General features: G+C 44.5%; 1 protein-coding gene across 1 annotated transcript; it reads right to left on the bottom strand.

Moving 5' to 3' along the window:
* Positions 1-53,667: 53,667 nt before the first annotated feature.
* Positions 53,668-69,397, bottom strand: LOC146858113 (gamma-crystallin M2-like). The gene is made up of 3 exons (XM_085648868.1): positions 69,359-69,397; positions 58,063-58,305; positions 53,668-54,000 (listed from the first exon to the last, which is right to left on the bottom strand). The coding sequence occupies exons 1-3, from the start codon at positions 69,365-69,367 to the stop codon at positions 53,728-53,730; spliced, it is 525 nt and encodes a 174-aa protein (XP_085504994.1). The 5' UTR covers positions 69,368-69,397; the 3' UTR covers positions 53,668-53,727.
* Positions 69,398-72,089: the final 2,692 nt, after the last annotated feature.

Genomic DNA, 72,089 nt, shown 5'->3' with positions numbered 1-72,089 from the left:
TTATTTTAGGTTTTTCTAAAGCGCGTAGTCACCCAAAAGGTATCCCAGCGCTGAACCTCTTACTCACAGGGGGGAGAGTCGGGAGAGAAAAGAGAAAATAGCTCAGGGAAAGAGTAGGGTTTTGAGAGATTTTCTGAATCTCAGGAGATTTGGTTCTGCTCTGAGGTTCAGGGGGAGTGCGTTCCATTTTTTTCCCGTGTTGACCGAGAAACGGCGGCCACCTACACGGGCTTTCTTTACCTTGGGGATCGTGATGAAGTTTCCATGTTCGGAACGAAGAGCTCTCGTGGGTCTATAGGGTTTGATCCAGTTATTTAAGATTGGGGGGCCCGAGTTGTGAAGTACCTTGTGGGCCAGACAAAGGGCCTTGAAAGTTACCCTTTCCCTGATGGGGAGCCAATGCAGCGTCCTCAATGCGGGCTTGGCAGATGTTCTGGCCAGGGTGTTAGTTAGAATTCGGGCCGCGGCATTTTGAGCTTTTTGCAGAGTTTGGAGAGTGGATTCTGGGGATCCCAGGTAAATGGCGTTGCTGAAATCCAGCCTAGATAAAATTAGGCCTTAGACGGTGTAATTCATTTAAAATTACTTTGTTTTCTTTTTTTTCCACAGTTCATTTTTTTCTACTTTTGTGAAGAAGGGAAGGGAATGTGTTGTAATGTAGAACCTCAGTATGATTTACTGAGGTTCTTGGGGAATGTTGTGGTAGCGTGATTCAACTGGAGTCAGTTGCCCTGTGGCTGGTGGAGGGAGAATCAAGCAATTCGCTGTTGAAGAATACATGAGGGTTGCAGCTTGATCTGTTGCTGTGGTGGTGTCTTCATTACAGCTCACTGCCCAGACCTGCTGTTAAGTCATACCACTGAAGGCAATAATACTTGAGATACCTAAGTGGAAAGTGAGTGCAGCACCATGATACAACCCTAGATCAGCCCTTGGCTTACATTGAGACCAAGTCAGAAAAAGAGCACAAAGCACATGAACCTGTGAGGAAAATTGGTTTCTGAACCCATAAGGGATGAACATGCCACACATGTGATGTTCAGTGCTGGAGAGTACCACATATCCTGCAGCATTTATGCTCTTAGTGTTACAGCCAAGCTGCTGTTTTAGGCCTTACTGCCTGTGTTTCATGCAACAACTTCCTAAAGGGCAGGTGTTTAATGCACTAGTATGTAAATGGAGTCTTTTGCTTCTCTGTACTCACCCCTATCAGATTCTGATGTAGGCAAATGAAATACCATAACTCATGATGACTGACATTACAACATTGTTTGGCTGTACTGTGGGATATTGCAAATTGTAAATTCCACCTCTCACAAAGAAATGATTGAGTAAAGCTGAGCTATTACACTACTTGTTAGAAATTGGGGACCCGATTCACAGAACTAACTTAAGACAAAATCCTAAACTTACTACCATTTTCGTATTCACGGAAGGCACTTACACATTTTGGTATTCACAGAAGACACTTACTCACTTCGATATTCACAGAAGTTAGGAGTCCTAACTTTAGGACTCCTAAATGCTTTTTGTGAATACCGAAAGTCTTAAAAGTAGGATTTTTCTCAGTTTAGGAGTCCTAAAGTTATGACTCATAACTTTACTACTACTAAACTACGAAAAATCCTAATTTTAAGGCTTTCGGTATTCACAGAAGGCATTTAGGAGTCCTAAAGTTAGTAGTCCTAACTTTACTACTACTAAATTTAGAAAAATCCTTATTTTAAGACTTTCGGTATTCACAGAAGGCATTTAGGAGTCCTAAAGTTAGGAGTCCTAACTATACTACGACTAAACTGAGAAAAATCCTAATTTTAAGACTTTCGGTATTCACAGAAGGCATTTAGGAGTCCTAAAGTTAGGACTCCTAACTTCTGTGAATACCAAAATTAGTAAGTGCCTTCTGTGAATACCAAAATGAGTAAGTGCCTTCTGTGAATACCAAAATGGTTGTAAGTTTAGGATTTTGTCTTAAGTTAGTTCTGTGAATCGAGCCCTGGGTCTCTTGTTGGCAGAGGTTATAACCCTGTCCAAGTAGAGACCACAATCCTAGGCAGGGTAAGTCAGATACAAAACCTGAATTAACCTGGGCTTATCCTCTGGTAGCTTGCCACAGATCAGTAAAGCTTAACTCAAGAGGCAATGTGTAAAGTTTTTTTGCAGCACTTAAATTAAAGTAACGCAGTGAAAACACCACAGAAAGACTCCACATAAGTTCTGAATAAAAGAGAATATTTATCTGAGTAAAACAAGACTGAAATAACAAATACCCAATAAGTAGAACTGAAGATGTTATTTTTTAAAGATTAAATCCTAAAACAGTGCTTAGACGTCAATCGCGCTATAAGGTTACTTGAGGTTGTGCTAGATTAGGTAAATCCCAAATTCAAGCCAACCACGATGGAGGGCAGGCCGGCTACAGGACCCGTGCAGGGCCCCCTGGAAAAGTACCTTGTACGGGGCAAGCATCGCCATCAAGGACTTCCTGCGTTGGTTCCGATTTACACAGTCGGGTCAATGCGTCAGAGTCGAGTCTTGCAGTCAGCATTCCTGGGCCTTAGAAGCGGGTTCTGCAGCTGTTTTCGGAAAATATTGACTGGCATCAAAGGACAGTGCATCGGTTCCAATAGCCGCAAAGTAGTAACTGCATCAATATTTTCTAAAAACAGCTGCAGAACTCGCTTCTAAGGCCAAGGAACGGAGGAGGCACCTCAGGCAAGGGTAGAAATCTCAGATGGCTGAGTCTAGCAGCACCAACAGAGTTGCACAACATCGTCTGTGACCCTGAGACTTCAGAGAACAGGAGGCAAGGCAACAAGCCCTTGGAGAAACATGGGTTCAAAGATGTAGAGAGAAGGTCCAGTCCCTCTCACTCCCAGGCAAGAAGCATAAGGCAGCGGTTCAACAAAGCAGAATATGTTGCAAAGTCGTATTCCCTCCTACAGCACAGTAATCAGCAGTCAGCAGTCCAACACAGCAATGCAGGTAGCAAAGTGGCAGTTACTCCTACAGCACAGCAGCTCTTCTTCCAGGCAGAATGTCCTTGATTCCAGCAAATGTGGTGGTGTCAGGGGTTCAGTACTTATACCAAAATGTGCCTTTGAAGGGGGGGAGACTTCAAGGAGACCTTTGGAATCACATGGTTCCTGTCTTTCCTTCCCTGGCTCCAGACTCACTACAGGGGGGAATGCAGCTCTTTGTATGGGGACAGGCACAGCTCTATTCAGGTGCAAGTGTCAGCTCCTCGATCCCAATCTACCTCAGGAAGGCCCCTCAGTCTGTCTAGAGGGAATATACAAAGCCCTGCTGTCACCCAACCCATACATGTATTCAGAGGCAGACAGAGGCACAAAATGGTGAAAGTAAGAAAATGCCAACTTCTAAAAGTAGCATTTTCAGACTACCATTTTAAAATCTGACTTCAACATAATTTGTGATTAATTTAAATTGTGAGTCTAGAGACATCAAACTCCAAATCTCTATCTTTTCCAATTGGAAATTACACTTTAAAGATGTTTTAAGGCAATCCGAATTTTAACTTATGGGTGAGATGAGCCTTGCAGTAATGAAAAATGAATTCTGCAGTTTTTCACTACCTGGACATGTAAAACTCAAAAGTACACATTCTGCCTTTTAAATATACTGCACCCTGCCCATAGGGCTGCCTAGGGCCTATCTAATTTAGAGGTGACCTATATGCAATAAAAAAGGAAGGTTTGGGCCTGGCAAGTAAGTGCAGTCCCACTAGTAGAGTGTACTTTATAGGCCTAGGGCACATATAGTGCACATTACGAGGGACTTATAAGTAAATTAAATATGCCAGTTGTGGATAAGCCAATGTTACCATGTTTTGGGAGGGGGCACGTGCAGTTTAGCACTGGTTAGCCATGGTAAAGTGCCCAGAGTAGTAAACCCAACAAAAAGGGTAGGAGAAAGGCAAAAAAGTTTGGGGGTGACCCTGCAGAAAGGGCCATTTCCAGCACGAATCTATGTAGGCTGAACTGTGGTCTGATTAAAAATATGAATGATGCTTTGAGCAACATATGGCTGTAGAGGACTCACCCTAGACCTTTCCCATTGTATTATTTTTTTCTTCATCGCATAATCCTTAGAGGTTAACTAACGCTGTTGTGTGAGGCATAAAAATATGTGACTTCTCATGGTAGGCCTCATCGGAGGAGCTCAGAGTTATCACAAGTCCTGTGCTAGCAAGTAATGACTCTTCAACATTGAGACCATTGATTCAGGGGATTATAGCTGATAGTAACCAATAGCAATGCCTCACATTTAGGCTGTGTGTAAAATCGTGATGAGCGTGTTGGGCTCTATGTCCACATGGACCTTACTCTTTTATTTCAGCTCAACATGAATTTACTACAGACAAAATAAAGCCTAGGGCAGTGACAGCACTTCACATGCAACTGTTTTTCTGGTTTATCTAACTTAGAGACACTTAACATTCCAGGGCAATACAAATACGTGGGTAGCCATAGCAATCCAAATTTAACACAATTGCATATTTTAACTACTGACCAACTTTGATTATTTCCCTTATTTTCTATTCCCACTCTTTTTTAAAAATATTTTTCATTAGCATTTTGTTATAACAAATACGCACCAGTCACGATCATGTCTCAGCAAAGGTGGACAAGTAGTTAGGAAACCGTATTAGGCACAAAGACAAGGAGAAAAAACAGCTCATTGGCCACAACTTGCAGTGTTCATGAGCGAGCCCAAGAAACAGAAATCTCACTCATCCATATTCCTAATTTGGGTCATCCCTATTGTGGTGTCACCAACCTGCCCTAAGCATTGTCCCTGTAACTGAATAATGGGTGTTGTGTCCTGCGGGGCCCAAATGGCTCTGGGTCAGGAGTGAGGGGAGGGGTGGGAACATGGAGGGCAGATGAAGTAACAAGCATAGAAAAGGGAAAAAAGAAACAAAAGAAAAAAAACTATGTATCTCAGGGTGCATAATTCCTTCACAGCAGGAGGAATGTCAGGGGAGGTGCAGTTAATTCAGTATCAGAGGGCTGTGGGTTCTAGAATGCCTACTGTTCGACTTGCTACATCCAGGGGGAAGGGGGAGAAGAGGGACATGGGGGCACATGGGGGGCACAGGAGTAGGCAGAGAGTCCAGCATGCGGGGTGTTGTAAGTTGTCTGATGTAAAGGGAGTATATACCCTTCAGTGAGCACGCTCCCTCACCCTCACCTGGGTCTTCACCACTAGTTCCCTCACTCGTGCCCACCTGTTCTCCCTGTTCTGATTCCTTGTCTCCCTCCTGGGTGACCCCAGTCCCTTCAGTACTTCTGTCCATAGCCCTCTATACAGCTTTTCCTCTTCCTCCCGGCATCTTTCCTAAGCAGGACTCTTTCCTTGACTCTGACCCAGGTGGTGACATCTGTTATCCAGGTCTCAAATACGGGGCTCCTCACTGACTTCCACACCATTGCTATCCTTCTTTTGACCAGTATGAGGGCCAGGTCCAAAAACCTGGTGCCCAACTGGTGTGCCTTGATTTTGGTGAGCCCCAGCCTTCCCCCGAAAGTAGGTCTCAATCATGCATTGAAGAGTGCAATCAAGTGCAGTATAGAATCTGAGAAGGACTGCTTTCCAGAACAGCTGAAGGATAGGGATGCTCCAAATCATGTGACAAAAGTCTGCATCTGACTTTTAACACCGGGGACATTTACGAGGTTCTCCCTCATAAATTACCTGCAGTCTATTCAGTGTTAGATAGCTCATGTGGACAAAATCAATTTGGATATACTTCAGTCTCGTATGCCGAGATGCCTTCTTAGAGCAGGCAGTATCTTACCAAATTCCCTGTCCGTGATTTCATCGTCTAGTATTCCCTTCCACCTGGCCCTAAGTGCCATTAGTAGTCTCCAACCCATGTCATTCAGGGCCCCATAGAACCACGTGCTTAGGTGCAACACCAACCCTATTAGGAGCAATAACTGCGCAGGGCGATGGTTCATTCCGACTCCCATTCCATAGTTCCGCAAAGGTACATACTAGAGCTTTGTAGGTCAGAAACTGACCCTGAAGCAGAGCATGCTGCTCCGTCATCTCTTCTAGTGAGGTGAGAGTGCGCAGCTGGTAGCAGTCGCCCAAAAACACCAGTCCAGTCTCTGTCCAGTCCAAAAGCTGTGGGGCAGTGAAACAGGCAAAGGGGGCCCCATGGGGTTGTTCTATCAACAGAAAGGCAGGGGCATAGAGCGTCATCCTCCGGGTCCGCACTATACAACGTCACCAACTCTGCAGGGCCACTAACATCAGGGAGCCTGGTTGCAGAATAACCACTGTAGGACAGAGAAGCTATGCCAGCAGCACTTGCTGACAGGGGGTGAGGCCCAGCGGGTCCCATGGAGTCAACGGGCCACCCATTGGAGCCGCATCACAAGGAAGTACAGCTCAGTGTCTGGCCCCCAGTCCTCTCAACCCCGGTGGGTGTCTCAATACCCGAGCGACACTCTATGGTGGCCCCCATCCCATATCAAGTCATGGAGCAGGACATCTAACTGCCGAAATCATGCAACTGGTATCCTAACAGGAAGATTTGTGAAGTAGAGCAAGGAAGCATCATGATTTTAGAAATCGATATGCGGGCCATGATAGGCAGCCATAGGGACCTCCAGAAAGGGACACATGCTTAAAGAGTGCAGATTTCTCCCCCAGGTTACCCTCTCTCAAATCATCCAGGCTGTGTTACACCTGAATGGGCAAATATTTAAAGGTCATAGGTGACCATATTAGAACAGGAGGAAGGTTCGGGGATGGTGGGTTCCCTCTGTGTTGGACCTGTCATCCTTAGGGGGGTCTTACCCCACCTTTTCACCTGCTTACCTCCACTTTTTGCTGAATCTTTTTGTTGGCCTTAGTACTGTGAGCACGTTGGCACTGCTAACCAGTGCTAAAGTGCATGTACCCCTAAAAATGTTAACATTGGTGTACACCTGATTGGCATATTTAGTTTACCTGTAAGTCCCTTGTAAAGTGGTATACCATGTACCCAGTGCCTGTAATCTAAATGCTACTAGTGGGCTTGCAGCACTGGTTGTGCTACCCATGCATGTAGCATTTCGAGCATGTCACAGGCCTGCCATTGCAGATCCTGTGTGTGCAGTTTACTGCCACTTCGACTTGGCATTTAAATACACTTGTCAATCCTTAAACTCCCTTTTCATTACACATAAGAGACCCCTAAGGTAGGCCCTAAGTGTCCCTAACGGCAGGGTGCTGTTTAACTAGAAGACAGGAGATGTACTTTTAAGTTTTACATGTCATGGTAGCGACAAACAGCTAAATTAGTTTCTCACTGCTGTGAGGCCTACTCCTTCCATAGACTAGCATTAGGGATTCCTTAAAACACCTTTTAAGTTGTAATTCCTGATTAGAAAGGAGTAGCTACTTCATGTTTAATATCTTTGGAATGGTATTGATGAATCTTCTTTAAAGGGAAAGCTGGATTTAAAATTACCATTTTACAAATCCCACTTTTAGAAAGATTTCTCTGCGGTGTGAGCCTTCAAGCCTGTCTCCAATGCACATCTTGGCAGGGTGACAGCTTCACTTTGTGCATTCTATTTAGGCAGCCACCACACAGCAGGGGCTGGATGTGACAGCAGATTCATTATTATTCATCTGCATACCAATAGCCTTCCTGGGCAGGAAGGGGAAGAGGTGGCTCACATTTTCAACTAAATAAGTTGCGTCCTGCCCTCTCACAAAGGACTGATGTACCCCCTATGGGTAGTCTGGAGCCAGGGCTGGGCTGTAAGGGGTCCTTGTGCACTTCAGAGGGATCCTTTGAAGTCACACCCTATATCAAAGGCACTCTTTGGTATAAGTACTAGGGCTCTGGCCCTAACAAAGTAGTACACTATTGGACCTGGGAAGAACTCTGCAGGAGTAAAAGTTGTTGTGTTGTAAGCATTGCCACTTTGCTGTGACTGACTATTCCAAAGATCTGCTTCTCTGCTTTGCTGAGCTGCCCTGCTCAACCCAGAGTGACTCCAAGGGCTTGCTGGCTTGCCCCCTGTTCAGGAACTCTCAGGGTCAACAAAGGTTTCACCTTATTACCACTACAGTGAGACTCTGTCACTAGTGAGTCTCGTAGCTGGCTGTTGACAAGGATCAGAGCGTGTCTGATCGCCAACCCCATTGTGAGCAGAACAATTCATTTTTCACTTACTGCAATCCAAGTGCTTTGCCGTGTCCAGAGTCAGCGCTTCACTGCATGCTTGCGCTGCACCCCTAGTCGGAGTTCTGTGATAACCCCCTTTCCTCACGCTGGGCCAGTGCCTTCCTGGGCTGCATTGCTGTGGTGACTAGAGGCATTCCCGAGATGCATGTTTTGTCAGATGTATACACCCACAGGAGCTGCAGGATCCCCAGCTTACGGTTCTCCAGAGAAAGAAGCATTGACGACATGGGCCCTGAATTGAAGACCCACAGATATCATCTCAGCAAGCTACTCGGTGCAGTGTCACCAGCGCTTGGGGTCCCTTGCAGAATCAGTACCCCCATCATCAAGATATAGTGGGTAACGGGGGCCAAAAAGACACCCGTAGGCTGCTGGCGTGAGCTCGAAAGCAGCTGAACTTCGCTAAGTATACCGGTCTCCAGAGAAACTTCACCATTCTCTTCAGTTTTGGCTAACTGTGCAAAATATTATTTCACGATCCCTGATGGGTGTCCTTTGTCAGATACCCTGGTCTAGGGTCACTGTACCTAGCCCACTAGGTGCCAGTGACATGCTAGCACTGGATTAACTTCTAAATTTGAACTCGTATATCTTGCACAGTGTACCTTAGATTTTTATCCTTTTTCAATTGATCTCCATAAATTGAAAGTATGCATTTTCTTTTTGTCATTTTGGCAATAATGGATTTATAATATAATAACCTATTTTCATATAAACTGGTGGGGAATATTTTTGTGTTTTTTTCATTGTGTTACTGTGTGTGTGTGTGTGTGCCTGCGTGTGTGTGTGTGTGTTGCACAAATATTTTGCACATTGCCTCTTAAGTTAAGTTTGACTGCTCTGTGCCAAGCTACAAGAGGGAGAGTACAGGTTAATTTAGGGGGTGTATCTGACTTACCCTGACTAGGGAGGTGGTCCTTACTTGGACAGGATGCAAACCTCTGCTAACTAGAGACCCCATTTCTAATGCTCTGTAATCAGAAACATGCAAGTTGTAGCTCTATAGACTTGTAAGCCTGAAACTGTCCCAAATTCCTCCAGCCATGGAGTGCATATGGGGTGCCACTAGGTCCATCAGACTTGTACAAAAGGAGGTCCTCTGCTTATAGTGAGATGACATGTTAAGACCATCCACCACAATACCACTCCCTCTGCCTCCCATCTAAAGAGCTCAGCCAGAGGCTCAATGACCAAGGCAAACAGGAGGTGAGACAACGGACAATCCTGCCTCGTGCCCCGAACTATAGAATATGCGTTAGAGATCGTAGACCCTGTCTTGACTGTCACCATGGACCAGAGTATAGTAGTGAGTTCCATTTAATACAACTCTCCCCCAGTCCCATGCGACTCATGACCACTGTTAGAAAGTCCCAACGAACCAAGTAGAAGGCTTTTTCAAGGTCCACTGACATGAGCATGGCCTCAGCAAGGCCTGCACTGCCGGGTGATAAGGGACATGATATAGCCATCTAAGATTAAGTGAGATACGGCAATTCAGGATGAAGCTTTTGGTCCCTATGTACCAGCGCTCGCATATGGGTCAGTAATCTAGTCGCAAGTACATTACAGAGAATCTTGAAGTCCATGTTGAGCATAGACAGATGCCTGTACGTGGATGATAGGCGGACCCAAGATTTTGGTCTTGGGAAATGGTTGTTTTGACCCCATAAACCTGAAAAACTGGTACTGCGGCAATGGAGAAAGTCCAACCTCTTCCTGAGTGTTTCACCCTCAACGTTGACTGGAAAAAAAACGTGCGTGGAAAAACACCAGGGGGATGGAGGTAAAAAGCGAAACAAGGGAAGGATTGTGGATGTTCAGAGAGCTGGTTTCGTGGATAGATGAGGTTTTCTGTGGCCATCCTTCTAGCATCTAAGAGGAGGTCTTTGATGAATCATGTCGCAATATGTGAGTGAGCCCACCTTGTCCAAATCTTGGATTTGCCAGGTTCAGTAGAAGATATATCAGCATTATACGACTAGGATCAGAAGAGTAGCAACTGGTAGTATCCCTCAGACACTCTCACCATAAGAACACCACACCATTTTTGTGCTGTACTGTTGATTTAGATCTGCGCCTCCCATTTCTTTCTAGGTGTTATGTAAGCTCAAGATGTAATTCAGAAATGCCCAAGATTAGGTTCTCTCAGAAGTTGAAAAGGTAAACACTGCGTGTGCTGAATTTCTTTTCCGATGTCCCAATCCAAACGCTCAGAATGTTTTTTTCAATGTTTTAGTACCTATATTTTGGCATCAGTTCTATGCTCTGTGCTGCATAGAAATAGGTTATTTGAACTTTAGCCAGGTGGTTCACCTATTACTAAAGTTTAAGGCTTAAATCATCCATGTCAGCTGTTATTTCCTCAGTACTGGTGCTTGCATCTAAGAAATCAATGCTTGTCTCTGCCAAGTTTCACAATTCATTGATGGAGGTCCCCTAGGTATTGACTGATTGCTGCAAAAATGAATGTTATTGAGTTACAAGTTGAGCTAATTAAACACTTTTCATACTTTCTTCCTGATGGAAGCGTATCTACCTAAGTATCATACCAAATGTAGGCTCTTCTATGTACCCCTTTTGTGTTGCTGAAAATATCCTGGGCACTGTTCTGTGGGTGGACCTTATACAAGTAGTTCTACTTCGATACTAGGCAATGGATCTGTTCAATAAAACTTCGAAGACACACAAGTATAGGATCCCTCCTCTACATTGCTTTCTTTATCACTTTCTTCATCTAAAGTCTCATTCCAAGGGAAACATGACTTACTTTCTGTGGTGAAAATAGTAGGCCGATTGCCTTCAAGACTCCAAGGTGTGATTTCCACCTTTTTTCTTTACCTTTGAGGTATCATGAGAATCATGAGTACAAGAGTCTAGTCCATATACAGTTTTCTTTCTATTGGAACATTAGTATACTGTTTGCCAAAATAGAGATAGATGTCTTGGATGGCCTATGGCTATTGCTCAATCCTCAAATACAGCTGTAACTTCCCCTGGATATTACGACCTTGTTCAGATCTTTTCTCCTGCCACCTCCCATGCTATGCAAGAATTAGGGTGAGAAGGAGGTAGTAAAGAGGTCGGATCATTTAGTTGGTTGAATAGAGGTATATCGTCCTTATTCGACAGAACAATTACAGCAATTATTACTATTATTTTTGTTAGTTAATATTGTGACCAAAATATGTGTACCTCTTTTATACTCTACCAATACATGATGCTAAGTCATTTTTTAGTAGTGAAAGATACATACTTTAAGGATTATCTCAGGTCATAGAAGAAATAGATGTGTTTGACAATATCTAACGCTCTCTCTCTTGAATACCTTACCAGATTTGTATATATTTACGCTGTGCATTCTGTAAAATATTAATGTTGCTTACCCAAACTATGGTTTTTAGAACTTGCTTCAAGTGAGTGGAGTATTGCATATATTAAAATATTCCACAAAGCATATTGTGTATTGTTATGTTCTACTTATTTTATTTATTTATTTATTTACGAATTTATGTAGCGCATAGCTGCCCCAGCAACTGGGCGTCCCAGTGCTACCCAAAGATCAAGTGTCAAGAGACCACTCAAGGAAACAAAGCAGTTACGCTGAAAAGAGCCAGGATTGTATGGCCTTTCGAAATGTCAGATGGTTCTGAAGTTCTCTAATGGAAATCGGAAGGGAATTCCATAGATGGGCCGCCTGAACCTTAAAAGAGCGACCACCAGCTCTGGCTCTCTGAAATCGGGGGGTACAGACCAAACCCGAGTTGGCGGAGCGCAGAGGGCAATTTGGAACATAATGGACTAACAGATCCCCTAAAACCAGAGGGCCTTGTTGAGTCAAAGTTTTATGGGTTACACACAGAGGGGCCGATTCCGACTCCGGCCGCAAATCGTTCCGACTGACACGGACCCGGACCGGAGACCGACCGACACGGACCAGCGCCGTACGACCCGTGCAGTACGATGCAACACATGTGAATTACAACCGACACACACGGAATACAAGCCGTACGACCGAGCTGTAGGGAAAATAGTGATCCGGACGGAAAACCGACGCGAGTTTCACCAGCCGACAAGAACACGGAATGAACCTGACTGACACGTACCCGAGATGTCTGACCCACGCAGTACGATGCAATGCATGTAAAACCAGACCGACTCGCACGGAGACCAAGCCGCACGACCGACACGCACAGAAAACTGGGCCCACAAGTAATAGAGATCTTCTGAAACACAGAAGATAGTCAGCGTGAACGAGGCGGAGAAGCCCGCACAAGCCAACATCAGCATCCTTATCCATCAGAAGAACGTCTCCTTCATGCCTAGAAAACCCAAAGGAAAAAAGACAGAAAAAGGACCAAACAAGCAATGACAAAGCCAATAAATATCAAATAAAAAAAACCTGGGTCAAAGACACACCCACAACTCCAACTATATAAAGGACTCCAATCACTACCATGATCCCTTGCAAAGAGGAGACACAGCCAGGACCAAACACCATCACACAGCAACCACAGACACACTCACAACTCACCCATCACACAACTCACACACCATCAGCACCTCACCAAAAGCACACACACATACAGCTAGCAAAACCAACACTAACCAGCCCTCACTTGCACCCTCACACACACATCACTCACCACCACCACCCATCACCATGCCCCCAAAGAAGAATCCAAAGTTCACAGATAATGAGTTAGAAGTGCTGGTAGACGAGATCATCAGAGTAGAGCCGCATTTGTTTGGTACATTGGTCCAAAGGACCCCCATGTCACAGAAAACCAAGATGTGGGCGAGGATTGTGGACAAGGTGAACGCTCAAGCACCAGCAAGGCGCACAAAGGACGATATCCAGAACAGGTGGTATGACGGGCGCTGGAGGGTCAAGAAACTCATTGAAAAAGATCACGCCCTGAGTCAGTGCACTGGCGGTGGCCCTCCTGCCAAACCAGTCTACTTCAGGACCTGGGAGGAGAGGGTACGGGAAATCCTACCACCAGAGAGCGTCCATGGGCTAACAGACATACCAGAGCCTGGTGAGTACACAAACAACTTACCCAATAATGTGTGGCAAGGGGACAGTGAAACCATGCACTGCAAGCAAAGCCACAGTAAGCAATAGATAATCATTTAAAGATTTGTATGCTAGTCAGACAAACACAATATCTGCCATCTCATAGTGACTTGGAACTGTGTCATGACATGTACCAACCTACAAACAAATAGAGCAAGGCAGTGGCACAAAGAAACATAAACACTGCCAGACAGTTTGCCCCCACAAACACGCTACCTCACAGTGCAGCTGACTGACAGGAAGGAATAGTGGGGATGCAGGTGAAGGGAGTGAATCCAAAAGCATGATAGGGTTTTTAGTCACAGATAATGCTCCCCCTCCTGATTGGCCATCAAGACCTCTCTGAACCATTCCCACATCACAGGGAGTGGAAAATGACTGACAAGATGGCTGACACTGGGTCCTGCTGTGGGGAGCACAAGGCCCTCGTTTGTGTGCAAATCAGAAGCAGGACACCACTGCCTGACATCCTGAAAGACAACTTGCACGCCCTCTAATGGAAGCACGTTTCATGGTGGGATGTCTGGCCGGGTGGGAAGGAGGACTGACAGCTCTGACCATACTTACCAGCATGTGGAGACACCCCGCCTCAACACAGACTCCACACAACTCACTGGGTAGAATGCACTGACCCATACCTCAGTGAAATATCAGCAAAAGATACCCCGTACTGGGTGCTGCTGTGTGAAGCACAGGGGCTCTCTTTGGACTTGTAGCCAAACCAACACCAGGGTTTCACAGTCAGCCATCTTGCCATTGCTGTCACACTCCCTCAAAGGGAAGCAGAGTCAAAAGGAAGGACGTATGGGCATGCTGGGAAGGGGGATGTAGCCAAGAGCAGGATGGGAGTTGCAGTCACAGACAATCCCCGCCCATCCACATGTCCCAGCAAGCTCACACTGAACCATGCTCGCCTCACAGGCAGTGGGAAGGGACTGACAAGATGTCTGACACTGGGCTCTGTTGTGGGGAGCACATGGCCTTGCTGGGAACTGGGCAACAACATCAGGACTTCAAAGTCAGCCATCTTGTAATTGCTGACACACCCCCTCACAGGGAAGCAGAGTCAAGAGGGAGGAAGTATGAGCATGCTGGGAAGGGGGGTGTAGCCAAGGCCATGATGGGAGTTGCAGTCACAGACAATATACAACCCACCCACATGGCCCAGCAAGCTCACACTGAACCATGCTTGCCTCACAGGGAGTGGGAAGGGACTGACAAGATGTCTGACACTGGGCTCTGTTGTGGGGAGCACAAGGCCCTGCTGGGAACTGGGCAACAACAAACACCAGGACTTCACAGTCAGCCATCTTGCCATTGCTGTCAGACCCACTCACAGGGAAGCAGAGTCAAGAGGGAGGAAGTATGGGTATGCTGGGAAGAGGGATGTAGCCAAGACCATGATGGGAGTTGCAGTCACAGACAATCCACACCCACCACATGGCCCAGCAAGCTCACACTGACACATACTCGCCCCACAGGGAGTGGGAAGGGACTGTCAAGATGTCTGACACTGGGCCTGAAAAATGATGTGGCTGACAATCACACATCTGTACTGACCAAACAAAACCTGGTCGCACACACTGCCATTGCAACCATATATTCTAAATCAAGTCAAGTCAAGTCAAGTTATTCTTTATTCGGTTATTAATACCAAAATAACCATAAAAGTACAAAAAAAAAAATCACATTTATATAAAATTACATAGGGCCACATATAATAAAAACCGAGTAAGTTCAGATCTCAATTGTTTTCCGCAATTTAAAAACATTTTTAAGGAATGAGGAAATAAATACGACAGTTAAAATATTGTCCAATTTCTGTACAGCTAAAAAAGCAGGGCGACAGCGATTAATTTCCATCATTTTTAGCAAAGGTACAACAAACATTTGTCTTGGTCTAGTATAAAATTTACAAAAGAAAAGTATATGCATATCAGATTGTACTGATAAATCATCGCAGGGACATTTACTCATGATTTTTGACCAATTATTCATGTTTGGAAAGCTGAGTGCTCTAAATAATAGATTAAATCTAAAACGTGTCAATAAAAACCTTTCATAGTCACTCATTTGTAGCTTTAAATATGGCTGTAAACTATAGCAGGTTATAATTTGCTCGTGAGCTACTACCGTAGTTTTCTTAAATTCAGTTTTTACTCTGGTCTCTTGCAAATAGGTCATACATTTATCTTTTAAACACTTCCTCGAAATATTACAGAGGGAAAGAGGGTCAGTATAGTAATCCCCTAGTCCTAGTAGCGTGAGAAAATTATTAATATAGTGCAACCATTTAATTTTCCCACACTTCTCTAGACCCATTGCATTTCTCATGATCATTCTGTTTAAACCAGATTCATCTGCGGTCCATATTCTATGCCATAAAAGAACTGGTGCAGTTTTTATTGTATCTTCTAAATATATTTCCCCTAGTTCATTATGGCAAGAGTATGTTGACACACTCTGTGGGACGGCCAGGAGATATTTCATAAAATTGTTTTCAACAACTTGTAATATGCTGACATTAGCATATCCCCATAGGCCTGCTCCATAGGTGGCAATTGCTACACAAGTTGCTTTGTAAACAGTCAACATTTCTTTAATTGGTTTCTTCCCTATTTTCCGGCTAAAATTTTTTAGAGCCATGATGGATTTACAGTACAACAATTTCCTTGTCTTAATGGTATTGTTCCATAGCCCAGAGCTATCGATTAAGACTCCTAGATAAGGAAATGTTAAGATGTCCTCAACTGGGGTGGTTCCAATATAAATTGCTTTTTTCTTCCTCTGTGCACCCGCCCCGCAGTGCATGGTGAATGTCTTAGAACAATTTATGCTTAAATCTAGCTGGTTCATAAAATCAGAAAAGGAAGTAACTACTCTTTGCATGGCCTGCGGTGTTCTAGCCATTAGTACCGCATCATCTGCATATAACAGAATTGGGATTGATCTATTTTCTACCATTGGTACATCCCTACACTCTGTTATCAGAGTCCTTTCCACGTTATTAATATAAAGTGTAAAGAGAAACGGCGCCAGGACACAGCCCTGTCTTACACCCCTTCTGATTGCAAATGATCTAGTACATTCACCATTTTTCCCATATCTTACTCGGGCCGATGCCCCTGCATAAAGGTCTCTCAGGAAGTCAATGATCTGCTTATCCACACCCAGGTTATCCATTACTAACCAAAGTTTACAGTGTGTTACTGAGTCGAATGCGGAAGTAAGATCTACAAAAGTTAAAAACATTCGTCCCTCTTTCACTTTGGTATATTTTTCAATTAAAATATGCAAATTCAGACACTGTTCAATTGTACCAAGACCTTTCCTAAAACCGTACTGCAAGTCACTTAAAATATTTGCTTCATTAGCCCATATATGTAACCTGTCTAAGATTACCCTTCCTAGAATTTTAATGGTGGAATCCAGGAGTGATATTGGGCGGTAACACTTGCAGTTTTCACGGTCGCCCTTTTTAAAAATTGGTACTATCAGGGATTCACACCACGATGGCAGGAGGCCTTCTTTCAGAGTGGCATTAAACATACGTGTGAGGATTGGTGCCCAGAGTTCCTTGTTGTTTTTGAATAAATCAACAGGGACTCCATCAGGGCCTGGTGCTTTCCCTGCCAAACTTGCATCAATACATTTCTGCACTTCTGTTATTGTTATTTTAGGTTCGAGTTGAATACTCCTATGTACTTGATCTCTCAGGTGACTATCATCATGGATACTAACAATATGATCCTGTACAATGGAGTACAAATTTGAAAAATGCTCGGCCCACTCATTCTCAGTGATTGCTACATCTAGTGAATCCGTGTCACTAAAATTTAAAAAGGGGGCATTGACAACTCGCCAAAATGAGGCGGAATCTTTACTTAACGAGGCATCGCATAAAGCATCCCATGCTTCTACTTTTAGTGCGTTTTTCCTGTTTTTAAGGGTCTGCTTATAGACACTCCTGCACTTCCTGATTAGGTCAACATCCTTCTCAGTAGCATGAATAGCATATTTTAAACTTTTATACGCCTTCGTACATTCAGTATCAAACCATCTCTTCTTCCTTGTGTTCGTTCCTTTAGAATCAACCCACAATAACTTTCTTATTTGAGCAGTGATTGATGTAAAATTACTAATAAAATCTATATCTTTGGCATTTACATCTGTACATACATAAAATTCTGGCAACATGCTTATAATTAATTTCTCCTGGAATTCTACGGGGCAAACTTTTGTCCACTTCAGAGCATAGCCATTTTTCCGTACCATAGCAATATCATCCATTATTACTTTAGTTTTGGTCCTACCACGATGGTTCTTACATCCCATGGTTATTTTAAAGTTTAATGGAAAATGATCACTAAGTGGGCAATCCAAAATTCCGTATTTCCAGATCATGTCCCTATGTCTAGTGGTCATTAGGGCATAATCAATAGTTGTGTTTGCCCCTCTGCCATTGAACGTTGGTAAAAAGGGGATTTCCGGACTAATCAGCTTGTTTACAAAGTCCAGATCATTTTCAAATATTATTTCATTTAGACAATCCCCTCGTACAGTATGCTCAAAATGACTAGAGCATTTGTCTCTATCCAGTTGTATCCCACACAACCCGCTCTCGCCACTCCTGCATATTTGGCAGTTAAAATCCCCTGCCCAAATAATACAGTAATCCTCTGACCTCCCCCTAGTTGCCAATGTGATGTTACTACCTAATAGTCTAAAAACATCCCTTGGGTCTTCACCTTGGATGTTATCATAAAAATTAATCAAAATCATGGAAAACCCCTTGTTAACTGTGATCCTTATAATATGATAATATACATTATTGAAAACTAACTCGGTTTTAACTCCTACAAGGAGGTTCGAGACATACGTACACAAACCTCCTTTAGCCCTACCATGAGCAGAACTGACCGCTGGGGAAAAAAATGTTTTAAAACCATTAATATGTATGGGTTCAGTTGTCCAAGTTTCCTGGAGGCTAAATACATCAGAGTCGCCTACCATTTTTTCCCAGTTTTCATTACCCACTTTAGACCTCAGTCCTGCAATGTTCCAACTCATAAAAGACCAAACTTCCCCGCTAGGTTGATCATCATCTAAAGTGTTCCTACTATCGAGGGGCATTTCCTCGCCACGGAATGCCTCAATTTGTGAACTATCACTAATAGGGGCCACCTTAACTATCTCTGTTTCGGTGGAGGTATTCCGAAGCCCTTGGTCCCTTATCTGATATCTTTTGGGGATATTCAAATCAGTAGGTCTATTATCTCCCTTGAGTCAGTCAACATCTTCTAACCCCTGCAGGCTCTGAAATCTATTTGCTAATGGGATTGTAAAATTTGGACTAATATTATCTCTATGTCTGTACCCATAATTCCCAGAATACCAGGTATTTTCTCTCCTTAGATCCAATAACGGATAAAAATAGGTTAAATCTAGGGTGTGAATTCTGCCAATGTTATAGTTTGGTTCCCATTGACAAATGTAACTCACAGCTCTTCTGTCCCTCAAGTTTATGATAATACAATCTCCTTGGATATCTTTATGCCTTTGTCCAATCCAGTGTACCCTCCTGACATTTAAAATTTCTACACGGGTTTGTCCAGGCAATGGCCTATTGTGATTCAGCCAGTAAATTACCTTATTCTTGAGTTCCTGATAATTCTCTGTCTTTCCGTCACTTAATTCTGGTACCCCGGTTAACACTACTGTATAGGGTAATGACTGTGGAGGGAGGTCGATATGTATTTTCTTAACCTTGTCATTCTGTTCCTCAATGTTTTGGTTTATCATTCCCTCCTTATCTCCATATCCCTTACCTTTCTCTTTTTCAATTCTTTTTTCACCAGTATCTATTTTATTCAACATATTTTCCCCCCTAGATATAATAAGGGGTGCATCATCCTTCTTACTCCTTTCAGATAGAGTCACTGCTACTGATGTATGTGGTACATTAATAGCAACATCATCTGCACTAGAGGTGCTTACTGCAACTTGAGATTTAGTCAGAGCGCCATGGTTTTCCAGAGATTCTACAATACCTGCCCCTTGCTTTTCTAAGCCCTCAACTTTATCAGAGAGGGATTTTAATCTTCCTACCACTGGCAGTATCAGGGACTTCATTACCTGCTCTATTTTCATCATAAAATCTACCAAATCACTCAGTGTAATGGCTTCTTGTAAAGTGGAGTTTTCTTCAATACTACTTGGTGGCTTTCTTTTAGCTCCATTCTCTTGGCGAGGGGGTAAAACAGATTTCCTATTTTTCCCTTTTAGTTTCCCTTTCTTACGCACAATCTGTGCCGCTTTAGTCTTCGGTCTACTATCCTGTACCTCCTGCAAGGAGGTTACACCAATTTTCGAACCCATAGAGTTTGTATCTTCATTCTCACAAATAACTATCTCCTCCCTGTGATTGGAGACGTTATCCGTATTAGATTGTTCCTCACTTAGTTCTAATCTAGGAGTTAGAGACAACCTATTGTCTCGATTCATGAACTCATCGGGAGGTGTACTTTGTGAAGTTACAACACAAATCGGGTCCTTGACCGGAAAATCCGCATAAGAGGCCATTAATATAGATTCTTGTGACAATTGCATACTCAACATAGCATTAGAGCGGTCCTCTGTATCCTGTTGATGTTGCGCTAACAAACAAAGACTAGGAGGTAGTGATAGCCGCCTCTCAGTGCTCTCAATAGCATTGGCGACGACTCCAATTGTTTTTTGCAACATCCTGTCTATTGCTGTTAGACTTGGGAGAGGAGTCTTAACAGGGACTTTAGTTTTAACAGATGAGCGAGTAGCCATCCGTGTAGTTTTCCCCATTGTCCACTCAAAATATACAGATCAACACTTAGATTTATGCAAGCAGCTAAATACCTGTGGTGGGGGTCAGGGGGGGGGGGCCCTGCCCTGCCTCTTCCTGGCGATGACGGGCAAGGACGGGCCCGCCCTTGGCCCGGGCTTCGCCCGGGCGCTGCCCGCGCGCGTCCCGCGCTGCGTGAAGTCTGGTGGGCTTAAGACAAGCCCGGGCGCTGCCTGATGCCGTCAGCGGCAGGCGCCCGGAGCACAGACTGCTGGGTATTGTGGTCCTTGGGCCGTTCACCTCACGGCGGTGCGGGAGGAGACCCGGTAGTTGGCTGGCAGGTGTAATGCTCCCCACAGGGCCGTTTCCCTCACGGCAGGCTCTCTGGTCTCAGAAGGTAGGTAATGCGCGTCCCGCGCTGCGTGAAGCCTGGTGGGCTTAAGACAAGCCCGGGCGCTGCCTGATGCCGTCAGCGGCAGGCGCCCGGAGCACAGACTGCTGGGTATTGTGGTCCTTGGGCCGTTCACCTCACGGCGGTGCGGGAGGAGACCCGGTAGTTGGCTGGCAGGTGTAATGCTCCCCACAGGGCCGTTTCCCTCACGGCAGGCTCTCTGGTCTCAGAAGGTAGGTAATGCGCGTCCCGCGCTGCGTGAAGCCTGGTGGGCTTAAGACAAGCCCGGGCGCAGCCTGATGCCGTCAGCGGCAGGCGCCCGGAGCACAGACTGCTGGGTATTGTGGTCCTTGGGCCGTTCACCTCACGGCGGTGCGGGAGGAGACCCGGTAGTTGGCTGGCAGGTGTAATGCTCCCCACAGGGCCGTTTCCCTCACGGCAGGCTCTCTGGTCTCAGAAGGTAGGTAATGCACGTCCCGCGCTGCGTGAAGCCTGGTGGGCTTAAGACAAGCCCGGGCGCTGCCTGATGCCGTCAGCGGCAGGCGCCCGGAGCACAGACTGCTGGGTATTGTGGTCCTTGGGCCGTTCACCTCACGGCGGTGCGGGAGGAGACCCGGTAGTTGGCTGGCAGGTGTAATGCTCCCCACAGGGCCGTTTCCCTCACGGCAGGCTCTCTGGTCTCAGAAGGTAGGTAATGCTGTCACACTCCCTCAAAGGGAAGCAGAGTCAAAAGGAAGGAAGTATGGGCATGCTGGGAAGGGGGATGTAGCCAAGAGCAGGATGGGAGTTGCAGTCACAGACAATCCCCGCCCATCCACATGTCCCAGCAAGCTCACACTGAACCATGCTCGCCTCACAGGCAGTGGGAAGGGACTGACAAGATGTCTGACACTGGGCTCTGTTGTGGGGAGCACATGGCCTTGCTGGGAACTGGGCAACAACATCAGGACTTCAAAGTCAGCCATCTTGTAATTGCTGACACACCCCCTCACAGGGAAGCAGAGTCAAGAGGGAGGAAGTATGAGCATGCTGGGAAGGGGGGTGTAGCCAAGGCCATGATGGGAGTTGCAGTCACAGACAATATACAACCCACCCACATGGCCCAGCAAGCTCACACTGAACCATGCTTGCCTCACAGGGAGTGGGAAGGGACTGACAAGATGTCTGACACTGGGCTCTGTTGTGGGGAGCACAAGGCCCTGCTGGGAACTGGGCAACAACAAACACCAGGACTTCACAGTCAGCCATCTTGCCATTGCTGTCAGACCCACTCACAGGGAAGCAGAGTCAAGAGGGAGGAAGTATGGGTATGCTGGGAAGAGGGATGTAGCCAAGACCATGATGGGAGTTGCAGTCACAGACAATCCACACCCACCACATGGCCCAGCAAGCTCACACTGACACATACTCGCCCCACAGGGAGTGGGAAGGGACTGTCAAGATGTCTGACACTGGGCCTGAAAAATGATGTGGCTGACAATCACACATCTGTACTGACCAAACAAAACCTGGTCGCACACACTGCCATTGCAACCATATATTCTAAATCATTGTCTGGTGGTGATGCAGTGTCCAGGGGTGCTCCCTGGCCGGACAGAGGAGTTGTGTCTTGCAGATGACAAATGTGGAGAGCCATATATTTGATACATTGTACAAAATACACAGGAATTCACATATACATCATTGATAGGGGAAGTCTGACAGTTAATGGAATGGACACACCAATATAGCCGACACCATAGCATGGTCACATTAACACTCGGTGCTGTTGTGAGCTGCATTCCACCCCTACATCGTCCTGAAACATAGGCATCCTTCACACAACACACCACTCACTGACATAGACACTGTAGACACAAGGTCAAACATGGACATCATTGGAGGAGACATGCTACTCACAGCAGCCAAACTGCAACACACACACCACCGGCCCTCACTGTCATGAGCATTGAAAAGCCAGAGTGCTGCCTTGCCCAATCCATGTCAACATGTGGAACATTGACAAGTCAAATCACATATGCACGTACAAAACTCAGCACCAGAATCATTAACAATGGTGACATCATCACTTGTATGAAATGAGATGGGAACTAGGAACACTGGAAGAAAACACTTCCTCCAAAGAGATCACAGGCATACCGGACTGTGACCATGTTGTACCACTACACCAATGTGGCACACAAAGCCTAGCAAACTCTGCTACCCTACATGCCCCAATAGTACAACATATGCCCAGTGGAATAGCACGTATGCCCTTGTTAAAGCTCACATGTGTACAGGGATGACACACCTGTGTCAGAAACGTGATGGCCCTTGAGTGGCAATGGTCATGTACAGACAAATCTATCCGTGAGCTGGGCATGCACACACTTCGACATGCTCATTGAAATGTTTCTTCAAGGCTGGGCAATGTGCAACAACAATATCAAACTCTGTCCATGACAAGCCAGAAAAAAGCAATGTACAGGCAGGCTTCGTTCGTACATTAGAATATGTCATGTTTGTGAACCATTGATGCCTGTAAAAACTTAACTTACATTGTGTGTCTCTTCCAAACACAAAGAGGATTTCCAGTCCCAGACTCTGGTGGACACTGAGCTCTCTGGTTTGACTCTTCCGATGACGACGACCAACATGGCCCCTCCGGTGTGAGTCATCATGCAGCACCAGCAGCATCAACATCTGCACCCCCTGTACCCACGTCTCCAGCATCTTGAAACTGACAGGGTACCCCCGCCAACACGGACAGACCAAGGCCACTGAACACCCACAGCACAGGGACACAGGACCCCCCGGAAGCTACAGCAAACACCACCAGCAACACCACCCAAGGGGTCCCAGTGTCACCTGTGCGTCCCGCTGCTGGTCCTGCCCATGTGCATAGGGGTGCTGGGAGGGGTGGGAGGCAGAGGGCACGCCTTGTAGAGGGGTCTGGACTGCATGATGACCCCCAACTGGCACGTATCATAGATGCGTACCAGGATAGCACCGGAGGATTTCATTTAGCCAGGTAGTGGGGATCCTCAAGGACATACAACAGGAGCAGGCTGCCCACCATGCCCGCATGGAGGAAAAGTGGGATGCCCTTACTGCGGTGCACCGGGACATATTCCAATGACTCTGCCAGATCAGCACAAACCTGTCCATACCTCCCTGTGTGGCCACAATCTATGTTGCAAGACCATCTGCCAGTGCCGCAGGGAGGGAGGAGGACTCTGGCGGAGAGTCCCCTGCACCGCAGAGGCCTGCACCTGAGGATCTCCCCCCAAGAAGAAGAGTGGTCGCCCAAAGAGGGATATGTGAGAGGCAGATGTCCCAGCACATCCCCCAGGGCCTCTAAACCTGTTCTGGACAATGTTCTTTGTGTGCAACCTGTTCACTTTGTTCAATCGCACACAACTCGCCCACATGACATGGAGGGTTCATGTTGGTCCAATGTAGCCGATGACTGTGGATTTTACTTTGGACATTTTATCTACCAGCACTTTCAACTCTAATGTGAACTTTAGATTCCAAACCCAATGTACAGCACCCACCATCCTGTGCACTTTCCTCACACATGTTCGAAAATAAACTCACCAGTACACCATACTTGCCTCTGTTGTGATTCCAACTTGTCATGTGTCATGGAGATGTTGATCTGCTAAACATCACAGTGCATGCCAAATACTGCAACAATGTGACCAACGTTAGGTGAGTCATGGTGATGAAACACATGGGAGGGAGACACACCACTATGGCAACACAACACATACTCACCGTGGCCATGTTACTCATCCCACACAATGATGTTGACCTGAAACACATAGGTATGCACAGACACAACACCTATCCGCAGTCAGTGGTAACAATTCCATAGGTGAGGTAAGCAAATGTCACTCAGATGTGGAAGACCGACAACGCACCTAACAAAGCATAGCACAGGTTCATTACACATCAGCAACATGTTTGTTCAAAAATAGTTGCAAGGCAATTGTACTTTAGGGTGGACACACGGTCACAGAGGGTCTGAGAATAGTAGTCCAGGGATGTGTGGCACATCACTTGATGGCAATTGACTACTCCCACACTGGTGTCAGATTCTGGGTGTTGGGGGATCTGTGTTGACCAAACAACAGGCAAATTACCCTGGGAAGGACAGACACAAGACACTGTCAAAAGCACAGCAGAACAGGAGAGAAATGCAATACACATGCACAAAACATGTTACAAGAAACCTACACAGAAACATGTTAGTAGTACTACCCTATTGTGGAGTACACACCATCTGACTGGACACATCACTGCACGCATCCAGTCAAGTGGCACCAGACACACTCAGACAGCAACAGAGCAGCCACAACACATTCCAGGCTAACTCCATACATTGACATAACAACCCTGCAAACTCACATTCAGGTGAAGAAGTTGTTGATGAGCTGTGAGAGGACGTCACCCTCATCATCACTGGCATTGTGGACCAGGCCGGGATTCTCCACAGGTGGCAGAGGTTGGTCATCGTCATCCTGGATGAGAGGCCCCTTCTTCCGCACTGCCATCTTGTGTAGCATGCTGCATACAGGGATAATTTTGCACACCTTTGCAGGCTCATATGGGAGGCCCCTCCGGTCTTGTCCAGGCAGCGAAAGTGGCTTTTCAGGAGGCCAAATGTCCGCTCAATCAACCTCCTGCTCTGACCATGTGCCTCATTGTAGCACATCTCGGCTGGTGTCACAGGGTTCCTGAGGGGTGTCGGCAACCACGGCATGTTGGGTTATCCGGAGTCACCTACACACAAAAAAATGAAGTAGCTGAATTTTGTAGGAGTGCGGAAGACAACATTGCCAAACACACACAATGATAAACAGTCAGTACACACCGACAAGCCAAGCATGCTGATCTAGCATCTGTGATATCAGCGTTGCAATGCGACTATTCCTCATTATGTATTCATTGTGAGCAGAACCAGGGAACCGTGCACACACATGTGTGATACACATGTCTGCAAGAAATACCACCAGAGCATTGATCGAGTGGAAATGTTTCCTGTTCCGGTATGCCTGCTCATGTGCCTGTGGTGGTATCAGGGTCACATGTGTACCATCAATAGATCCAATGACGTTCGACATCGTCCCCAGTGTATAAAAGGCATCCTTTATTTCAGGGAGTTCAGCTGGGCTAGGGAACTTGATGTACAGTTCAAGGAAATGCAACATCCCCTCCAAGACATCGCATAGCACACGACTAAACATAGTTTGTGACTTCCCACCTGCTGTAGCCACAGTGTACTGGAAGGTACCAGTAGCAAAGAAGTGCAGGGCTGCCATCACCTTCACCTCTGGGGCCAGTGCTGTAGGGGATGTCCGGCCAGGTAGCAGATGTGGCGCCAACTGCTCCGCCAACTCCTCAATCAGTGGCCTGGTGAAGTGGTACCATTGGATGCAGTCGCGTTCCTGCATGGTTTCAAGGTCTGGGAATGGTTGATGGACAGCTGGTGCCCTGCAAAACAGAGATGAACAAAGGAAGATTGTCGGATGAGTTTTGGTGTGTCCGGGCAAGATTCTGGATTTTTTATGATTGATATAAATATCCAATTGATGCAAGTATATCAAGCGATGCCGGTGAGAAATTTGTGCTTTTATTTGTTTGTCAGAAAAGAACAGGGATGGCACAGCCAACACGTGTTTCGCCCTCTAAACGGCCATCAGGCCTAGGGCTTCTTCAGGGCTGAGCAGAGATAGAGTAGCCATAAGGATTCATAACACCCAGTCAAGTGGATCATATAGTTAGTGTATTCGGGTGTGTTAGGTGGGAATAGGGGTGAAGGGGTGAGGAAGTGAGCAAGTTGTTGAAGGAAACCAATGAAAAACCGGAAAAGAGGGAAGGAGGAGAACATAGTTAGAGTATGAGCGAAGGGCAAGGGTTATTCCCGAAAAAGAGGGTGAAGTTGCAAGGAGAAGTATACGTGTGGGTTAGTGCATGATAAATAATATGTGAGGGTCAACATAAGTGATTGCGGTGGTCAAGCAAGGAGCGGTTAGGTGGTGTTGGAAAGTGGGGGGTTGTGATATCGGTATTTGGGTCATTTAGATTGTGAGAGAGAGAGATAAATTAGTAAGGTGGAAGAGGATAGGTTGGCATTTAACGGAGGAACATTATATACAATTAGAACATATGCATGAATATTTTATGTTAAGTCAAATGCAAATCGAATGACAAGTGTAATGATAGAAGGTGAATAAATTACAAGGTATTTGCAACACAAAAAAAAAAAAAAAAGTAACAAGTAACGGTGGTGCGCGTATGTAAAAGGACATTTCAGAACAAATAGCGATTGGCGATGTACAGTTTATAAAGATTTCATAATAACAGTAATTATGAGAGCGTGTGTGTCCAGGACAGGGGTGGTACAGAGACCCGTTTATGTCATGCATGTTTGTAATATCGTCAAGGTGACGAAGGCATTATTTAAATATACAGATTCAAGCAGATATTTAAAAAGCCAGGCGAGGAGAGAGCATGTCATACAAGAAGTCGGGTATTCAGCGCGATTGATAGTAAAGGTGCAATATATGGTAGTGTAGTCAAGACACGGTCGAAAGACGTCAAAAAACAGTATAAAAGGTAAATACGATATAGTTTAGTCACAAAGAAACAACGGTAAGATTATAGGTTAAATCAGATGGTAGAAACACAGTAAATAGTTACAAGGATATTTGGAGTTCAGCGTCAAGGCGGTCCGGTCAGGTATGAGAGGAAGAAAAAGAGGTTGACTTTAGTCACATTATTAGGAGGTGGCGTCAAAAGGTGAGGCGGTGACAGTTGCTGGCCGCGGGTCGAGTGTGTCATGCGTTCACGAATAAAGTGGTTGGGAAAGTTGCAGTATCATGCAGATATTCTTGTATTTTTCTCAGTTTAGGAGTCCTAAAGTTAGGACTCCTAACGTTACTACTACTAAACTCAGAAAAATCCTAATTTTAAGGCTTTCGGTATTCACAGAAGGCATTTAGGAATCCTAAAGTTAGGAGTCCTAACTATACTACTGCTAAACTGCGAAAAATCCTAATTTTAAGACTTTCGGTATTCACAGAAGGCATTTAGGAGTCCTAAAGTTAGGACTCCTAACTTCTGTGAATACCGAAATGAGTAAGTGCCTTCTGTGAATACCAAAATGGTAGTAAGTTTAGGATTTTGTCTTAAGTTAGTTCTGTGAATCAGGCCCTACCTCTGCAGCACAGATATATGGCTGGATAGCCCCCAGGGAGCTCACTTGCCTGCACTACATGCTACTTGACCACATCCCTGCTAACACTGCTGCTGTCTCTGCATCCTCTGGCTCCTGCTACGGCAAATACTCTGGAGAGGGCCCCAGCCTTCACTGAGGAGGAGAACCAGGCCCTGCTGGACGGGGTCCTTCCACAGTACAGCAAGCTGTATGGGAAACCAGGGGAGCAGGTGAGTGTGCAGTCCACTGCCTTCCTAATTATGCATGTTGTGTGACTAGCATTACTAGCAGTGTGTACACCAGTGGCAAGCATTCTAACTGAGTACTTTCATCCCCCAAAGTGTGTAGGTACATGTAATGAACAGGTGTTCTGCTGCTAAAGTGCATTTGTGCTAGCTTAAACTTCCCAGGCATTGTTAAGATGTCAGACATGTAGGTTATTTGTCTTTTTCCATGGTTGCACTACCTGTGTAACTCATTTTCCTTTGTGATGATGACATGTATATCCAAATGTGTGCACCACAAATATGGGGCATGTGTGTTAATGTACTTTTAACTTTGTCATCCTCACAGTTGATGCCCACCAGAAGCAGGAGATATGGCTGACCATCGGCCGGGCAGTTTGTTCGGTGGGGCTCTACAAGCGCCGGATCCGCAACTGCCAGAAGAGGTGGCAGGACCTTCGGGGCTGGACCCGGAGGATTGCAAGAGTCCAGCTGAAGCTGTCACCTCCTCGCAGGAGGGGCGGACACCGGACCCTGACCCCCCACATGCTCCGGATCCTGGCGGTGGTCTTCCCAAACCTGGATAGGCAGCTGAAGGCCAGACAGCAGCAAGGAGGGGGTAAGTCCATGCCTAATCTGTGTACTATGTCTGACATGCTAATTGCAGTCTTTTGGCCTGGTCACACTTCCACATTACGTAGGTCTTGTAGTCCAATACTCAGGTACCTCAATTGTGTGATGCACCCTCCTCATCTGTTCCACAGGTGTGTCCCCTACAGTCTGTTGCTTGTGTCACTAGGGCACTGTATCCCTGCAGTCAGCTATGCTTCAGCTTCCGGACAGCATCTGTTTCCGTGACTCTGTTGTGTGTTTCATGTCTGGGTAAATTGTTTACCCAATGCCTGGGATCTGACATGTGATCTGTGTGTGCCCTTGATATGTGTTCCAATTGCTAGTCTGACTCGCCACATGTGCCTGGGGTATTTCAAACAAACCCATGCAGCAGGGGACTCCAATTTGTGGACCTCAATAGTATGTATATAAAGTATGTCACACTTGCTTAGCCACATGACTACTGTCTAGGGCCAAACACTGTTTCACGTAGACCTGGGCAGTCATGCCTACTCAAGGGCATTTAGAAACACTCTGTAATCCCACTCCAGTGTATCAACTTACAGGTTGTGCTTAGTGACATGTGCCTTCAGGTGTCTGCCTCTGTGTCATTATGGTGTAGCTTCCTGTTACGTACAACTGGGGTGTCCATGATTTTGAGGGTCAGCAGGACATCTGAGATGTGAATGTGAGAGACAAGACCTGTGTGACAAATAGGTGTGTGATCATCTGACAGCGCACAATGGTGTATGCAACTGTGTACTTCAGGCAGCTGGGTTACATGCACGGCAGACTGTGATGTGCTAATGTACAGGGAGTTGTGTTCGCAGAGACTCATATATCTGATTTGCATGATGTGGGGTCTTCTGGGTCCTGGATATGTTGTTTGCAGGGGATGGGCAAGTGCATTTGCCATCTGCAGAGTTTGCTTTACCCCTGAGCTATGATTGTGACACAGTGCATACTGTTGTTGTCTGGATGCCCTGCCCCTGTGACAGGAGACAGTGTTGACTGACTTTCCAGGCATGCCAGTGCCATGGCATTTAAGTTGCTATGAGTGATCCTGCATTGTGTTCAAGTGTGTACCTTGCTGGCATGCATCACAAGCATGTGAAATGTGTCTCTGCCCATCCCTTCATCCGCACACCTGTACTGAGTCAGTGGCAAGAGATGTGCTGTGTGTATAGTGACATACTCCTACATGTTCACTTGCATGTCCAACTAATGTGTGGGTGGTGCATGTCAGGACATTGGGGTATTAGCATCCAACATGCAACAGACATATGGGTGCAAGTCAAGGAGGGATATGTGTGCCATGGTTGATGTTGAGAATGACAATTGGCTTATTCTAAACAGTGTTGGCACTTTGAGCAGTGTTCAGCTGATGGTGCCAGGGCTTGCCCTGTGATGTGATGTACTCACTGTGGTGTGTGAATGATGTTGTTCTCTTTCTTCCTATTCCTATCCAGATACATCCAAGGCCACAGGAGGGGACAGCTCTACGGACCAGGAGGAGCTGCAGAGCCTGACAGGGACAGACGGAGAGGGGTCGGGAGGGCCCATTGGCACAGAGGGTGAGTGGAGCCACACCGAGGAGTCGTCAGCACCATCCACCCCAGCTGAGGGCCACAGCAGCTCTGAGGATGACTCCCTTGTGGAGGCGGGTTTTTGCAGCCACCAAACCCCAGCTAGTGAAGCTGTCCCCGCCACCGCCCCTACCACCACCATCATCACCCTCCCATCGGCTCCAATTCCAGAGGGCCGTGGAGGCTCCCATGTTCGGGAGCATGTGTCCTTTGTGCCAGGCACCGCACCCCCAGCCCGTGTCCCCTGCTGTCCTAAGTGAGGAGTCTGTAGACTTACTTAGACAGATCCATGTAGGCCAGACATCGATGCTGAGTGTCCTCCATGCACACACCAGTCTGTTGACGCAACTGGTGTCGTTCTTGGAGGCCATTTCATCTGGCATGTCTGCCCTACAGAGAACCAATCAGTCCGTGGCCTCCTCCCTGACAGCAGCAGTGTCCCTCCTCCAACAGTCCCGCACCCCTCCTACCGCTGCACCACCCACCAGAGGTCCGTGGAGGCACTCACTGGGGATGGTTTGCAGACACACACACAGTCATCCACAACCACTCCGCAGTCCTCTGAAACCTCTCCCCCCAGCCCCCTTCCCTTGCCTCACCTGCAACCCCATCTCCATAGAAGCTCTTCCTCTGTGACCTTGGCCTCTTCCCCACCGACCCAGCAGATCCAGATTACAAGTGGAAGAGGAAGTCCCCACACACAGAGGGGAGTGTCCCTCACACCCAGACAGCCTCCCCCAGGCGCAGTCAGACTGAGGACCCCACCCGCAAGTCCCCCCGGAGCCGGAAGAGCAAGACCCCACCACCGCCCTGCAGCTCCAAGGCGAAGTCTCTGTCCTCCATCCCCCAGGCTACCACTCCAGAGGTTCCCCCGCCACACCCTGCCCTGGGTTCCCCCACCCACAGATACACCATCCCCAAAATGCTGAGGCCCTCCCCCCTACCACTTGCTCCTTCACACCCGGTCAGACGGTTAGTGCCACTGATGTGGGGAAAGTCCTCCCCCCCGTCCTTCCGGCCTCACCTGCACCCCATTCCACTCACATGGATTTAGGCACTGCAGTGGAGTCCACGTCCACCCCGTCTGACTTGGGCACGGCAGTTGGGACCCAATTCACTCCATCTGATCTGCCCACTGAAGCTGTGCCGGCACCCACCCCATCTGACTTGTGCCCCAGAGTTGTGACTGCACCCACCACTTCAGTCAGCTCCACTGCAGTTGCAAGTGACTCTCCTGCATCCACCACCCCTTCACTGCCTCCTTCTGCTGTGCCCTGATCCTGTCCCTGTGGTGCCTGGCCTGCCCCCATGTATGCTCCTCTGAGGGGATGTCCCCTGTCCTTACCAGTGCAGGCAAGCAACGTGTGACAGTTCTCACTCAAGTTCACTCCTTGTCATTTGATAATGGACTGGCCATTGGCCTTTTGTTTGAACGGACGTTTAAATTTTCATATGCTGAATAAAGCTTTTTTCTTTATCCTTGTTAACTTGATTTAGCTGTACATTAGGTTGATGATGTTTATCATGCCCTTACACCTGTAATGCTTGGTTTCCAATGTTGAATACTGAGGTGTTGATGTGAGGTACTCCATGTGGTCCATGAGATATGTATCCTATTCTGGTCGGTATCCATGTCATCCTTTGCAGCTAACTGGATGTGTCATGATCAACAATTTGTGGACATCTCTGTGAACATTTCATTTGCATGGTCACATCTGTGGCTTGCACCCATGCACATATGATGCGCTTCCCATTGTCCAATTTGTCTATTTCCCTGACTTTGTGCGCATCACCACTGGACCTACAGGTGTGGGCATCATTGGTATAGGAGCAACTGGGTACTCTGTGCAACTTGCTGTACATATGTGTTGAGTATGTGCAGATGACTTAGGGGAGACTCGTGTACCCAGGCTGTTGTGACCAGAGCCTTCATTGTGTGGTAACTGATGGCTGACTGACCAAGTGTTCTGCTGACATGAGTGAGACGTGCTGTGAATATGTTTGGCACAGCTGGGCTTTCACAGGAGTTGGGTCCCCTCAAGTAAGTGTGTTGTTCCCTGACATAGCCTGGGTCCATGGTGTGTGTTGTGTGAGCATGTGTGTGTGTGTCCACGTCCCTTTTCATACACAGGCAGTGTTCCCTTGATATGCTCCTGTTGTTTATGCTTGCTGAGTGGTACTGTGTTCATCCCACAACTTTGCCATGCGCTACCAGATGTGTGGGTGCATGACACACTGCTGTTAATTGGTGCTTCACCATCGGGATATGTCAGTTCTGAGTTGTGATGATGTTGTCAAACGCAGATGGGACACAGTCAGGGGTCCCCAAGGCACTTGTAAGTTCACAATATCATGTAGTTGTCCCTAGGTGATACCTTTCAGTGATTGAGACATGTGTATGTGTGTGTGACTGCTCCCACTTGTCTCGTTCAGGGCTGCAATGTTTGCAGGTGTCAGCATGTGTGCTTTGTGGTTCTCCATGGCTTTTGAATTGTCCTGAGACTGTGGGAGGTATTCTGAAGGTTACATGAGCTTTGACATCATGGCCAGTTACCGCCTACTGTGCAGTATGTCTGTCATTCACCAGGGTTGGAAACTGTCCTTGTGTGATGAGTCTGTGCACCTTAGTTCCTCCCAACATTCCTGTGTTTGTCATGGGTGCATGTGCAATGTCACCTGTCCATGTGGGCTTCACACATGCACATTGTTGCAGTTCAGGGTGTGTGGTGTTGAGGGAGGACTGATGTAAATGTTTGCATGGATGGGCCCCTAGCTCCCGTTTGTCCATGGATGACGGGCCATGCTGAGTGATTTGTGTTTGTGTAGATGTGATGTACGTTTGTGGCACAGGACACATGTCTGGTTTTCACAGTTTGTAAGACATCTACCTTTGTCATGACAGTGGAGATGTCATGCATGCTTGTGTCACCCCAATGTCTGGTCCCTGTGGGTAGTGCTGTTGTGTGTCAGTCTCTTGCTGTGTTAGTTTGTGTTCATTCCAGCTTGTGTCACATGTGTCTTTTGTGCTCCCTCTCATCTCACAATGCCTGATTGCCCACTAAGGGGGTCCCAATGATGGTTTTCTTTTGTATGGCACTGTGTACACATCTGTGTCACTGTGGTTCAGCCCCCCTCATGTGTTGTGTAGTTGCCTGGGGATACTGAGACACACACACATGTTGTGTCAGATGTGCAGTGTGAGGTTGCCTGTTTGTGTTTGTGCATCTGCATCATTGCATTGGTATTGCTGTTGTGGGCCATTGTCTGGCTGCTGTTTCTGTGATTTGCCCTGCTGTCCCTGTGATTCATATCACATCATTTTGCACATTCATCCTGGTTGTTAGGTGCCATTGCTGGCATGGAATGGGAGTTTGTGACCTGACACCTACAGTCTACACAGGTTGTTTTGATTAGTGTGTCTAATTTCGAGATGTGTGTATGCTTGGTGATGGTCACTTCTGCTCTTGTGTCATTGTACACTGTATGCATTGTCAGCCCCCATGTGTGGTGCTTGTCTGCACATGGCCGAGAGTATGTTTTGTTTTCACAGAACTGTTAGCCTCACCACATCTCTCTGGGCATGGGGAACAACCACTAGTTTGCCCCAAAAGTGTTTAATGTGTTGGTATCGGGAATCATACATGCTGTTTGGCATTTGCAGCTTTGACCATGATGACACTTACCTTTTGGTTACTGTGATGAGCGGGGGTTTAGACCCCATCACCACAATGCTCGACATTTGCTGCAGTTTGGAACCCCACACTTAACTTTTGTTCTACACAGTGAGGGGGTGTTATTTTTACATTGACACAGTGCTATAGTGATGCTTGCCTTGTGGAGGCCACACTCATTTTTTGATCACACATGTGCTGGTAGTTACATTGTATGTTCGAAGTCATAATCACTGTTGTGGGCATTTGTCACAGACTACACACTGTTGTCATGATGTTAGGGGGGATGTATTTTGCTGACATACCTAATTTTGGAGTATGATGGATGTGTGGCGCATCACCCATCCTATGGGTGGGGGTGGCAGGGGTGATGGGCAGCAGGTCCCCTATGAGTGGGGGTGGCAGTAGTGATGGTCAACATGATCCCTATGGGTGGGGGGCAGTAGTGCTGGGCAACAGGTCCCCTATGAGTGGGGGTGGCAGGGGTGATGGGCAGCAGGTCCCCTATGAGTGGGGGTGGCAGGGGTGATGGGCAACATAAGCTCTATGAATGGGGGTGGCAGGGGTGATGGGCAACAGGTCCCCTATGGGCCGGGGTGGCAGGGGTGATGGGCAACAGGTCTCCTATGAGTGGGGGTGACAGGGGTGATGGGCAACAGGTCCCCTATGAGTGGGGGTGGCAGGGGTGATGAGCAACATAAGCCCTATGAATGGGGGTGGCAGGGGTGATGGGCAACAGGTCTCCTAGGGGCGGGGGTGGCAGGGGTGATGGGCAACAGGTCCCCTATGAGTGGGGGTGGCAGGGGTGATGGGCAACCAGTCCCCTATGAGTGGGGGTGGCAGGGGTGATGGACAACTTAAGCCCCATGAGTGGGGGTGGAAGTAGTGCTGGGCAACATAAGCCCCATGAGTGGGGGTGGCAGGGGTGATGGGCAACAGGTCCCCTATGAGTGGGAGTAGCAGGGGGGTTTGTTTGTGTGGTAGGTGTCCGACTTACCGTCTGCGCCATCCACGTCTGTTCCTGATCCGGTCATAGATGTAGAGTACTGGTATGACCTGCGCGATGGGATTCATGATGTGTTCGTCTCGTACATGCTGCTTGTTGCTCCGTCTCGTACCTGTTGCAAGCTGGTCCGTGGATTGAGTTGTGGGGTGAATCGTATCTGATATGCTTCTTTTCCGAAATGCTGTGACGTGCCGTATGTGGCGACCCGTCCGACGCGTAGGAAGTACGCATCGTACTTGTCAGGGCGGAAACTGCTATGGATACTGCTTCCGGGCGACTCGGTTCGGCGTTAGGAGTTACGGCTCGGACGGAGAATGGAACTTGAATCACAGCCTATGTGTCGGTTGGGTTTTTGGCAGTTATGCAGATCATACTTCATCAACAGGACGGACCGGCTACGGGTACGTGTCGGTCGCAAGGTAAGACTACGAACAGCTCTCGGAATCAAGCCCCGAGACTTAAACTGAATTCTTTTAGCTATTGGCAGCCAATGAAATTTAGGCAGAAAATTAGATACCGAACATGACTTGGGATGTGCCAACAGAGCACGTGCAGCAGCATTCTGAATTCTTTGGAGACGTAGAATGCAAGATTTATTAGCACTTAGATAAAGTGAGTTGCCATAATCTAACCTGGCTTAGATTGTAGCCTGAAGAATGGTTTGGCGGACTTTTGATTCAAAATATCCAAGCAGAGGTTTCAACCCCCTTAAGAGTCCAAAACAGGACCCTACCATGGTTTTGGATTGGGTTTGAAATGAAAGATCGCTATCTATCCAAAAACCTAAATTATTAACCGCTTCTTTAGGTAGTGGCGCTGGTTTGAGTTTGTCAGGTCACCAATGTTCTGACCAAAGAGCCCTATCTCTCCCTAGCCCAATAATTTCAGAGTTGGCAGCATTAGGCTGTAAACAGTTTGCTGTCATCCAATCAGCAATTACTAACAAATCCTCTTTAAATTTAAAGCGGTTATTTTTGCATTTTTTAGAGAAAGCAATAACTAGCTGGGTGTCATCGGCATGGGATACCAATGACAACCCTCTACTCTTTGCTACCAAAGCTAGGGGTTGAACATAGATGTTAAAAAGCGCTGGGCTCAATATCGAGCCCTGTGGGACTACATGCTTAATGGCATACACCTGCGAATGGTAGGGGGGTACAACAACATGGAAGGTTCTATGTTCCAAAAAGGAATGAAACAAGGCCAAGGCCGGCCCCCTAACCCCAATATCCTGCAGTCTACACAAAAGGATGTCATGGGAAACAGTGTCAAAAGCGGCACTTAAATCCAAAAGAATTAAGGCCGCAGAATTCCTGACATCTAGGCTGCTATGGATATTTTCGGTCACAGCCAACAGCCCCGACTCGGTGCAATGGCGGGGACGGAAACCATTTTGTGAGGGGTCAAGGATTTTGTTATGCTCGACAAATTCAGCCAAGACTGTATTTACATAGGATTCTGTAGCCTTCACTAAGAAAGGAAGCTGGGAAATCGGGCAAAAATTACCTGGGTCTGAGGGCTCTAAGGAAGGCTTCTTTAAGAGAGGTATGACTTTTGCATGTTTCCATGTTTCAGGCAATAATGCAGAAGACAATGATAAATTGATCAAATCCCTAACCACTGGTCAAATGGAATTATGAACTTGACAAAGTTGATCTGGTCTCAAAGGATCGGCTAGAGAGCCTGATTTAATTTTAAGACAAAGAGATTCAGTCTCAGAGAGCGAAAGTGAGGGGAAAGAACACAACGTTGGTTCAGAGATGATTATCCTATCCTCGAGCTCATCTATTCGATCAATGTTGACAATAACTGAGGGGGGACTAACAGTTGAAAGGTTGTAGTCTCCACCTTACGCACAAAAAAACCCTGCAAGTTCATCGCGCTGAGTATTGGAGGAGGCTGGTGGATCAGCTTTCACATTAGAATGTTGCATCTTTTTCAGAAGGGAAAAGATCATTTTGGGAGGGTTATTGTTCTCCACAATTTTTGCAGCAATGTTTTCAGCTCTAGCTTTCCGGATCAACCTATGGTACGTCTTAATTGAATCACAGTATTTATTTTTTGCTTCCATGTCATAGGCTCGCCTCCAGGTACGCTCCAATTGCTTACAGACCCTTTTAGCTTTAGCCCAGGTTTCATTGTACCAGGGATTAGAGGGCCCTTGTTTCTTCTTTGAGCTCAATTTCGCAGGAATACAGGTATCTAGGGCTTGGATCAGCCAGTCCTGAAAAAGCATATCAGCTGTCTCTATAACTCTCTAGGAAACTGTGGCATGAGACATAACAGAGAGTCTGAAAATTGACTAACAACCCATTTATGCCAGGGACGTTTCATCACTGACCGAGAACGGTTCAGAACAGGTTTCCCTGGCAGCCGGAGGGAAAAAGGGACCAAAAAATGGTCTGTCCAGACCAAAGGGAGTGGGGGTGACACCGTTAGAGAACTCAATTTAGAAAATATAGGATCCAGCAGATGGCCAGCAACGTGTGTGCTATCTGCCACACATTGTATCAGTTGACAGGCTTCTAAGTCAGCTAAGAAACCGCCAATATCTGTTTTGCCACTATCTTCTAGATGAAAGTTTAAATCGCCCAAGATAGTAAAATTAGCTGCTTTACTAGCAAGTAGGGTAACCCTATTCACAAGGGCTTCCCTGAATATTTTAGATGACCCTGGAGGATGATATATAAACAACCCTGACACCGTAAAAATGTGGTTGAGGGTGATTTGAGAAAACGCACTTTCACACTCAGGAATATCCTCCTTCCTAAATCTGCCTGAAAAAGGATCCTGGAGGATTAGTGCGATTCCTCCGCCACGATTAACAGGTCTAATAAGTTGGTACATAATATAGCCTGGGGAAAGTGCCAACCAGGATTCTGCACCAGAATCCTGTGTTAACCAGGTCTCAGTCAAAAAAAGTCCAACAAGCGATTCATCTGTTAAAAAGTCAAATACCTCAGCATTATGTCTTACAAGAGAACGACAGTTTAAACTATAAAACCTAAACTCAGTTGAGCCAGAGAGAGAGATACCTCTCCCAACTGACTTAAACTTGAGGAGACATTGTTGACACTGAAAGTAATCAACCGTAGGAGACCAGGTATGCTTCAAACAACTGAGACAATTGATAGTGAGTGACAAAAGCTCAGAGCGTGTATAAATATACTTATCATTAAAAATGTGAGCAGGATGTCGGGCATTTGGCAGCGTCTCGGCGTGGACGGGCGCAGATGGGCTTGCCTTAGGCGCACCTTCGGCGCGCCACCGGCGCACCCGCTTGGCGTCCGCATCGGGTAAGTTTAAAATAGACGTGGGCAAGAACAGGCACCTCCCGTCGCGTCTGATTGGCCCTAAACAGCCAATCAGCGTTCAATGCCGTCCCAATGCGGAAGCCCAAATGAAAGTGCGGAGTGTGTAAGATTCCAAAGTTAAGAACAAGTTATTTAAAACAATACAGAATCACATTAAATTTTTAAAGCAGCGTAGTTTTAAAAACAGCAGCATTCAGTACGAGTGCTTTGGGAGAGCGTGTGTCCGCATCGGGTGCGATTAATTAGACGGTGTGCAAGAACAGGCACCTCCTGTCGAGTCTGATTGTCCCTAAACAGCCAATCAGCGTTCAACACCATCGAAATGCGGAAGCCCAAATGAAAGTGCGGAGTGCGTAAGATTCAAAAGTTAAGAACAAGTTATTTAAAACAATACAGAATCACATTCAATTTTTAAAGCAGATTAGTTTTAAAAACAGCAGCAGCAGCATTCAGGACAAGTGGTTGTTATGTTTTGCTGTATGGTATCCCTGGAAGCTTGGGTTCCTTACCACTACAGCCTTCCACTACTGGAATGCGGGCTGTAGATTCCAGGAGAGAGGCTGAAGGAGTTGCAGAGAGGCCAGCCTCTGGGGGTCATTTGTATCATCTTGAATAAAGCTACTCTTTAAATATTACTGAGTCCTGGCATCTTAATATTGACAACGAGGATGGGATGCCCTTTTTGAAGAGGACCATTAACCATACCAGGAGTAGAACTCACAAGGAAAAGATTGTGCCAGTTGTGGTAACTCGGCAAAATTGGGAGGCAAATTGTGAGTGTGTGAATCATCGAGGACCCCCAGCCGTGAGCAGCACAGCATTGATTTACCAAGACATTGGGACATCAAGAGGGTTCAATATCAACAAATGGAATAAGAGATGTGGGAAAGCTTACATTTGAACTTCTGCATTAGAGCATGCCATCACAGTGAGTCGCATTCAAAGGATTACCAATTGAAGCGGTCATCAGAAAAGAAATGCTCCGGTGAGTTCGTCAGCAGGCATTGTTACAAGCAAAGCATTCTTCTGCAGAAGCGTTACTGAGCTTCATTCTTCCTGACGTCGTGTAGCCTTCTGGTGCTGCGCGACCTCTATGTTCTTAGAGAGTTCAGCTGGGATAATTTACACAGCTGTGCGTGCCGCCATCTTGTGTAAGTGGAGACTGAAAGCCGAAGGATTGCAGGTGGTGCAATCAGAGCACGCTAATCCAATTAGTTCTGCTTAGTTTGTCAGTTGGCACATCCTTACTGGTGTTGACTACGGAGAGACATTGAGACAGGTTCACCAATAGTCATCTTTGCTGAAGGCTGCTACAGAGAGACATCGGTGATGTGCACACCACCTGTCAACAGTGGGTAAATATTAAACATTTTACTCTCCTACATTTTTTAATTTGCTCTGAAATTGGGCTGAAATTTCAACATTGGGACACTGTTTAGACTGCTGAATATGCCACCTAAGCCATCCTTGGAATGAAGAAACGCAGACGCAGGGTCAGATGACGAGGAAGAAAACGTGTATGAAAATGCAATAGCAGCATTAGCAGAAAACTATGGAAAGAAGTTGAGTGTTGTGGTGGAAAGACATACATTCTTTTCTCGCACCCAACTGCAGGGAGAGAAAATTGAACAATAAGTGCCAGCTTTGAGTAGCTGTTACATGCAAATTCAAAGATCTCAGGGAAGAAATTTGTAGGGACCAGCTAATAAACAGAACTAATAATATAAAGATGCAAGAAAAGTTATTAGATCTAAAAGATCCTACGTTAGACAAATGTATAGAAGAAACCAGGAGCAATGAAAACACTTCTCAATATGTGAAGGAGTTAGCCGGTGCTTGATCTAAGAATGATTCAGACACACACAAAGTTTGTGAAGTGAGTAATGCTAAGAAAAATGTGCATGTGGAAAAAGGAAATAAAAGCATCAGCAAAAACAAGGGGTTTTTAAGAGGGTGTGTTTCAGGTGTGGGAGTAATAGGCACACACCTGAAGCCGCTCATTGCCCTGCTGCAAAGAACAGATGTTTCAAATATAAGAAACTAGGCCATTTTTCAAGGGTAGGCAAAGTGGATGAATTTCCCCGGGTAAAACAAACTGTAAACGTGATAAAGAATTTGGCGGTAGCAAACTCAGAAGATGAGATTGATGTGGAAGTGTTCTTTGTTAGCGATGTAAAATGTGAAGCTGCAGACTGTGTTTATTGTCCCCCCAAATGCAATATATGAATTGACAACAAAAATGTACAAATGTAAGCAGACTCATGTTCTCCATTTACTCTAATAGATAAACAACTTTGGGAGAGTTTAGGTGCAAGACATTTGAATATCTCTGACATAAAACCAGAAGGTTATTACGGCAAAAAATTGCCCATCCTAGGTCATTTTACTGCCAATATTGCATTTCTGAATAGAAAAACTCTTGTCAAAATATTTGTTGTGGAAACGGTTAGATCTTTGTTAGGTTGGAGGGAACAAAAAGCTTTTGGAATAGTTCTTAACACTAACCATCATCTAGGTAGTGTTGACGGAATCACAAAGTGAAAATGAATGGGTCTCATTGTTTTCTAATCTCTTCACGAAAGAGATGGGGTGCTTTAAAAAATTCAAACATTATATTATTCTTAAGAAGAAAGATGTTACACCCAAAGTGCACAAAGTGCAAAATGTACCCATAGCTTTAATGGGTCAATTAAAAGATGAATTACAAAGGCTGTGTAAGGAGGGTTTAATAGAACCAATAGAGGCTTCAGAATGGTTAAGCCCCATCGTTATCACACACAAACCCAACGGCAGCATCTGTATGTGTATGGACTTGAGGGATTTGAATGAGTGCATTTGGATAGATCGTCATCCTCTGCCCTGTATAAATGAGATGTTGGCCAGTGTGGATGAAGGGAAATTCTTTACCACATTAGATCTATCCAGTGCTCATCATCAGGTGTCATTGCAACCAGAATCTAGGCATTTGACATCCTTTATTACACCTGAAGGAGCGTTTCAATGTATTTGCATGCCCTTTGGACTGGCTTCTGCCTCAGTCGTATTCCAAAGAGTAATGATAGTATTCCAAGATAATGTTTTGGTTTGGGTAAAAGACAAGGGCCAACATGACAAGATCATGAAGGATGTACTAACCAAGGGGCATATTATCAAGAACGGCGTTAAAAACTTATCGACGGTGTAGCGGCAGAAAACTGCCGCTAAAGCGGCGATAATGGGCTTGATAATATGCCCTTGAGAATTCCAATAGAAGCCCATATTATGGTGTGAACCGTAAACCGGCGATAATTTTAACGTCGTCCTTGATAATATGCCCCTACGTTAGAAGAAGCTGGGCTCACAGTTAGTCAGCAAAAATGCAAATTTTGTAAGTCAGAAGTAGATCATTTGGGGCATACCTTGTCTCATGAAGGGATTAAACCAAATTTAAATCTGGTTAATGATTTTGAGGAAGCCCCAGCCCCACATTATAAAGACTAGCTGAGGTCATTTCTTCGCTTAGCTGAATAGTTTGTGCATAATTTTTCGGATCGAGTATATGCTTTGTGAGAGTTAATGAAGAAAAGTGTGATATTTCAGTGGACAGAAGATTGTCAACAAGCTTTTGACGCAGTGAAGAAAGCCATAGTGGAATCAACTGCTTTGAGACCTTTCAATCCTAAAGATAAAACCATTATTGTAACAGATGCTATTGGTTATGGACTGGGAGCAGTGCTGATGGAAGAACATGATGGAAAAGAATGAGTAGTGGCTTTCGCGTCACGCTTTTCCTCAAGGTTGCAGAAAGCACATATTCTACAATAGGAAAATAAGCTTTAGCATGTTGGTGGGCTGTGCCATATTTTCATGCTTTTGTGTGGGGCACTCATTTGAAACTTTGTACAGACCATAAGCCTCTGATTGATATATTTTCCACGGCGGGAGATAGTAGAGTGACTCCGCGCATAGCGAAGTGGTTGTATCGGTCACAGAAATTTTTCATTCACATTGAAATATGTGCCAGGAATACAAAATATAAATGCTGATTGTTTATCTTGCCTTCCAGTGAAAAAACAAGAAGATAACAACTTGTAAATCAACAGGAGAAACTGAATGGAAAGAATCTATATTGGGTGATGTTGCATTAGTGAAAGTGATGGAAAAGTTACCTGTAGTTGGTGAATGGAAATCAGATGATGATGTCTTACAATACAAGGATGTGTGAGAGGAACTGTCAGTGGGAGGAGGTATTTTGAGGTGAAGTGACAAATTAGTTGTTCCAGTTGACGGGCATTTGGCAGCGTCTCGGCGTGGACGGGCGCAGATGGGCTTGCCTTAGGCGCACCTTCGGCGCGCCACCGGCGCACCCGCTTGGCGTCCGCATCGGGTAAGTTTAAAATAGACGTGGGCAAGAACAGGCACCTCCCGTCGCGTCTGATTGGCCCTAAACAGCCAATCAGCGCTCAATGCCGTCCAAATGCGGAAGCCCAAATGAAAGTGCGGAGTGTGTAAGATTCCAAAGTTAAGAACAAGTTATTTAAAACAATACAGAATCACATTAAATTTTTAAAGCAGCGTAGTTTTAAAAACAGCAGCATTCAGTACGAGTGCTTTGGGAGAGCGTGTGTCCGCATCGGGTGTGATTAATTAGACGGTGTGCAAGAACAGGCACCTCCTGTCAAGTCTGATTGTCCCTAAACAGCCAATCAGCGTTCAACGCCATCGAAATGCGGAAGCCCAAATGAAAGTGCGGAGTGCGTAAGATTCAAAAGTTAAGAACAAGTTATTTAAAACAATACAGAATCACATTTGGATTGAGAGTAAGATTGATGGAACTATTACACGAGAGCTATGAAAAGGAAAGCTAGAATGGATTTTTGGTGGCCAGGGATGGACAGACAAATCGAAAGGACAGGCAAATCGAAAGATTTGTCAGAGAATGTGTTGCTTGCACGTGCAGTGACAAGTTGCATGTGTTACAAAAAACTGCCATTAGTCCTGGAAAACGGCCAGCGCAAGTGTGGGAAAAAGTTGCTTTTGATATATGTGGTCCTTTTGAGATTCTAGGAGTGGGTGAAAAATATGCATAACAAATGATGAAATATTACTCCAAATGGCCAGAGGTAGCTTTTGTGAAAGAAGTCAAGACATGTAATTTGATTAATTTTTGTGAAGAAATCTTTCGCAGAGAAGTATGTCCTGCGGAAATATTGACTGACAATGGTCCCCAATTTATCTCGGAAGAGTTTTGTTAATTCCTTAAGAAGTAGGGTATCAAACATTGCAGAACGCCAGTATATCACCCTAGGGGAAATGGTTTAATCGAGTGCTTCAACCGTGTTTTGGGAGAGAGTGTCCAAATGGCAGTGCAAAGAAATGAGTGTTGGAAGAGTCACATAAAGAAATTGTTGTGGAGTTACAGGACAACACCGCATTCAGTAACGGGTGAAACAACTTTTTGCATGTTAAAGGGAAGAGTTCCATGTACGGTGGCTGTACCAGCATGGATGGAAAGATTAAAAAAGAATAGTGGATGAAAGTGAGTTGCGGAATAAGGTGGGGAGATACCAGGAATCTTATGAACAAAGACATAATGATAAAATAAGTAAAAAGGTCAGAGTATTTGAAGAAGGGATGTTTGTGAGAGTGTTCACAGGTGTGACCATAAGAAAAGGGAGTTCTAAGTTATCTGAGTTCAAGAGAATAATCGTTGTCAAGGGTGATTTACTGAAGCTATCAGATGGCAAGTCGTGGAATGCCAGACGTTAGCCAAGTGTAGTGATGTAGAAGTGAAAGAGTGGGTGAGATTAAGACCTCTGGAAAGGGAGAAATTACGAAATGTCTGTATGAGGGAACCAAGCATCCATTTGAAAATGCAACCAAAGAAATTGCATGATTACATTTGTACATAATGTGGTCATCCTAACATTATTTGATGTAATTGGATTTATGCATTTGTTCAGACTAACATGTTTCTGTTATTAAGGAAGGGGGATATGTTATGTGCTCCTTGTTATGTTTTGTTGTATGGTATCCCTGGCAGCTTGGGTTCCTTAGCAACTACAGTTTCCACTACTGGAATGCAGGCTGTGGATTCCAATGAGAGAGGCTGAAGGAGTTGCAGGGAGGCCAGCTACTGGGGGTCATTTGTATCATCTTGGATAAACCTACTCTTTATATATTACTGAATCCTGGTATCTCACAATTTATAGAACATGATTAATAAAGGTTTATGTGACTTCTTCATATTAATGTAATCGGATAAGGTAGCATAAATGTGTGATATTGTGAGGTTATTAAATTAGAATGTGTGTAGACTAATTTTGAACGTTTATAAGTGTAACAAGAATTCATTTCATGCAGGTGCATTTATAATGAAGTCCTCGTAAGTCTTTACAATTTATACATGTATTAAGAAGTCGCATTTATTGTGTGTGTAGTAATGTGCACATATTCTGTGACCATGAACACTGCTAGTTTGAGTAAAGTAGGCCTTGAGAATCCAGTTCAATCCAGTCATGTTTAGAGTTTAACTTGTAATTCACACTTAACCTTCAATGTAGAATGTAGTTTGCTTTTATTTTGTTTCCACTGCAGGTATGAAGAGAGAAAGCCTCATCAGTTAGACCACAGGAGGGTTTTGTTTTCCTTAGATAGCAAGGTATGAGAAGACGAAGTTGGCAAAACAGATGCGTAGTAACGAGCGAAGAGCCTAGTTCTCATGGGAGAGGAGAGAAATGACCAATGATGAGTGAAGTTGCAACTTATCGGTGTGGGAAAGGTGGAGAAAGTAATATTAGGCCTGGGCGGTAAATTCCGCTCCGCTCGCGAAATTTGCGGAATTTGGGTAATTTCGCGTTCCGCGGAGAACGCGAAATTGCCCAAAATTCTGCTTTCCGCGGCTTTGCGAAATTTTTTGCGTGTTCGCGTTCTCAAAATGCGTATTCGCGAGATATTTCTCCCCGAGGACGCAAACAGCGATTGTGAACAGGAAAAAGCACCGCGAACAAGCAATTCCGCGTGTTCGCGGAATTTCTGCGTGTTTGCGGAGATTTTTTACCGTTTCGCGGAGATTTGCGTAACGCGATTACGCAAATTCCGCCCACCCCTGGAAAGTATCCACTTGTGCCAGAGCTATGAAAATAAATCACTAGTTAAGATCACATGGAATTGTCTGCTGTGGCTGCAATTGATATTTTATCTGAGGTTTTTCGCAGAGAGCAGACCTATGCTTCTGCTAGTGTAGCTTTATGCTACTTGACTCATTGTTGAAGTGCCTTTTACTGAAAAGTCTGACAGCTGACACCGTTCTGATTTCACCCTTACCAAATGCTTTAGCTTAGAGTTGCTCTTTTAAGGTAAAGTAGGGAAAGATAGCTTGCTCGTGCTCATTAAGAGAATCATTTGATGCAACTTAATGCTCAATTTCTCTTAATTGTCTGCATCATCATCATAAAGTTAGTCATCAGTTTTCTATTATATAGGGTGTTAGATCTGGGGGTCTCTAGTTGGCAGGGTAGGTACCACTGTCCAAGTAGGGACCCTTGCTTCTAGTCAGGGAAAGGGGGATACACTGTTAAGGTAACCCCTGCTCACCCTCTATGTAGCTTGGCCTGAGCAGTCTAGGCTATCAAAGGCAATGTGTAAAGTATTTGTACCAACACTCACAGTAACACAGTGAAAACACCACAGATTTACTCTACACCAGTTTTAGGAAAATAAGGTATCTTTACTAAAAACTTCTTAAGACCAAATACTACAGAAAAACCAACATACAATTAAAAAGGTTACTTTAAAGACAGTTCAAGAGTTTGCAGAAAGTACTCCAGGATGTAAAAATCAGTGTCCTGCACAAAATGCAACACTCTCGTGCCCAACAGTACCTGTAGTTGCGATAAGGTTCCCAAAAGCTATAACAATGAAGATGGCAAAGGCGATGCGATACTCCTGAGACCTTGGGGAGGCTTTGCAGCAGCCCTGCTTCACGCAGCAAAGGTGAATTCGCCGTCTCCGATCTGTAGGGGGAGGATGCGATGACTTTGGCTTTCGTTGCGTAGGTTTCTTAGGGGGAAGCTTCACGCACAGGTACGATGCGACGATCTTCGTTGCGGCGCGATGCGCAGCGCAGCGCTGACTTCTGGCGCCGCAACCCTCGATGCGTCACGGGACTGGACTCTGCGTCGACACACACAGCGACTGGATACTTTCACGCTCCGGCAGTGGTGCGGCCCGCAAACTGGTTCTGCGACGACCCTCGCAGCGTCAGGAATATTCACACACCGGGACGATGCTCGACGCACTCGGCGATGCGGGGACTCCGGGTGCTGCAATGACGCCGCGATGAAATTCTCCTCGCACTCTCGCTCTTGCGACTCGCAACCGGATGATGCTTCCCTCAAATGGATGATGTGATGGGTACCAGTTACTCTTGTTCACGTTTTCTGCTTTCCAGCTCCCAAACACAGCAAAACGACCTCCTGAGTCCCCAAGACTAGGCAAGCACTCCAAGGCAAGGCAGAACTCCCTCAGCAAAGTTCCAGGGGAGCTGGTGGTGAAGTCCTTTTGTTCCTGGGACTTCTTAACAGGGAGCCAGCTCTCCTCAGGCCCTTGGAGATCAGAATCAAAAGAAGGGGACACAGCAAAGTCCTTCCCCTCTCCTTGGCAGCAAAGCAAAACAGCAAGCAGGCAGTCTTCTCCTCTTCAGTTCCTTCCAGCTTTCTCCTTGGAAGAGGTTCCTTCTTAGTTCCACAGTGATCTAACATTTAGGTGTCCTCTTCTTATACCCCTCCAAGTCTTTGTCTCTCTTTGTTTCGGTGGGGGAATTCCCCTGCTCAAACCGGTTCCTAGGTGTGCTCTGCCCTGGAGCACCTGGTTCCTTTCAGAGTGAGGGGCAGGGTCATTGGACGCTCAGCAGGAGGTGGAGCCTTCTTTGTGCTGGCAGAGGCAGAGTCCTCAGCCTGGCCAGCAGGGGGTGGAGCCGGCATTGTGCTGGCAGAGGCAGCCCTACTCAAACCCAGGGGCTACACCTCCCATCCATCTAGAGCAGATCTCCCTATTCATCCTGCTGCTGACTCATCCAGACTCCTGGAGCCACCTAGCCCATCACATGACACCAGTCAGCCAATCTGCACACAGGAAGGTTAAACAGGAGATTAGCTACTTTCTAAAAAGTTCTATTCTCACACAGTGAATTTAAAAACCATCTTTCTAAAAAGATGTGTAATTAAATTCTGAACACAAAGATACCAAACTTGGATTTTCTATCTTGCCTTTAGGGGAAGATAGGCATGTAAACAGCCTCCCCCATTCTGTCCTATGGGCAAGATAGCCTCTCAGCAGTGAAAAATGAAAATGGCTGTAATTCACTACCAGGGCATGTTACACACCTCAGTATATGCCCTACCTTTCAGATAACCTGCACCCAGCCCAGGGGGGTACGTAGGGCCACCATAGGGATGCCTGACATGTACAGAAAGGGAAGGATAAGGCCTGGTCAGTGGTTGCACTGGCCAGGTCGACATGGCAGTCCTGGACTGCACATGGGCACTGCAAGCAGGCCTAAGACATCATTTTAGTGCTACTCCTGTGGGTGGCACAATCAGTGCTGCAGCCCACTAGTAGCATTTGTACTACCAGCCCTGGCACTCTCAGTGCACTTTACTAGGGCCTTGCAGGTAGAACAAATATGCCAAACATGTATAGCCAATTACATCACAATTTCCCTAGGGAGCACTTGCACCTTGACACTGATCAGCAGTGGCAAAGTGCCCAAAGCATCTATACCAGTAAAAACGACATCCAGCATAGCATCAAAAAATACAGGAGGTAGAGGCAAAAAGTCAGGGGCAACCACGCCAAAAGATGCCAGGTCTAACATAGGGTAAATCTCTTCAGGAGATTTATATTGGTATTTCTTATTGCTACATAGTCATGCTGAGATTGATTTACATAGATTTGTTTCTAAATCAATAATTAAACCCTACTAAACTAAGATTAAGTTTTGAGTGGATTATTGTGTGTCCACCTTGGTTTCACTTTATTGAGATGTTAGCCAGTGATAGCTTTCTCCCTTCACCCCTCATGCTGCTAGAAAGGTCGCCCCTCTGGAGATAATTTTTAGAAGGGGCCCAAGCTCCAGCAGTCCAGATGTTAGCCCCATTTCAGATTTGCCAACTTCCGTTATTTTTAAAGAAATTCAACTTCAAATTTCTCGATGTCTAATTGTTTATCATGTCTGCTCTAAAATACTGTAGTATTTTGATTTTTGGTAGGTGCATTGGATACCAGCCTCGCTGTACCATTGTAACAGATGGAATTCAGTTTATTTCTATAGTGTGGCTCAATTGTACATTTCAAGTCAGTTTCACAAATAGCCTCAGAATACTGTATTTCAAGTTTTAGATTTTTTTAAATGACCATTTAAATGACCATAAATGTTCATGTATTACCAGCCAATCACATTTTTTAATAATCCCACATTTATCAAACTGATTATCAGGACTAATATCCTATTACATTTTCAGCTATGATTTCCTCAAATGCAGACAGATTATATGGAGAAATTGTGATCTCAGAGAGGTGATCCTTTCATCAATGAGATACTTTGCCCCTCTTTGTCCAACATCGTCTCCCAAGTTGATATCTAAATATTTATTCAGGGAAAGTGGGCCTGCTCCAGCTTTACTGCTTCTCATGTAGACAGAGACAATGTTTTCATCAACTTCATATGTATCAGGAGTCCTGGGAAGCAATTTTCAAGTGCCTAAAAATGCTAGACAGTGGATTAATGTAACTTTTCTAATACATCTGTGCCAGATGGTCAGAGGTGGACTTCGATTATGATCTATGAATGTATAGCAGAGTGTGTTAACATTGATACCTCCTGCACACACTGTGTAGCAGGTAGATGAAGAAAACTTAGTTATTTACATTAACATTCCTTCCTCTTAAAATATTAGCATTTGCATTTTGCTAAATTCTCATATGCTTAAAAGATCTCTTATTAAGTGCTGTGAGGAGAACTTTGTAATAGGTACATTGAAGAAATATTCCCCATCTAACACCTCATATTTCAGCTCATGCAGTTTTAAAACCAAATGTCTGCAATGGCTGTCAAACTTTTGACTTTGCCAATTCTTATTGTGCTTGTGAATGTTTGTTAGAAACTGGGTTGTTGGTTGACTAGGGTATGAGCCAAAGACAGGCAGCAACAACAATCCTAGTCAGAGTAAGAAGCAGGCAAACCCTAAATTAACTTGTGCTCACCCTTTGGTAGCTCAGCACAGAGCAGTTTGGCTTAACCTAGAGGCAATGTGTAAAGTATTTGTGCATTACTTCAAACAGCACACAAAAAGATTCCACACCAGATTAGAAAAATAGAAGTTAATATAATAAATAAAACAATACCAAAATGATAAAAATCCTAAAAGTAGAACTCGAGATATGAATGTTTAAAGAATAAACTCTAAAATAGAGTTTAGAAGCAATACACACCTATTTGGGAAATCTGATTGTGCCGGACCAGGACAAACTCAAAAGTTCAGGCTGATCGCGGGGGAGTGCAGGCCGGATACAGGGACCCAGTGAGGCCCACTGAATAAAACGTGCCTTGATTCTGGTTGCGTAGATGTCGAAGAAGATGTGAGATGCTGATTCCTGATGAGCAACAAAGCATTGATGCGTCTTCTCCGATTGGTGTAGGAGCTGCAATGCAGTGTTTCTTGCCATTGTCATCGAAGCCACCATTGACTCAGAAGCACAGACAACAGCGTTGCGCTATGCTGGTTCTGAAGGCAGAGAGGTGTCTCTGAGCCACGATGCGTTGGTTCTGGTCCCAGCAACAGAGGTGAATGAGCTGGTTCAGGTCACACAATCAGGGATGATGCGCCGGTTCCGATCCACGCAACGCACTGATGTGCCAGTTTGAGACCGATGCATGGATTTGACTGGAGCAAGCACCTTAGGCCTCACTTACAAGGGTCCAGGAATGGGGGTGGCATCACTTGACAGGGCAGATGCACAATTAGTAGCAGCAGAAGCGTTGAAAGTCTTTTATGTCCCTCAGACTTCAGATCAATAGGCAAGCCAGCAAGCCCTTAGTATCACTCTCGGTTCAGGTGATGCAGGTCCGGTTCTTCTCATTCAGGTAGGGGCACAGCAGGCAGCAGGGCAGGGCCGTACAGCAAAGCAGAAGTCTAACAAAGCAGAAGTCCAGCAGAGTGGCAGTCCGTCAGCAGCAGAGCAGTGATTCTTCCTGATAGAACATGTATAGGTTCAGAAGTATACTGAAGTGGTGGTGTTAGAGGTCCAGGTGTACTCAGTTGTGCCATTGAAGTGGATAGACTTCAAAGACAAGTCTTTGAAGTGCACCAAGGTCCACCCTTCCTGACCTGGCTCCAGGCTCACTACAAGGGTGTATGTAGCCCTTTGTGTGTGGACAGGACAAAGCCAATTCAGGTGTAAGTGTGAGGCTGTGCCAGGCTCCTCCGCCCCATCCTCCCATGAGGGCCCATCAAGTCAGACCTAAGCGCCTATTGTGTGTGGCTGTCTAGGCGGGAAACACAAAGCCCAGCTGTCACCCTTACTAGTTGTGTATCATAGACATGCAGCAGGCACCAAATGGCTAAAGTAAGAAAATGCCAACTTTCTAATAGTGGCATTTTCAGAATTGCGATGAAATCCAACTAGATCGTATGGGGAAATACACTTATAAAATGTAATAAGGTAATCCCCATGTTACACTAAGGGAAATTTAGGCCTTGTAGTATGGAAAAACGAATTGGAGAGTTTTTCACTACCAGGACATGTAAAACTGAGAAGTACATGTCCCGCATTTTAAATACATTGCACCCTGCCTTCTGGTTTGTCCAGGGCCTACCTTAGGGGTAGCTTATATGTACAAAAGGGAAGGTTTGGGCCCGGCAAGATGTTTATCTTGCCAGGTCGAGTGGCAGTGTAAACTACACACACAAGCTCTGTAATGGCAGGCCTCAGCCATGGTTAGAGGGCCACTTAAATGGGTGGCACAATGAGTGCTACAGGCCCACTAGTAACATTTAATTTACAAATTAATCAATCAGGGGTTTGTTAAGCGCGACTACTCACCCTTGAGGGTCTCAAGGCACTGGGGGGGAGGGTGTGCAGGGGTATGGGGGGGAGGTTCGCAGGTTCCAGTCCATCAAGGAGGGGGTCTGTCGAAGAGCCAGGTTTTGAGGTTTCTTGCGAAGATGGGGAGCGATGTTGTCTGTCTTTATTAGGGATTTTTAAGTGCATTAAATATGCCAGTTGGGGATGAGTCAATATTGTAGGGGAAAGAGCACAAGCACGTTATCACTGGTTAGCAGTGGTAAAGTGCAGAAAGTCCTAACACCAGCAAATAAGAGGTCAGAAAAGAGGAGAAGGTAGGCAAAAAGTTGGGAGGAAGACCAACCTAAGACTGTCAGGTCTTTAAATGTTTTTTCGCCATAAAGACACGGAACAGACAAATGGCCCTCTCTCAGCAGTTTGCAGTGGAGGAGATTTCTGCCATCCAGGGACTCTGAGTCCCAGAAATCTATGAGGGGGAGGAGAAGCCTGCAACCCGCTTCCCCACGCGCTGAAACGCGCTGTTCATCTCCCGCGGTGTGGGACGCTCGCAGCTGTTTGAAGTGCAGCATATTTCTGCCTTCCAGGGACTCTGTCTCCCAGAAATCTGTGAGGAGGAGCCTGCGACCCGCTTCCCTGTGCTGAAAAGAGCTGTTCATCTCCCTCAGAGCATGACGCTCTCAGCTGTTTGTAGAGGAGGAGTTTCCTGCCAGCCAGGGACTGTGTGAAATCCATGAGGCGGCAGAGGAGCCTGCATCCCACTTCCCTGCGTCACTTGCTGAAAAGCGCTGCTCATCTCCCGTGACACAGGCCGCACGCGTCCCCCCCTGGGTAAAGCTCGCGCCAAGGGAGGGCTCATCCGTGACTGAAATCCCTGTATAAAAACACCAGTCTCTAATTTATTTATTATTGGCAATTTGTGACATCTTTATTCACCTGTGATAACAAAATGATGTACCTGCTCAACTGTTACAGTTGAGTTGTGACGTCTAATGCCTCCTGCCACCAGTCAAAGCCAAAGGCAGGTCACGGACCTTCATCACTGCTGCAGGTTAAACAAAGCAAAGAAAATGAAAACGTACTTTTCATTCATATGCTTTGTTTTACTAATTATGTGTCTCCGCACTTTTTAATCTGACTTACATTAAGCTGATTGTAAAATCTTAATCAAATTTTTAGTTGCTACTTGATTTGTTTATTTTCATACTAGATTCCTCTTTTATTCTTTATGGCTGGAAATATACTACCTCTTTCACATGAGCAAGTCACTAAGGATTTAAGTGCTTTGCAGGAAAGGTGAAGGTGTGACCATGTATTATAAGGAATAAAAACCCCTGAGCAGTACATTTTAAGGATATTGCAAGTCATTGCAGAGTTCCATGACCTCGATATGGTCACAGAACACCTCAGTGACTTGCAGCACCCTTATAATGTACAGCATGGGTGCTTTATCTTAGATATTATGCTGTTGTCACACCAAATGTATTCATCTCACTGGGAGTGACTATATGCAAAGATTATATATTACAGAAGTGGACCAATATATGTAGCATGAGAGAGGAACATGTTAAAATGTATGTGTTCCTGTCTGCCAAAATAGATGTCCATGAACATGATGTGACTAGAACAGAAATATAGTACATTCTCAGTAGTATGGAAGCAGGAATGCACACAATTGTTATAGAGCAAGGGTTTCCAACCTTTTATGTTCTGTGCAGGTAATCTAGAGCTACTAATATGATTATTGTTATAAAGCGGCCATGTTAAACAAGGCTACATCAGTGGCCAGGATTACCACCAGTGTTCACCTAGGTGCACGAGGCAGGGTTGGCAGCAGTAATATAAACAAGGCTGTATCAATATGGAATGCCTCTGCTTGGGTAATGCATAAAAAGCCATAGCTGCAATGCCATTGGCACCCAGTTAATATTATTAGGAATTTCTCCCCAATGTACATAATCTGTCACTTAAATATCAGCCCTAAGAGTATTTTTAAAATGCAACCATTTTTCTCCAATCAATCAGCATATGAATTTTGAAGGTACACACCTTTTCTTCGCGAATGCACAGTTTTTTTATTTTGGTTTATGCATGTTAAATAAACCATGCAAAAGCTCTAATTGAATGCATGGGCACCACACAGGAAAACTATTTACATGTAGCTGGAGCTACTCCTTGCAGAAGCCTGTTATAGACCATGTGTTGTTGCCTTTTCTTATCATAACTGTCCGGAGAAATGAACTGAATACCAAACATAAAATGAAGCGGGAAGCATACTCATGAACCAAAAGGACTGGAAGCACTTACCGGGGACATGCTATACAGCACCCTGCACTACTATAGCAGGTTTATTTCACAAGAACTTGGGGTCAGAAATATTGGTAAGACATATTGAGTGTTTGACCACTTATTGAAAAAATAAGGAAATATATTCTAAAATCACTGACTATTGAAATAATTTCTTGAATTATCCGTAATAAGACAAAAGCAATGCTGTGAATGAATACATTTTATTAAAAGTTCTTGGAAACTGATTTAAATGTTAGTAACTTTAGTGGAATTCCATTTTTCTAAGGGAGCCAACTTTGCTGTTCATGGATCCCCAGTCACTGTATCTTTTGTACTCCCCGGGTCTAAGGAAGTACTGTCGCCCCCTGAAGTTTGGCTGCTCATAAAAGATCCAGTATCCCTCAAGCACGGTGCAGGAGTGGATTTCATGGTATTTGAATTCTTCATGTAGATCAGGACAATCCTCAGTGAACTCCATCATCTGCCCTCTGAAGTCCTCTCTCTCGTAGATCTGGATTCTGAACGTGCCTCGATACTGTGAGATGAAACAGTAAGGAACAGGGTTATGTTAAGTTATGTTATGCAATAGGAGCTAGCTTGGATAGCACGTAGAAACCCCAGTGTAAATTGTGCATGGAGTGTATATTTGACACCCAGCTGCTTGTTAATATTGCTGTATTAAACATTTTGGTAGAAAAATAATCCAAGGTTGTGTTCTCTGAGAAACAGAATCCGAACTATGGATCATTGATTGTAAATAAATGAATTTAAAATAAAACACAGACAGAAACAATTGAGAAAGGTACAGAGAAATTGATTATTAGGCTCAAGAGTGGACAAATCATATTATAGTGAACACTCTAAACTGCAATTACAGGTGCTTGTTTCTACTGTTTGTATTGCCTTTTTTTCTAAACATATGCTTAACCCAATGTATTGAACTCATATATAAAGTATACAATAAGACAGCAAAACAAATGTCATGATTTAATCTAAAGAGGAATCTAAGTATACCACCATGAAAGGGTTATTTTCAATTAGTTTGAATTGATTTTAATTATGCAAGAAAATGCAATTCATGAGCGGAGTTGTAAAAATCATTGACAATTGCACAATACCCCAAGTAAAATACCATAACCAGGCAAAGTGCGTGTAGTTCAGGTGCGTTGGTACTAACAGACAGCCATAAACAATAGTCATTTTTGGCGCACACAGTAACGTTAATGAAGGATCACGTAGAGTTATTACAAAAAATGGTCTGTCCACACAGATGTCAACTGGCGTTTCGACCCTGTGGAAGTATAACAGGGTCTCATCAGGACTGGGGATGACCGGGGGAATTGAGAAGCGGATTAGAAAGAGGGAGGCGAGTCCCTGCGTACAATTAATCCGTGCCACCATAAAAATGCACCACAAAATAAAGTAATACTCACAGGGCAGTTCCTGGTGGGTAATTCAAGTATTCTCAAGGAGCAACAAACTCAAATGTAGGACTTGGAGGATTTCCGCGAGTGAGTCTCAATGCCACCAGATGCCACCAGAGGTGTGTAATAATATGAATGTACTCACGGGTCGACGGTCTGAGGGGTTCTGAGACACTGGCGGCCTATTGGACCCACTGATGGTTTATCGGACCGCTGTGAGCGAATCTCTGATTGAAGAGTTCGGATTCTGATCCCACATCAGGCACAAGGCTGGCCATGAAACACGTTTTTGGACTGTTTCCGCAAACTCCTCTCTCCCCCCTCCAACTGGGGCCCTCCGTATATTCAGTGCGATTTTCTTACTCATCAGGCACTGCCTTGTAAGGATATTGTAATTATTAGAGCAGTTTTGTCCGATAATCCCTACAATCTGGAAGCATTTCCTATTCACTTCTAAGGGCAATGAATGGGCAGCTGTTTTTAGGTCTGGTGTTACCCAACACCATTTGATTTTATTAAAATAAGATACTTAGATAAAGGGGCTTCAACCTTGTTTTTTCATCGAATGGTCTATTCACATTTTGCTTCCTCCCACTACAGCATACAACATGACACAATAGGTCAGCCTGCTTCAGTCACAAGTTACATCAAATCCCTGCATTTCACCCTTTCACAAGGAGCACATCTGTACAAAATGTAGTTTGCTTAGGTGCCAGTGTTTTTGGTTTTACTACATTATTACTTTATCCTTGCCTTTGTTTGCAGATCCTGATGTGATAGCAGGACACTTTCTAGCAGATGAGAGTGCATGGCACATTTCATCTTTATATTTTCCTCTCTCCTTTCAAATCTGTACATTTCTTTTGAAGTGGTCATTGTTTATCTGACTGCTGTTTTTTTACGCCATGCCAGCAGCTCACATGAACTCTTTGTGTCCTTCTTTCTCTTTCTTTTTCTTCTTTCTTTCTATCTTTCTTCTTCCTTCTGTTGTTTTTCCTTTTATGCCTCTTTCGTTCTTCCTTCCTTTCTTTCTTTCTTCTTCCCTTCTTTCTTTCAGATTCTTTCTTTCCTTGTTGAGGTGTTTCTTCCTCTTTTTCTTTCTTTCCTTCTTTCTTTTCTTCTTTTTCATTATTTCCTTCTTCTTTTCTCACCATCTTATCCAAAGGTAAGAGGCCTTTTTGCTTTGTTAAGTCTGTGTTGGCACAAGACCTTTTGATTTTACTCAAATTATGTGTATGACATAGTTACCTACAGTGGTTTTCTGCCAGATTTTGTCAATTAGTCTGTGGTTCTGTCACTCACATTTTTCTTCCACCCATTCCAGCATGCACCAAGGTGCAATGTGTCAGCCCACTTCAGCCATTAGCTGACTTCACGATAAGTTATGGGTTTTTGCCCTTTCACATCAACACACAAAGTAGTTTCTTTCAATGCCAGGCAGTACTATGCATATTTTTTCGACCAAAAACAACACTTTTGCCTTTAGTCAATGTTTTTGTTTAAGTTGATAAGGGGCCAGCAGTTTCCTAAACAATAAAGTCTTGCAAAAAACATGACAAAACAAAACATGAATTGCCAAAAGGCTGGAGGCCAACACCAGATCTATTGGCGTTGCTAATGCTTGTTTTTCCAAGTCATGGGAATTGTGTCTTTTCCCTTCTTATTTTGCTGTAGGACAGATTTGACAAAGATGTCTCATGCTTGTTCTAGTTGACTGTGGTAACTAATCCTGGTGTCATATCATGAAACCTGTCAGTGCAGACGCAGATGGGAACTGTGTGTTTGTTTTCACCAAAATTGGCCCGTATGCTGCACGCACAGTAACTATGAAGATCTCTAAGTTAGTGAATTGGCCACAGACATCACAACTTGGAAAGTTGGAGCAGTAATGACCTCTTGGGGCAATATCATGAACTGCACTGCTCCCTTAACCTCTTCAGTGCCCATGACGAGATAGTCTCGTCATGGAGCACGGTTGCGCTGTGCCCATGACGAGACTATCTCGTCATGAACCCCACCCACTAGTGCAACGCCCGGCACAGGAGGGGGAAAGGGCGTGGCACTGAAGGGGTTAAACGGTACACACTGGTTTTCTTGAATACTCCATCTACAGTGTATATGTTTTACTCAAAATGTCTATGAATTAGAACATTAACTGCGGACAGCCCTGCTTGTAAACAGAGAGAGGGAACCAAAAACAGCACTGCATGCACTCACTCAGAGAAATACCGACATAAATGTGCTTTAAACAATGCATTGCCAGAAACCCAGTTGTACATGATACAACCCTCAGTGTTTTCAAACTGTACTGTATGCAATGCAGACATTAACTACATGATTTTCAGAGATTATATATGTGCTACAAGTACAGCACTATTGGTAAAGAACACAAATGGACAGATCCCCATCTGCACACTGAATGGCATCATGATATTTCATGTATTTAGATTGTTGTATGCAGTATACACCACTTTTTGCCTCTGCATGGTCAATATACTGCGACCTAATAATAATTCCTACGTTTAGGGGTTTGCTTAGTGTTTTGGCAGTGGAAAAATCATTAAGCTCGTGTGATTATGCATTGTTTGTCAGTGTAAGTACCAAGGAGATGACTACAGCTCCTACTGTTTAGATGATTCAAGTTAGGGTAAATCTGACCCATTTTTAGATGGGCTGGCAGAAGACATCCTTTGCCCAACCAACACTGTTCAGATGGCAGTACAAGTGGCAGTACAAGTGTTGTCATCTGTCTTACATGCACATCAGTTGTCTGTGTTACTACCAACGTGGATGAGGAACCAAAAGCAGCCCTGGCGAAATGTTCAAAACAGCCCACTAACATTCCTCCCGTGTCTCTGCCAATATCCCTTTTCCATCCAATCACACCCAGTCTCCCACTCTATTTCTCTTCTCTATCCTACCTTCTCCCCTTCTGTTCTCTTTGCCTCATCTCTATTGCTATGACCCACCTCTCTCTCTCTCTATATCTCTTTTTCTTTGCCTTGTACGTCTCATATGCTTGAGCAATGAACCCTGGAGAGCTGTGAAAAGTGACAGCGACTACAGACATAGCAGTGAGTCTTCGAAAACTGCTCTCCAGTGGCTCCAGACCCCTGGGAAATGCCTGATGAGATAAATGGTTAGTCCAGCTCTAGTTCTACAGAAGAACTTACAGGTAAAATATATCGGCAGGAACGAATAGTGTCGTTGTAACCCATCCACCGCTGGAAGTCAGGGTATTCTCCTCGTCTTAGAATGTACTGGTAGCCCATATAATGGGGCCGCTCATATAGAACCCATGGTCCGCTTTCCACACGGATGGAGTTGCACCGACTGAAGTAGGAGGAAAGGTCTGAAGAGTCGGTGCTGCACTCATAAGAGCGGCCCTGAAAGTTTCGATCCTCATAGAAGATAATCTGCAGTATAAAAAGGAAATGTGTAAGTGAGCTTATTGAGTTTATTCACCTATTGACAAGATATATATGTCTACACTATAGGCTTTATTCACAGTCTGTATTTACAGACTGCTTACTTATTACAAAATTCAATTCAGAAATGGGTGTAAGGAGAGGTATAGAGAAAGGTTAGTAGGGGTTTAGGGGTGGACAGACACCCACCCACCAAAGAGTAAGCCCATTGCTATTCACAAACTTTTCTTCTAAAGTTATTACAGTAAAAAAGGACATACATCAGTGGTTCATATATTCTAGCTCAGACCTGAAGAAAGTCCAGTACTACAAATGGCCAATCACTTTTTTTAATATATCTTAACAACTGCTCTCATATTCCAGTAGCCCCGCAGCAAAGGTGTGCGTATGGGTGAGGAGCACACCAATCTCACCTCTCTGAACACTGAGCTACGAGAGACATACACTGCGCTGAATTAATGCTACATTTAATTCACATTTCGTGTGGCAAGCACCATGCAGTGCAAAACACCCAACACATTTGGGCATTAATAACTAATTGGTCACAGGTAAACATTGTTTCCCAGAAAAACGCATGAATACACTTCAATGAGGATAACATCAAAGAAGGACAAAAGCACCCACATTGATCAACCCATATGTCGGCCATCTTGGAGTGTAACAAAGGTATTATGTGTGTAATGTCCAATAGCTTTTTAATCATGCCTGAATGTAAATGGGCATGGCAAATCCTCATCCAATGGCCTCATACTTCAAAAGCCATAATTCATGACTCATGCGAACTGCAATTTCGTGAATGGCCAATATGCAAGAAAATTATAATCAATGCATGATAAGTACATCATCCTTCTTATACCTCCAATTCACAAAAAGCAAATTCAACAAAAGGGCAAATTAAACCTACTAGAATACGTAATGCCATGTCTTATCAAACAACATTTGACCTTATACTATCTTAATTATATTATATAGTACAATCAAAATTATCTACATAGCACAGTAACATTATTTATAACCAATGCCCCATCCAATATTCAGGACATCATTAATTGAGCAACAACTGAGTGCGTGTCTCTCTTGACTGGATGTTAAGAGAAGTGAATTGGAGATATATATGTATATATACATAATTTAACTTTTAAAATACATAGATAAAAAATAAATATTTTATGATAAAATATTTTAATACATTTTAAATTATAAATAATTACAACTTCAATTTACTAATAATTACAATGATCTAAATGAATTATATACATAATGTTTTGTAATTTCTAATACGTACAAATTAAATATAAAGTAGTCTATTGACAAATGGTAAATTGATATGTGAATAGATCTACACAAGTCTATGAGATTTTGGATGTCAGCGCAAGCTAAAATAGTCTTGTCAATAAATTGGGTTGGGTAAAGAAGCTAAAGAACCTGCTGCGGTATATGAGAACTATATTACAAACTCATAATTACAATGTTGAATACCCCATAGCCCCCTCAAAAAGGGAATTGTCTCAATGGGATTTGATGATAGAGAGAGTAAGAAATATCCGATATCTGAGGCAAAAGCAAGCAACAGCAGATCTGTGTGAATCATGAGAAATTAATTCTTCCTTCCAGTATTTATATGCTCTTTCTAATCATCTAATGTGTAACAAGATCAAAAGGTGTAGAATAGGACGCCATCCTCTCTCCCTTTAGGAAGTAAGATGGGCTGTGTGGATATGGATTGAAGATACAGGGTGCAATGGCTCATATTGTATTAGATTGTTTTTATTTTTATTATGTGTGCTGCAAAATCCTAAACCATAAAAAAAAAATATATAATATAATATAAGGATCTGTCTCAATAAAATTCCTATTTATTTATTCAATATATGGATGTAACCTGTGCAATGGCAAGATCTTTTTTGGGTTTCAATGATTTTGTACTCTGATTGTATATATTTTAAGTATTTTAATAATCTATCATTTTAGTCTTTTGTACATTTTAAAGGTTCTTTTTAAAATTGATATTGTAGTGTTTAAGAGACATTTCTCAAACAAATTTTACTTTTTGTCTTTAAATGGGACATTAACAAATGTAAATTTACTCTAACACTTAGGGGCTGATTACAATGTCGGGCGGACAACACCGTCTTGTACACGGGAGCGACCGACCTCCGGTCGGCATTCCTGACTACCTGATTTGGATGCGTCGAACACTGTTCAGTCGCATTCTGACATTTCCATATGGGAGCATGTGTTACGGCCGGAAACCGACAACAGCACATGCCCCCAAAGGGAAATGGAAGGTGGTGTTAATCCCTGCATTCCCATGGCAGGCCACAGGGTGCAGGGATTAACAGGGGGGTACAATAGGTGCACCCTCGGCCCCCAACCAAAGGCGACGCACACAAGCGGGCCCTGTAGGGCCCCCAAGCAATGCTTTCCCACAAATACCGGCATGGAAACCCTGCCTGAAACCATATATCGTAAACCCAAGGGCGGAATGACCGACCTTTGCGATTACGGGCCGGCCTCCGACTGGCCGATGGGCTCTTTGAGCCCGTCGGAACCCTGCCAGATTAACTGTCCAGTTTCAATCCCCACCTGCTGATTCATAATCAGCTGGTTGAAATTGAAACCGATGATGGTGGTCGGATAGCCCCTGACCTTTAGTCGGACGTTTTCCGAATGCAATCGTAATAAGCCCCATTGTAGAAAATGTACAGCTTTTGTCTGTTTACAATGTCGGAGTATAAATTTACTACAAAATGCAGACTTAGATGTCTCTTTTCCCTGTATGTATGCTTTAAGCAATTTGGTCCAGTAAAGTCAGGTTAAAGTTGACATTCCTTATTAAATGCTGTGCTCCCATGTACTTCAGCTTGAGGTCTATACTATTTGACAGTTACTTCTTTCCTATTGTTAACTTGCTGAGGAATATAGAGGGCAAGTTAGTGTCTTTGTCTTCGATTTATTTTTTAGGAGCTATGGTGTGTTAGTTTTTATACTGTGGGATACTACTGTTAAATGTATCTTCTTCTAACGTGAACTGGGGAATAGTGTCCCAATCATGATGGGACTGCAAAATATAGGTGCAAATTGTGCACTTGCCACTTTACATTAGTGCATAGTGCACAAAATAAAAGGTGCTTAATTTACTCCCGATTCCAAGTTTCATTCATCGGAATGAGAAAGAGCACATATAGATCATGTTATTCAGTTGACTTTCTGGATTAGCAGGCGTGGCTCACACACGTAGCTGCTAGCTTGACAGCTCTCCCCTCCCCTGCCCACTTCCTTTCTCGCTTCGACGCCGTTGAGACATTGTGGAGGAACGAGATAGAGAACCTCGACAGCCCAGGCGTGGTTAGACGCAGCAATTCCCTGTGGCTGGTTCGAGCAAGGGCAGTGCTGAAGTGGGCTGGACTTGAAAACGGTTCTGGTGGCCAGTCTGAAGCGGTGACAGCGCTTGAATCATTGATCCTGCAGCCACGCTGTGTTCTAGATGGTGGAAAACACCCTGCAGCAGCGACGGTAAGTAAAGCAGAGCTCAGGGGCTGAATTAGGGAAGGGAACTGCTGTATTTCGCATGCCCCCGGTGGTTCCTTATTCCCTTATTACCTGCTTCTACTGACTAGACTGCAGTAAGGGCAGCGTGGCTAAGTGGCTAAGTAGCTTGTGTGGCAGTGTGAAAGCGGAAGAGATATCAGCGGTGTGGGAATTTTTAGGTCTGCTGGACAATACCAAAAACCGAGAGAGGGACAGGCACCAGCAGCAGGGGGGGCTCCTACAAGCCTCTTAAAAGTCTCAGTGGAATTAGGCGATGCTGAATAGGCTTCTTATTTGTAAATTCAGGAGGATTGATGACTTTCGGCTGCCTCTGCCTGCTTTGGCTTGTTTTCCTGGGGGGGTGAGAATGCGCACAACCAACCTGAAACAGCGAAGAAAGATAATAGCGAAATACCACCCCTTCACCAGCCCCCAGGTCCAAACGCAGGGCCCAAAAAAACACCCAACACAGGGTGGAGCTTAAAACAAATGCACTTTTTGAGTCAGACAGGCAAGCTTGATGACCCTTCAGACACAGAGAGAACGCCTGAGACAGGGAATAACAAATATTGCTGGACCTGCAGCTTGATACAACCTGCAACGTGGAATCTGAGGCCAAGTTAGCCCCTAACTTGGCCCCGGAAAAGAACAGAGCTACAGGGGGCAAACACAGGTCCAAGCGCAAGCTCTATCCCTCCTAACAATAACCCCTCTTCCAACAATATCAGTAGCAACAGAACCCAGCCCTATCTGTTCCAGACGAGGCTACTCTCACTAGAGAACTGGCTAGTTCTCAGCCTTTAGCGCAACCACAAGAAAATATTCAGCCGGGTCTGTCTCTAAATACCTCCAATGGCCCTCTATCTCCTCAGGGCATTTATCCACTAGCTAGGACCTCACAGGTGTCAGTCAGTGAAAATGAAGAGAGGGATGAAACGTTAAGCCCAACGCTGTTACCAAGAAGGAGGCTGGAAGATGAAGAGACATCGATTCAAAATATGTTGACAACCATACTGGGCAAAATTAGGGATCTAAAATGGTCCCAGGCCCTAGAGATTCACTGCATGAGAGGGTATCGAAGTTGGAGGAAAGTATGTCCAATACACCAAAAAGAATGGGTGAGGCAGAGAGTCGCATCTTGGAATTGGAGGATAAACAAGAACCAGATAGAGCTGAAGCTCCAGGATTTAGAGAACTACAATAGGTGCTCAAACCTTCACCTAGTGGGAATCCCAGAAGGGTGCGCAGATGCTCAAGTATCGAAATGGGCGGCATCTTAACTAAAAACAGTGATACCGGAGCGATAAGGGGACTTGACAGTTACAAGATCTCACAGACTCCCCATGCAGAGACAGTCAAACGCAAGATTCCCTCGGACAATATTATTGAACTTCGCGGACTACCGCTTTAAGGAAAGAATACTGAGTACTGCTATTGTTAAGAGGTCCTTCTCTACTTAGGAAATCCAGCAGTTTAAGCTATTCTCAGACATGTCAGTGGAAACAGCCGGGCATAGAAAAGAGTTTGTTAAAATGATCGATTTATTGAAAGAGAAGGGTGCACAGGCATTGATAGTACAACAATCAAAACCTAAATTTTTGTCCAAAGGACACTTTCACATATTTACTGATATTGAGAAAGCTCAATTGATGTTATCAAATTTGTCTGCGGGGGACAAGTGTGGTTAGCTCACAGGGCTGCGATTTACTAGTCTCATAGTAATGCATTGCTTAAGACGAGAGGAGGGGTGGAGCAGTGCTTAGAACACTAGTCCTCGATGGGGGGAGCTGGAGTACGCAAAGGATGCAATACAATGGCATCCACTGTTAGAAGGGGGGGGGAATAGTGGGCGATTCCATCTTACAGGGAGGGCACAAAGAGTTTGAGGTGTTTATGGTGGTGGGGGTGAGGTTAAACATAAAAGAAGACTCTAAATCTAAGTGCTTAATGATTTCAGGAGATGTATCAAATGTACTATATAGGTCACATCATCTGTTGGCATAAGAAACTGAGAATAGAATGCATGGGGGAGAATAGAAATTGCATAGGTCACTTCATCTTTAACGGAGCACTCAATGCACTTTAATATAGCCTTATAGCCCACCGTAGCATGCTATACCGGCTAGTAAAGCTATCTAGTGTTAAAAGCCCGAGCTGAAGGCGAGGGCCTTTAACAAGGGAGCGGGACTTTAATAGCCGGTATAGCCCAGCGATGCCAGGGCTATAAGGCTATTAGAACATTCTATAGAGGGCAGAATGTTCTAACAAATAAAACAAAGGATTCAGGGTGCGCAAGGGGTTTGAAATCCCCTGAGGCTCCCGGAAGCCTTTGTTCACAGCCACAGCTGTGAACAAAGAAACATTGGAATGTTGGAGCTACAGGCTAAATTGTTTTCAATGGAGCGCCCAACATTCCAATGTTTTAATACCTGTTAAATGCTTGAGTCACTTTACGTATATTTGTTGCACTTTCAATTTATATGGGCCATATTCTAGTTGCTACTAATCCTGAGCGGATGGTATATAGTCATAATAGGAAGCAATGCACATTGTACTTTCTCTGATCAGTTATCTGTTATATTATCTGTTTACATTAGTACAAGTCACTTCAGTCATTTTATTCTAGTTATTATTAAATAATAGGTAAAGAGGTTCTGAAAGTAATCTCTTTTAATACTAATGGACTGAACAATAAACGAAAGGCCCAGGCAATAGAAAGCTGCCTGAAAAGAAACAGCCTTCATACTCCTGCAGGAAACTAATTTTAAGAAGACAAGCAAGTCAAGTAGGATTTTTCAACAGTGGTCTGTTTTTTATCGTCTATCTAACGCTAGCTGCGAACAAAAGGAGGTATTGAATTTTATAGGTAAACATGTATCATTCCAGGTAAAAACCACGCAGACAGATTTCGGTGGGAGTTGGGCCTTTGTAAATGGGAGTTTCAATCAATTCAATTTTACCATAGCAACAATTTACGCACCGGTCTTAGACAACCTGTTCACTTTGCTTCAGCTAAAACAGGCTTTAACCAATATCCCTGGTTCTATCATTTTGGGGGGAAACTTTAATTTTCTCCCAGAGCCACTAATCGATTCCTCCACTAAAAATTGAAAACTAAAGAAGCCACAGATGGCTATTGCTGTAGCTAATTGCCAAAGAGATTTAGATCTGATAGACCCATGGCACTCTCTGTTTCCTAGGAAACAAACTTTTTCATGTTTTTCAGCAAAATATAATTCTGCTTCTAGAATAGACTATTTCTGGATCTCACATGGTCTGAAAATGATCTCTTCTGAGTATATCAAAAATGCTTTTTCAGATCATGCATTACTTAAAATGGAAGTAGCAGCTGAAGGGTTAAAAAAAACCACTGAGAAGATGGTATTTCGATAAAATTAATTTAGAGAGGGAGGAATGGTGTACAGAGGTAACAAACAAAATTGATAGTTTTTTTTTTATAATACAGATACTGCCCGGGTAAGCATTGTCTGGGATGCCTTTAAAGCGGTATTACGGAATTTTACCACATCGAAAGAAATCCTACAGCAGAGGATTAAAAGGAAAACAAGATCCGAGCTCGATTTTAGGCTTGAGCAAGCACTTAGAGACCATGCCAAAATTACAAAACCGGAGCTTCCTCAGGCAAAGTTGGATATGCGGGAATATTATTATCTGCAGGGTAACATTGCTAACACTGCCTACCTCCAGAGGGTGTATGAGGAGAGCGAATACACGGGAAGATTACTGGTGTGGCAGGCAAAGGCTAGACAAACTCAAAATAGAATACTTTCACTGATGGATATGGATTCTAACACACAGATAACCAGTTCCTTGGAGATTGGGAAGGCCTTTTTAGGTAATTATGAGAAAATCTATCAGACGGATCACCAAATAAGAGCAGATCGCATTATAAAGTTCTTAGATAAACTGCCTATTCCATCCCTATCCAGAGAGCAATGCGAAATGGTAACGGCTGAGTTCTCTCTTGAGGAGATAGACACAGTAGTAAGGTCAATGGCTAACAGCAAAACAGCTGGGGAGGATGGATCACCAGTAGAAATAAATAAGAGGTTCACCCCAATTTTAAATATACAACTGCTAAAGCTTGCCAACCACATATTAAAAGGAGGAGAACCCCAAGCATCGTCCAACACCGCCGTGGAACCGGTAGTTAGTATTTTTTAAAAAGACAAAAATAAGAAAAATATCAATTCCTATAGGCCTATCAGCCGTTATAACATTGATTATAAAATCTTTACAAAGCTACTTACCAATAGGCTCAATAAGATCGTGGGATCAATCATCCATTGGGATCAATGTGGTTTTGCAGCAGGCAGGCAGTTCTCTTCAAATGCAAAGTTTTTAATTGAAGCTTTGGACTATTTTACCCAGCACAAAATAGAGGCACAGGTGTTATTTTTAGACGCCAAAAAAGCTTTTGATTTGGTGTCCTGGAAATTTCTTTTTTTAATTCTCGGAAGATTTGGGTTCTTGGAAAAATTCATACTTATAGTGAAACAGCTATACGACGACTCTTCAGCACAAATAATTATTAATTCTAGAAATATTGGTAGTTGTAGAATAAATAGGGGGACACGGCAGTTATGTCCTCTATCCCTAATTTTGTTTCCTTTATTCATCAAACCTCTGGCAATAGCTATTAGACAAAAAGCACTATAAACAGCGCCTTTGCAAGGCATGTCCAATATAAAATTATACGCTGATGATATGATTCTATTTCTCAGGCCTAGGGAGAATATTCAGAAGGAAATTTTAACAATATTTGTGTCATTTTAAGCACTGGGAGGGTACAAATTAAATAATGCTACGACGGAAATCTTACTTTGCAACTGCCCAGGTCACACACTAATACCTGATCTCCAGCCACTACATAATTAGAGGCCTAAGAGATATTTAGGTGTATTTGTGTCAGAAAATGTGAACAAACTACATACATTGAACTATGTTCCCCTAGTCCAGAAAGTCAAGCGTTTATTTGCTAAATGGAATCAACTCCCAATAGTTGGATGGGTAGCATTAATACGACTGTCTATTTTACCATTATTTAATTTTCTATTGGTGGAAATGCCCTTAAAAGAAATAAATGGTCTATTCTCATCCGTTATATGGGCCAACAAGGTATCAATACTAGCACAAGTTACTTTAAGTAACCCACATGAGGAGGGAGGGTTAGCTCTTCCAAACTTGAGGGAATACTATTGTGCAAATTTTGAACATAACACATATAGATTTTTTAACTATCTTTAATCCTCCAAGCACATATAACCTTTTTATAATAAAGATCCTGAAAGAAGACAAAATTCTAGATACTATGAGGCTAGTGGAGAATCCCAAAAAAGTACGCTAGAAGGTCTTCTAGTGGTTTTTAAAACATAAAGCTCAACTATTTAAGTATTTTGAAATACCTAAGATAAATGGCTCTACATGTTTGGCTGACCTTCAGGGTGGGGAGTATAGGCTGATCTAATCTAACATATTGATGAAATTGGAGGAGAACGGATATACTTATGTGGCAGATTTTCTCAGCTCTGTACAGAGATAGAATGCGGTCTGAGTCATTCTAAAGATATACTTAAATGGCCCTGTATCCAAATAAGCCACCTTTTAGAAAGTATTGATCCATCCACACTAAGTGCAAGACTAGAACTCACTGAGGCTCTATTAGAAACAACTAGACTGAGACCAATAAGTAGTTGGGTAAAAAATAAAAATAAACATGAGACTGTAAAGTTGTACAAAATGTATGAGAAAGTAGGCCTACAGATTTCGAGGATGATCTGGAATAGAATTAATAAATTACTAAGAGGTGCCAATTTCAGGAGAATGCAATTGTACACTAAATGGCTGATATATAGGACTCCATCCTTTCTCCATAGAGTTTATCCTCAGATAGAGGATAGAAATTTTCGGTGCTTAGCAGCAGGGGAGGTACATGGACTCACATTGTTTGGGATTGCCCAAAGATCAAGCAATTTTGGGATGAATTGAGATATACTGCAGAATGAAGCTAGGTCATCCACTAGTTATCGATAGATATATTGCAACTCTTGGATGTTTCCCAAACATAACAGTAAACATTAGACAAGAAGAAGGGCTTTATATACTGGCAAGATCACTAATCCTCCAGAATTGGCGAAGTGAGATCATACCTAATTTTCATAGTTGGCAGGCTAAATTACATAGTGTAAGAGAGCTGTAGAGACGATATGCCCTAAGGACGGGCTCGTACACAAAGTTTGAGAAACGCTGGAAGTCCATAGGAAGCTAGCCAGTAAATTAGATTAGATAAGTTCAGTTATTAAGGGGAAAATGTGCAATATGTGTTTACAATGTGTTTTTAAAGTATTACCCTCAGCGACACATCTGCGATATATCCTTTACTCTATATTTATGCTTTGTGGATGATATGCGCCAATTAAAATCGGGTACTGTAAGCACTTTATTTTTATACGAATAATTGTGTAATAAACTCTCAACAATAAAAATATATATTTTTAAATATATAGATCATGTTATTTCACATTCTGGGGTGCACAATCCATACAATTGCCATATTTACGCTTGTGAAGGATTTGCATCAGTTTTTACCGGCTGCAAACTGCAGGTGCAAATACAATGCAATGAATTTCTGGGACAAACAAAGTTTGTGCTTAAAACAGGGTTACCAGCCCCATCATAATTGGTCCCGAAATATTTGATAAAACAGGTTGAATTATTAGCAAGTGGATCTATTTCTTGTGACAAGTACAGGCATGAATGTACTGAGTGCTGCACAAAGCGGTTGTTTTCCGGTGCGTACCAAATCTGCCCTGCAGTGACAGGTTAATTCAAAATATGCAGTCAAACAGCCCTGGGCCTCTCCCTCGAAACAGCTCGTGAGGGTTGAACTCAGTGTTAGCTGTGGCAGTGTTGTGTACGTCATTGTACCCTTATCCAGACGAAACTGGTCTCAGACCCCAGCTTTTCTGTTGTGGATGCTTCCGACTCCGAATCAAAAGAGCGGATGCCTGACATCTGTGTGTCAACAGGCAGTTATATAGTTTATTTTTTCCCCTTTGCGTGTATAATTTCTACCCTACCCCTGTTACCAAGACTATTTTATTTAGATATACAGAGCCTTGGGTTTGAAGACAGATGGTTTAAGATTAAGGGATAAACTGCATATCTTCAAACAAAAAACACATACATATTTATTTCAACATCAGTACAATGCTCTATAACAAAAAAAGGGAAACTGGTACCCAAAATACTAAAGACTAGTTGCATGAAACCCAAGTTTCCAAACCTCTAACTGCGACAAACATTCTGCAATTCAGGTCTTTAATTAAAATAAGGGTGGCAAATTTCAGTTTGAGACTATATTCATTGGGCAGCATTGGTTTGTTCTTGCCCTGTATTAAAAGTACGTTCCTCAGTCAGCACAATATCTGAGAAAAAAAAATAGTGCAGTTTGAAAAAAGCTATATGTGAAGCAGCTGGTCAGCCTTACCTTCCCCATGTTGGCTTGTGTTACGCTGGCGATGTTTGCTTGTGCTCTCTGGCAGCAATCCATGCAGCTCTTATATACGTTCACCCGTGAAAACAGTACAGGAACCCAAACAAAGGAACTCTTTGTGTGGAATCACAAAAGAATGTATAGCTCTTTCACCCTCCATTTAGCTGCCCTTTTCACTGTGATGTTTTTCCTTTGTAGAACTAGATTGTTGGATTTGCTTAGTGGAGGTAATTTTGCAGGGTGGGAGAAGCTACTGATCTGCATACCACTGTGCTCCTGTCCACGTTTGTGTCTGTGCGTCATGTGTTATGTGACAATGTTTACTGCACTCTATATGTCTGAGGTATGTCACCGAATTTCGGTGACATCCCTCAAACGTATGGACCGAAAGCATCAGAACACGTCATATGGCAGATTCATAGCCCCCCACATTCATATGGAAACACCATGCCACTTAAGGAAATATAAAGTCATTATATCACTTGCAATGGAAAGAAATGCAAACCGCCTCTACTGCAAATTATGAAATGAATGGGCAAACAGTTAAGGAAAGCATCGGTGTGGGATTCATAGTGTAAACTATCATATTGTGGAGGGTTATAGCTACAACTGCAAGAGAACCTTAACCTCAATATCAACTATTTATTGGTGGATGCCAGAACTAGTCATTCCCGATCATATTCATTTAAATCATTTTTCCACTACATGTGCACAGTTTGTAGGACAGCAACTCAGAGCTAAATTAATGCCTTAACAATCTCATTAACCCTTACTCCCTCCTGATTAAGGCCTCTTTTAATCACGTCAAAACAGAAACATCAATGTTTTGAATCTAGACTCTTGGCCTAGAGTGGTGGCGGCCAATGTACGTCCAACATCACTCTATTAATCCGACTATCAAGATACCAGCACATTATGAGAATGATTTCCATTTAAATCCATTTCATGTAAATTAGCCATATTTGCATATCTGAAAATCTGACAGGAATCTGGACTCCTGGACTTATGCTGTACACACCTCGGCTAGACCAACTGCTGGTCTCTAGACTAAATATATACATATTATTAGACCTGTCAGCCTTAGTGTGGTCTTTTCCCAACCATTTTAACTACTTACCTTCTATTTGCTGAAATACGTTTTTGTTAGCTTAAGGACTCTGTGAACTTTACCACTGTTAACCAGTGCTAAAGTGGGTTTGCTAGTCGGGACTGGCAGCAGTGTTATGTTTCTAGGGGTCCACACCAATTGTAGAATTTTCACTCCTCGATTTTCAATGATCTATAGGGGTACATTTATATCTGCATAATTTATCATCTCGATAAAGATGACTGTAATTTCTACCTATTGCGGGGACATCTCTCTACATGCGTGCAACCGCTTATGGGAACAGGGCACTGTCTAAAAAATGTTAACCCATATTTCAACACGAACATACCCCTTTTTTAAATATGATTCCCTGTCTGCTGTTCCAATTTCAGACGTCCAACTAATGTACTTTGGTCCGATTGCGGGGGTGGTACCAATTCATGCATATTCCTTTAAGGGAACCGGGCACCACCTCTCTGGGATTTATATTTCAATACTTATACTACAAAATATTTCAAATATTGCTTCTCGCCAATCGGTCACTCCCACTGGTTTTGTGTTAGCACCTGTTTATGCAACACTTAGGTGCCGATCACGATCCGGTAAAAAATTTCCCCGTGCGACTCGTATCCGGTCTTTTTACCGTACGAATCGTACAAGTGCCGTACGAACTGGCAATCACAATTCGCATGGTAAAAAGTCCATACGAACCGCATTGGGAATCATTCCCCACACGTCCTCGGGTCGGAAAATGTGTCCGACACGTCCTCGGACGATTTACCGTACAAACGTGAAAAGTCAAGTCCGACCGAGGAATCACGATCCATCCCGTGCGTCCGAGGGTACAACCGTATGGAAAAAACACCGTCCGCACCGAACTCCTATAGCAACCATGGAGACATGTGCCCGCATACGCGCCCAACACTCCCCCCAGCCCCCGTACGTCCGACACGTACCCCCGTGTATGTACACCACCACCCGTCTAGGTACACCCCAGTACGTTCGAGTCGTACCCCCACCCCTGTACGAGCCGTACCACCGTCTATGTACACCCCAGTACGTTCGAGTCCTACCCCCACCCCTGTACGTGTCATACCCCCGTGTACCTACACCCCAGTACGTTCGAGTCGTACCCCCACCCCTGTACGTGTCGTACCATCGTGTACCTACACCCCAGGACGTTCGAGTCCTACCCCCACCCCTGTACGTGTCGTACCATCGTGTACCCCCACCCCTGTACGTGTCGTACCACCGTGTACCCACACCCCAGTACGTTCGAGTCCTACCCCCACCCCTGTACGTGTCGTACCACCGTGTACCCACACCCCAGTACGTTCTAGTCCTACCCCCACCCCTGTACGTGTCGTACCATCGTGTACCTACACCCCAGGACGTTCGAGTCGTACCCCCACCCCTGTACGTGTCGTACCATCGTGTACCCACACCCCAGTACGTTCGAGTCCTACCCCCACCCCTGTACGTGTCGTACCACCGTGTACCCACACCCCAGTACGTTCGAGTCCTACCCCCACCCCTGTACGTGTCGTACCATCGTGTACCTACACCCCAGGACGTTCGAGTCGTACCCCCACCCCTCTACGTGTCGTACCATCGTGTACCCACACCCCAGTACGTTCG

The sequence above is a fragment of the Triturus cristatus genome, chromosome 3_2 (genome assembly GCF_964204655.1).
Source record: "Triturus cristatus chromosome 3_2, aTriCri1.1, whole genome shotgun sequence".
Classification (NCBI taxonomy): Eukaryota; Metazoa; Chordata; class Amphibia; order Caudata; family Salamandridae; genus Triturus; species Triturus cristatus.
The sequence above is the reverse complement of the archived record's forward strand: the minus strand, read 5'-3'. Positions and strand labels throughout refer to the sequence as shown.

Bases quoted from the DNA above. Each gene is read 5' to 3' on its own strand.
- LOC146858113 (XM_085648868.1), bottom strand. The intron at 54,001-58,062 runs GTAAGTTCTTCT...TTCATCTCACAG, and splicing joins CCTGCCGATATATTTTACCT to TATCGAGGCACGTTCAGAAT.